This window comes from Arabidopsis lyrata, assembly GCF_000004255.2.
Source record: "Arabidopsis lyrata subsp. lyrata unplaced genomic scaffold ARALYscaffold_3, whole genome shotgun sequence".
Classification (NCBI taxonomy): Eukaryota; Viridiplantae; Streptophyta; class Magnoliopsida; order Brassicales; family Brassicaceae; genus Arabidopsis; species Arabidopsis lyrata.
In genome coordinates this window covers 14,978,183-15,050,271 of record NW_003302553.1, presented here as the reverse complement: position 1 = coordinate 15,050,271, position 72,089 = coordinate 14,978,183, and the positions used below count along the sequence as shown (strand labels likewise).

The 72,089-nt window shown below is 35.8% G+C and overlaps 4 protein-coding genes and 1 long non-coding RNA gene across 5 annotated transcripts; 2 read left to right on the top strand and 3 right to left on the bottom strand.

Moving 5' to 3' along the window:
* Positions 1-5,537: 5,537 nt before the first annotated feature.
* Positions 5,538-6,237, bottom strand: LOC9319822 (F-box protein At2g14290). Its single transcript, XM_021032105.1, has 2 exons — positions 5,982-6,237; positions 5,538-5,911 (listed from the first exon to the last, which is right to left on the bottom strand). Exons 1-2 carry the CDS (start codon positions 6,235-6,237, stop codon positions 5,538-5,540), a joined length of 630 nt encoding a protein of 209 aa, XP_020887764.1.
* A 13,839-nt stretch (positions 6,238-20,076) lies between these two features.
* LOC110230555 lies at positions 20,077-20,638 on the top strand. The gene is made up of 2 exons (XR_002333713.1): positions 20,077-20,435; positions 20,515-20,638. It is a non-coding gene; the product is annotated as an uncharacterized LOC110230555 (long non-coding RNA).
* Positions 20,639-20,820: 182 nt separating this feature from the next.
* LOC110230111 (uncharacterized protein At3g43530-like) lies at positions 20,821-22,749 on the bottom strand. Its single transcript, XM_021032104.1, has 3 exons — positions 22,659-22,749; positions 21,593-22,396; positions 20,821-20,830 (listed from the first exon to the last, which is right to left on the bottom strand). The coding sequence occupies exons 2-3, from the start codon at positions 22,297-22,299 to the stop codon at positions 20,821-20,823; spliced, it is 717 nt and encodes a 238-aa protein (XP_020887763.1). The 5' UTR covers positions 22,300-22,396; positions 22,659-22,749.
* Positions 22,750-45,815: 23,066 nt separating this feature from the next.
* On the top strand, positions 45,816-46,454 carry LOC110230553 (uncharacterized protein At4g04775-like). Its single transcript, XM_021033895.1, has 2 exons — positions 45,816-46,087; positions 46,168-46,454. Exons 1-2 carry the CDS (start codon positions 45,908-45,910, stop codon positions 46,375-46,377), a joined length of 390 nt encoding a protein of 129 aa, XP_020889554.1. The 5' UTR covers positions 45,816-45,907; the 3' UTR covers positions 46,378-46,454.
* Positions 46,455-46,767: 313 nt separating this feature from the next.
* On the bottom strand, positions 46,768-48,660 carry LOC9319821 (uncharacterized protein At3g43530). The gene is made up of 4 exons (XM_002883708.2): positions 48,162-48,660; positions 47,906-48,067; positions 46,947-47,813; positions 46,768-46,812 (listed from the first exon to the last, which is right to left on the bottom strand). The coding sequence occupies exons 1-4, from the start codon at positions 48,657-48,659 to the stop codon at positions 46,768-46,770; spliced, it is 1,572 nt and encodes a 523-aa protein (XP_002883754.2). The 5' UTR covers position 48,660.
* Between the last annotated feature and the right edge of the window lie 23,429 nt (positions 48,661-72,089).

Here is a 72,089-nt window from a genome sequence, read left to right as displayed (position 1 = left end):
CCATTGGTTCTTTTCCACAAGCTAAGAGACTTCCTACATCTTCTCAGTCTTTCAAAAACAGTCTTACCCAACTCAGAAGAAGATGACTGCCAAGCAGACAAAATCGATTCTCTCACCAAGGGCTTGTGCAACATTCTCTTATCAAACCTGAAAGAACCCATGTAGGAATCTTGAGAGGAGACCAGCTTAACCAGCACTGGTCTATGATCAGAACCCTTTTTGTCCAAAAAAGCTTGATTAGAAGCTGGAAAGAGATTAAACCAATCTTTGTTTCCAAAACACCTATCCAATTTATATTGAATCCATAAGTCATTTCTTCTACCACTCCAAGTAAAGCCATTACCCGTACTAGATAGCTCTGTCATACCACAAACCTTGAGCATGTTCCCAAAATCCACAAAAGAGGCTTCACTTCTACTCGGCCCACCTAACTTCTCTCCACTGTGGAGAATTTCATTAAAATCCCCACCATACACCAACAATCTTTCCTTGTAACACCGATCCTCAAAAGCTTTTCCCATACATGGTTTCTCAAACTATTATTCGGATTCCCATAGACACAGGAAATGAAGAAATTAGAACCACCAATATTTACCTGAAGGTCAAGGATATTCTTATCCACAAACAAAAAATTAATATCCACTCCCTTCTTAGAGAACAAAGCCAAACCACCGCATCTGCCCACCAGATTCACTGTAAAAACCTTCTCATAACCCAGCCAAACCTGAATATCTACAAGCACATTTCTGACATTCATCGTCTCCATCAGGAACAAAATCTCAGGAAAATGTTTTTTACGCATTTCCATGAGACGCTGAACTGTCAAATCTTGAGGCCGCCCCAAGCCCTGACAGTTCCAACTCATTATGCTCATTGGATGTTGGACAGTCCCTCATTTGGGACCATCTCTTGTTTTTTGCGCCTTGCGACTTTTTTGTTATCACCATCAGTCATTACTCCTTTCCTTTTATCCAGCAACCCCACTTGCAACCCATCCTTCTTTGATGTCTCAGTCGATCCCATTGGAACCGCCCCAAACTTTTGCTTCTTCTTACTAACATAAGGTCGGTTCCTTCCTCTACCCCTTCTTTGCCTTGATCTGGAAGGGCTGGCTTCGAAAGAGCCAACCTCATAAGCCGTTGAACAAGGTTGAGAGAAAGAGGAGGAAATAGAATAATCAACTAGAGCCAACCCATCAGACAAAGACTGGTGCACCAGTGACTGAGACATATTCTTTCCCGCAGAAATTGCAGCACCCATAAATTTCTGACTTCCAACAGATGGAGACAGATTCTTAGAAGAAGCTTCTGATGATTCATAACCAAAAACAATACCTTTTCCTTTATCCAGATCATAGGAAACAAAGGGTGAAGGTTCAAGACGAAGGACAGTCTTTTGAGTAATAGGATCACTTTCTGCTTCAGCAACAGATTTCTTAACTTTGTCCTCTCTAAGTTTACGCTCTTCTCTTGAAGCAATCTTTAAATATTGTCTCATACCTTCCAATACATCAGGAGCAATCTTCGGTCTACCTAACAGAGGATGTATACCGACCTGTTCTTCTTTGAGCACACCAAATAATGGATCACCTTCCTTTAAAACCAGAGGAGGCTTTAACTTATCAACTTTTTTCCCCATCTTCTTGTCCAAAACCTGATCCTGAATTTGTTTAAGCAGCAGAGGACAATCATCTTTTTCATGCGTCAAACGTTGACAGTTATAACATCTCTTCTGCACTTTTTCGTAGAAAAAGTAGACTGTTGTAGAGAGACCTCCAGGCAGATTAATAACCTTTGATTTTCTCAAGGGTCCAAAAACATCAAATTTCACCAGAACACGCACAAAATCCTTGATTTGTGATCTTACCGGATCGAAAACTACTTCCACAACTTGACCTACTAGATCACCCAATAGAGTAATCGCCTTTTCCGTATAGTAGTTAACATGGATATTACGAATCTGAACCCACAACTCAACAAATTGCAGAGAATCCGGTTGAGGGACTTGCGTCCATCTCTCCAACGCCAATCCCCATTCATTGAAAGTCTGAAAACCCTTTTCAAGGACCTCCACAAGATCATGTTCAGACTTAAAGATAAACTGGAACCTTTCCAAGGAAAGAGCCACACCACGAACTCTTCCAATCTTTTGCCTCTTTCTCGGCATATTGTACACCAAATTCGACATACTCTGACTTTGAGGATTCAACAACCGACCAATCAAGCTTAACACATTCTTCTCACAAGAACTGAATTGAGGGAGATCAGGCATTTCAAAACGAGCATCGACTTCATCCAACGACATGGCCATTAGAGCCTTATCCATTGCAGCCGACATACTTCCAAGCCACTGAACCCGAAAGAACCGCGAGGAATGAGTTGAGGAACTTCGTCAACCAACAAGAAGAGAGCAAACAGAACAACCGCTACCCAGAACATAGATGATAGACCACAAATAGCAACCGAGCTAAAAACCAAACAAACGGAACGAGCCCAGAAACTTCGCCAACCCACAAAGAGAGAACAATCACAGCACCCGCTAGCCCGAGAAGAGAAGACCGACCACCAGCTAGCAACCAAGATAAAAGCCACACAGATCAACACAAATCGGGAAGAACAGCGAGAAGACCTGAAGAACAAACCCTAGCCGCCGAGAGAGATTGTGCACAATAGGTTTACAGAAGGACTAAAACGGTGAGTTTAGCAATAAGGGAAAGTGTTTTTTCCAGACAGATGCTCTATTTTCTTTAGATTGGAATACTCTAACAGAAAAAGAGGGTCCTATGCCCAAAAGAGGGATTTCTTTTTTTTCGGAATTGTTTTTGCATCTAGCTCCTGGACAAACAATTGTATGAGAATATCATCATCTACATTTGTAAACATTAGTATTTTTTTTTATCGTCTTTTGTTATTATTAAACCTTAGAAAAACACTTAAGGTTGGAAAAAGTAAACAAAGAGTTCCGAGTCGAAAACCGGCGGAAAACAATTCCCCGGTGACAAAGTCCTAAGAGAAGGACACACATCAAGAAGTACAAACAAACCCAAAAAGACCATAGCCACAGAAGCTAAGCCTTGATTCTAGCAATCTCGAATGAAACCGTTCAAACAAACAAGAACCTTAATAGAGAAAGGAAACCAGCAGAATTTTCCAAATAAATGAACTAAGATGGGAATAATGAATCTCTCACTTAACCCCCGTCCCAGAAACTTTTACACTTAACGCGCGACCTGACGGAGCCATGAGTGCAATTCAATTCACCCGAAACTTCTGCAAGATCTGGAACTATTGAAATCCAAAGGCTTGAAAGATAAGTAACCACTTCGACAATCTGCTTCTCTTTCCCCAAACCATAACAGAAGTCGAACAACCTCGCTGATGTAGCCGAGATCGCCGGAAGCAAAGCCGAACAACCTCGCTGTCAAAGCCGAGATCGCCGGAAACAGAGCCGAACTAACCTTGCTGAAGAAGCCAAGGTCGCCGGAAGCAAAACCAACCAAAGGTGCATAGGAAGCCACCTAGGCCAGGGACAAAGGCAACCAACGCCAGTAATAAAATTGACAAAGAAGAGACAAGACCAAAGGAGCAATAATCAAACCGCTGCTCCTCAACAAAGATCCACAGAAGAAAGATAAACCACTCCTCGCATCTTGTTCTTCAAAATCAGAACTACTAGAAAAATAAAAACAGAGCAACAAGCAAGAAATTAAACAACAAAACGACCCTCTCACAGCTCCGGCGAGAAGCACCGAAGGCCGGAAAGGCCAGATCTGAGATGGCAAAGAACTTTCTTCTCGGCGGCTAGGTTTTGCTCGAGAGAGATATTTTTTTTAATATACTTAAAACATCAAAAGAGATTGTAAACATTAGTATAGTTTAACAATTGAAGTTTAAATATATTTTTATTTTTAAAATTTTTTTTATGAGAGCTTATTATTTATTGTTATTTTACTACACTTTCGTTAATTTGTTTTAATTCTTAGTCAAGATAACAAAATTTTGATTCAATTTTTATGGATTAATTTTTTTGCTAGTATTCGCTTTTTATATATTTGTGTGGTGTGGGTATTAAAAAAAAAAAAAGAAGTAAAGATATTGTTTTTGTGAAAAAAAAGTAAAGATATTGTTTTTTTTTTTTAAATTCTTTTTTATAGAAAACCACATAAAAAGTTGAAGACTATAACGGAAACGACATCGATAAAATTTGGCAATGTGATACATATGACCGAGATCGTGTCAAAGATACGATGAAAACCCCTATAAAGGGATGAGGAGCAACAAGGGGAGGTTAATCACTTTTCACCGATACGGTCAATCATGTGTAATCTTAGGCTTTGTAATCTTTCAATACCTGTACTTCTACTTCGACAAACTCAATCAAATATCGACATTCAGATAGTTTCTACATACATTATACTAAAAAATTTAGACTTTTTTTTAGTTCAAACCAACTTACAAATAATCCAACTCACACAACAGAATCTTACTAGTTACTTCCACACTTATGGTGGTATATAACATACCGATTGCAGTAGTTTTTAAAGTACCAGTTGTCTAATTCTCTTTATTGATAGATGTTTCGATAGTGGATGTTAACGGATGTTTGTTGTGAATTACAATTGCATGAAAAAAATCATGTGAATAATATATCCAATGTATTTAACAAATATTTGGACCTTTGTTTCTTCTATTCGTTGAATTCCCCAAACTAATAATTCATTATCGTTATATTTAACAAATATTCATTGGTCTGCCTCAGCTAAACCAAAACAAAAGTTAGAGACTGATAACGTAGGCAAGAATGTGTATAATTCTAATTACTTCTTTGATCGTCTTTGTTTTTCTGCTTTGGATTCCTTACACCATACTTCTGCGTATCGGTGTTTATCGTTCTTTCCTCTACAGGCAGAAAAACTTGTGAAATCTGCATTGAATTCAAGGGAAATGGAGCCTTCCCTAGTTTGGTTTCCGACAAAGAGTGCAAAAGCGGAAACTGCAGGGAACAAGAATAAGCCGTGAAGAGTTCATGGGACGAAGCTGGTCTTCTAAAACGTGTAATTAGGAGACTAATAATGACAAGAATATGATGGTGATGATGATGGTAGAAATGAGATTCTGTTAGTTAACACAAGACACGAGATTGAAAAAAAGTAAAGAATTGCAAGTCATTGTGTCTTAATCCTTGGTGAAGAGGAGTGAAAAAGATGGCCTTTTTTAGACCATGCATTATTAAATTCAGTTGATTAGGCACTCATATGTGATGATTGTGATTTCAAAAGCATTAACGAAACGAAATAAACAAACACAAAAAAGGCGCCTCGCCATAGAACTTCTAAAAGGAACAAAGTCCCAAGGAAAAACCCATTGAGCATCCTTGAGATCAGGGAACTATTGTAACTCTTATATATACACTTATTTCACACAAAGTTAAATGTTCCCAAGTAAGATCCTTGAGGTTCAGCAAGTGGCAACAATTTCATAGTTTATATTCAGAATAGCACAAATAAAGTCGCCGAGGTTCAGCAGGAATCAAGTCTTTCAAGTGAAAGGGAGAAACCATCGAGCATCCTTGAGATTTAGGCCGGCGAGTTGAGGGAAGCGTTTGAGGGTGTTGGTTGCAAGATTGAACACACAAATATCCAGATCAAAAGGGATACGAAGACGGGCACGATCATGACGGGTGAAATAGATAGTGTTTGGTTTGATACCAATGGTATGGTTAGCAGGCACGATAATACCCAAGTCGAGAAGCAGGGCTTCATCACCAACAGAATCGACCTCAAGAAGATCAGGGCTGTATTCATTTAGATCTGCATTAGGATCCTTCTTGTAGAGACGGAAGCTCCTACGGTTTTCAAAGTTCGTGCTCTCGACTAACAAAACCTCTCCTGCTATTGATTGTAACGGCAATGCTAAAAGAAGCATAATATTTACGAAGAGAAAACATTGGCTTCGGGTTACTCCCAGTGACATCCTCGAAACCTTGATGTCCAGACAAATCTAGAACTCGAACGCAACGATGAGTAGTAGCAATGTAAAGACGGTAACACCGAAGTACAAGATCACTGAAGCCAGATAACAGCTTGGGGACATCGTCATACAACGGAATGAAAGTGTAATGAGTATCCCCTTTCTTGCAAAAGAATAAATAACCAACAGGGTCAAAGAACCACACTACAACGAAGTCTTCCGTCTTCTCATCTACCCATAAAAGACCTCTGAGATTATCAGTCTTCATTTCCAAACAAGAACCACTAGTTAATCCCCATCTAAATTCCTTATCTCTCACACGCTTGAGACTATATTTACTTGATAAGAGTGCCTCTAGAGGAGGAAGATCAATCCTCCTATTCTCGTTAAACACATCTATAATACACAAACTGAATCCAGAATCTACCACAAGAAACCATTTACCAGAGTTTGCTAGGAATCGAATCTTTGAGAAGTCACTCTCTGTTTTGTAAATTCTGTCTTCTTCTGGATTAAAAAGCAAACAAACGTTTTCTTCAGAGTCTGGAAACAGTATTCACTTTTTCGGGACACTGTTCGTATCGAACTCGAATTCCAGGTTGAACACACAAGCTTCGCGCGATGGAAATCTGCGAATCTTAATTTTTCGAAAATAGATTCCAGCAAATCAGAAGAGAGGTCCGATCAGGTGCGTGAATGATTAAGCATCTCTATGAACTCGAGGAAATCTGACAGATTTACTTTTACATGATGCTTCCAGTGGGCGGAGATGGCAGATGAAGCGGCGACGAACATGGCGGAGAAGAGAGTGATCGTGGGGTTTTTTGTGGGGAATTTTGACTTCGATTAGGAATTTTTTTATTATTAAAACGTCATTGTTTGATATTAAACGATAACTAAAAAGGGATTAAACAGTCATAAAGTGTTGATTAACTGTGGAACCACAAGGTTGCAAAGAAAAAAGAAAAAACTGTGGAACCTCAATCGTTTCATCAAAACAAAATTTGAGACAGAAAAATTGGGAATTCAAGTGATCTTTTACCCACTAGAGAAGTAATCGTTTGGAAAATTTACGAGATGATAAAAACCACCTTAACATTAGGTCGAACGAAAGTTGTTTCGAAGATCTATAATTGGAACTAGAATCGGAAGTTTTCGAAATTTCGTTTTTCTGGAGCTTTAGAAAAATACATTCTTAAATCTGTTGTAAAACTCATGCGCTTCCATTTTAAAATTTGAAAAATACAACCCAAAAACTAATTTTGTGATGATCAACTTTTGCATACTAATATTCATATTTTATTATATAAAGATCACTCTAACAGAGAAGCATACGACAGAATCCGGTGGAATTTTCTATAGGATACTCTACAGGCTGCGGGTTTCTCTAATATATGGGTGCAATGGATTATGCAATGCGTTTCAGGTCCATCTATGAGTGTGCTATGGAATGGGGAAAAAACCGAGGCTTTCAAACCGTTGAGAGGATTGCGAGAGGGCGATCCGTTGTCACCTTATCTGTTTGTCTTATGCATGGAACGGCTTTGTCATCTCATTGAGGAGAGTGTTCTGGCTAAGCAGTGGAAACCAATCAGCTTGTCTAGGGGGGGGGGGGGTCCAAAGTTATCTCATATCTGTTTTGCAGATGACTTGATTTTATTTGCAGAAGCTTCAGTTAGCCAAATCTGGGTAATACGGCGGGTGTTGGAGAGGTTCTGTAATGCGTCGGGACAGAAAGTGAGCTTGGAGCAAAAAATTTATTCTCGGAGAATGTGTCTCGAGATTTGGGAAATTTGATTAGTGGCGAGAGCGGGATTAAGTCGACAAAAGATTTGGGAAGATATTTAGGGATGCCTATTCTTCAGAAAAGAATTAATAAAGAGACATTTGGTGGTATTTTGGAAAGGATGTCTTCTAGACTAGCAGGTTGGAAAGGCCGTATGTTGAGTTTGGCAGGTCGCATCACTCTTAAAAAGTCGGTGCTGTCCTCGATACCGGTCCACTCAATGAGTACTATTAAGCTCCCAACTTCGACTATAAACAAGTTGGATAAGATTTTGAGAGATTTCTTGTGGGGTAGCAGCCCGACGGAGAGGAAGCTGCATTTGGTGTCATGGAAAACCGTATGTTTACCTAAAAGGGAGGGTGGTTTAGGTATCCGCACGACTGGTACAATGAATAAAGTGTTGGTTGCTAAGTTGGGATGGAGGATTCTGAATGATAAGTCTAGTCTTTGGGTGAGAGTGGTCAGGAGTAAATATAAAGTCGGGGAAATAAAAGATCACACATGGACTAAGGTTTAGAGTAACTGGTCTTCCACATGGAGAAGTGTGGGAATTGGACTTCGGGAAGTGGTGCACAAGGGACAGTTGGGTGGTTGGTGATGGTCAGACTATAAGATTCTGGATAGACAAATGGTTGATGGCGAGGGATACAATCACAGCGGAATTACCTGTGGAGTATTTGACGTGGACAACAAGGGATTTATGGAGCAACGGGTCTGGCTGGGATCTGAATAAGATTGTGCCTTATGTGTCACATAATCGGCGGCTGGAGTTGGCAGCAGTTGTGTTGGACACTGTCACAAGAGCCAAAGATAGGCTGTCTTGGGGAGAGACGGCAGATGATAAGTTCACAGTAAGGTCAGCTTATCGTTTGTTAACTCGAGATGACACACCAAAGCAAGATATGGCTAAGTTTTATGACAAAATCTGGGGTGTCATTGCTCTAGAGAGAGTACGTGTATTCCTTTGGTTAGTTGGTCAGCAGGTGATCATGACAAACAAGGAGCAATACAAAAGACACTTGTGTGATACCGAGATTTTCCCTGTGTGTAAGAGTGGAGTTGAATCAATTTTACATGTGCTTCGTGACTGCCAAGCAATGGTGGGGATTTGGGTTCGGATTGTACCAAGAAACAAGAGGCGGGACTTTTTTAATGCATCCTTACTTGAGTGGATGTATGACAATTTGAATGGTGGAGGTAATGAGGAGAGTGGCTCATGGCCAACAATGTTTGCGGTAGCAGTTTGGTGGGCCTGGAAATGGAGGTGTGGTAACGTGTTTGGAGAGAACATGTTATGGAAGGATAGAGTACGGTTTATCAAGGAACTAACCACGGAGATATTGGCTGCTCAAGGAAGAAGCAGGGAAGTGGTACAAAGGCCGGGTCGAGTTGAGAAACAAATCAAATGGACTAAGCCTCCGTCGGGCTGGTTCAAGTTAAATACTGACGGGGCATCTCAGGGAAACCCGGGTTTGGCTGCGGCTGGGGGAGTGTTACGAAATGAAGTCGGCGAATGGTGTGGTGGATTTGCACTAAATATAGGGCGGTGTTCGGCGCCTATTGCGGAACTTTGGGGGAGTGTATTATGGATTGTTCATAGCTTGGGAGAGGGGTATTACGAGACTGGAGTTGGAGATTGATTCAGAAATGGTGGTAGAGTTTCTGAAATCCGGGATAAGGGGTTCGCACCCGCTGTCATTCCTAATACGATTGTGCTACGACTTTCTTTCGAAGGACTGGATAGTCCGAATCTGACATGTGTATAGAGAGGCTAACCGTCTCGCCGACGGGTTAGCGAACTATGCGTTTAGTTTGCCTTTAGGCTTTCATGCTTTTCATTCTTTTTCATCGATTGTTGATGAGTTCATACAAGACGATATGTTTGGTCCTCCTCGTCTTAGACGAGTGATGGTGTAATTGTTTCTTCTTTATTAATAAAACTCGGGAGGATTACTCCCGGTTGCCCACCAAAAAAAAAAACAGAGAAGAGTTTTCTATTTTTTTTTTAATCTTTAGTTTCTCGTATAGAAAATGTTAAAGTGTATGGTTTGGCATGGAAAATCCATACCAAACCGCATCTCTCAACATATGTAAACAATATTTTTCAGAGTTGGCTCTTTTGAGAGGAATTTATAAACAACTGTTGACAAAAAAAAGAGATCACTTAAAATGGTACATGTATGAGTCATATGAGTGATGTCGGAAGTGATTAATTGAATTAAATTAACTTTGAAAAACTAGAGTTTGATGATTTTCTTTCTTCATAACACAAAATTGTGATTAATTGAATTAAATTTACTTTGAAAAACTAGAGTTTGATGATTTTCTTTCTTCATAACACAAAATTTAAACGATTTTGTCTGATGGAATTGAGAAAAAATGAGAATGCAGATAATTATTTAAAAGAAAAAAAAACTAGTTAACTTTTACTTTTAGTTAAGTTATATTAAAATCTATGTATTAGATTTGTGGGGTTCATTATAATTTTAAAATATTATGTGATGTTTAGTGTTTCATTTTATATATACACGCTTTCAAGACGTATCCGTTTCCAGAATTTTTTTAATCAAAAATCCAAGTCTACGCTTTCGAGATCTTTGTTTTCGTGTACTCGTTTTCGATTTGATACAACCTCGCATTAATACATCTCCAATCCATTACTTTATATTTATTGTAAACTAGAGGTAGCCATTATGGAGTTAGATTTTGTTTCAACCTATTATTCTATTTCTTACTCAGTAAATATATTTCAAGTATATTCATTTTCAAGTAGATTATATCAAACTAGTATTAGATCCGTACTTCGTACGGGAAAAAAAATAGTTTTAAAGATTAAGGGGGTGTTATTGGTTCCTAATTTACATGGAAATTTTGATGAGTTTAATAAAATCATAGAAAGTAAACAAATGAAAGATTCTAAACTATTGTTAGAGAGTTTTTGAGAGTTTTCTATAATCTTGTTGATTAGTATTTCATAATCTTGTAAAGTTTCCCAAACAATCTCTTTATTTTTATGATCCTTTTCATGACTTTGTTTTGTGAAGAAAAGTGTAGAAAGCCATAAACCAATAACATAATAATTTAATTCATTAACAATCATAGATTTTTTTGTTGTAATTGAATAACACAAAACTTTTAATGACTTTATAAAAGTTTGAATCCAATAACTCCAGATTTATGAAGATTTTAGATTACTTTTTACAAATCTTAAACTAATAACACCAAACTTTAACAAACTTTTTAAAAATCTTGATTGAATAACAACAGATTCTACATAACATTTAAAGTCACTAAAACTCTATTTAAATCACAAACCAATAACACCCCCTAAGATGTGAAATAATAAAGTTTTAGCTTCAAAAATAAAAATAAATAATAAACTCAAAATATTCACACATAGCAACTAAAGACATGTCATTTTAAGTTATTCTCAATTTAAGTTTGTCTTTCTTGATTTTTCAGAAACTACATACATACATTGATAAAAAAATCTTCATATAAGAAATGCATTGAGTTAAACAGCTAAATACGCTAAATGCTTAAATAGGTGAATCAAATTTTTGAAGAGGCATAAGCATTATTATTTTTTTTGATGACTAATATTCGTAAGACAATCAACAAAAAAAGTCACTAATAGAAGACGTACATGCAATTGGTGCCTCTATCTTGTGATTGTTTGGCTTAGTTTTTGATTCATGCAATATTCCAGAAATTCATACAGAACCTTGTAGCTCACAATTCCAAGAACATGGCAGAACTTGAGTCCAAAGTTCTTGCTTCCTTCTAGCTTAAGGGAAACCATCAAAGGAAGATTGTCTTGAAGCATACGTGATTAGAGGAATAAGAATCTCAAAGTTTTGTAGTCTGCAAATAATATCAAATCATTTAAAATAAATTTTATGGCAAAAAAATTTGAATTTAGAAAAGTGAGATAAACTTCTACTTAATTGGGAGATAAGAGTGAGAACCTGTTCCATAAGAGATAATTAAACTATGGAAACAGTGAAAGAATTTTGAGCATCCATATATTTTGGGAAGTTCGGCATAGTTTTTTGATCAAATTAAAAATGGACGAAGGAAAAAAGTTGCAGAAGATAAATCATGAAAAGCATGATAATGATGTTTATATGTTGATCAAGTAAAGCTTTGAATCGTGGGTAGTTACAAAATCAGTTGCTTGTGAATTAATTACGTGGAAAATTTATGAATATAGAGAACGTGGGAAGAATAGTTTGAATCGTGGTCTTTTTTTTTTTTTTTTCTGGTTTTCTTTTTAATTCTTGTTAAATAATTAAACTTGTGAAGAAATAACATAACGTTGGAAATAATTCTCTAAACTAAGAATTGTTAGAGAAAAATTTGGAGATATGGATAACGTGGTGACGTAAAAAAGAAGATGATAGTGATTAGTGAGCGTGTTTTTTTCTTTTGTAATGCATTTTTATTTTATTTATTTTTAAAATATAAAACAAAATCCATGATTTTAGTGGTCAAGTGACTTGTGATTTATAAGAAAAAGGATATTGAAGATAGTTTATTTTATATTAAAAAAACTTCTGAACTCATTATATAAATTTCTAGCTTCGCCTCTCGATACACAAGTAAAAGCTCAAAAATGTTTTATATAACATGTTCTTAAAATTTCTATTGATACATATATAATAATGTATCATGCTAACAAGTTAAATAACTACTAGAGGCGCATTCGCAGCAAACCAAAGGTCAATAATTTTGTTTTTTTATTGTACCAAATATTAATTTTTTTTGTGTTTAGTTTTGAATTGTATATATAGATTTGTAGTTTTTGTTCCCTTAGTGTGTATATATGTTTTTATTTTACTTGCTTATAAATTAAATTTTAATGTTCTATAAAAGTGAGGATATTTTAGTTTTTTTGGACATATACAGAAATTAAGTGTTTTTGTTAGTAAATTTTAATTCATGATGGCGTACGCTGTGGTAATTTTATTAGCATTTTTTTGGACGTAAAAAGTGACTAATTTTTTGTTGGTAAATTCTAACTTGTAATGGCGTACGATGTCATAGTTTTATGAGAATATTCGATTACTAATAGATTAAAGAGTTAAAACTTTTCCTATTAGATTATCTCCCATGTATTTTCCTATTTTTATCTCTATCTCTATAATAGAGGTGAGTTTCCTCTATTTTTATTCTATTGTATTTCCCTATTTTTTTTCTGTAAAAAAGTTTAACTTTATTTAGACCATCTCCAATGTATTTCTCTATTTTTACTTTTATCTCTATAATAGAGGTGGGTTTCCTCTATTTTTACTCCAATGTATTCCTCTATTTCTTTCTCTAAAAAATTTAACTTATTTATAGAGGAAAAAATAGAGATCCTCTATATATGGAGCAAAAAATAGAGATATCTATTTTAGATGTGAGAATAGAGGTGGGTTGGAGTAGATTTGTCTCTAAAATAGAGTTTAGAAGCAAATATAGAGGTGAGTTGGAGATGCTTTTATAGAAGAAAAAATAGAAATCCTCTATATATAGAGCAAAAAATAGAGAGTTCTATTTTAAAGGTGAGAATAGAAGTGGATTGGAGTAGATTTTCCTCTAAAATAGAGTTTAGAGGCAAATATAGAAGTGGGTTGGAGATGCTCTAGATAACAAACCAAACAAACAACAATCATGACAACTTGCCAACGTTTGTATTATAGTTTTTATTGTCTATTATAATTGTGTTAAAAATAAATTTTAATAAGGAGTTCGGTGCACAAAAAAATAAAAAATATTTATATTTAAGAAGTTCTATATTAAAGATATATAGATATTTCTTAGTCTAACTTATAAAATTATCCAACATTTGTCTTTCACCATAAAATTTTAAGACGGAAACCAGTCATGTCCCGTATTCGTCGGGAACTTCCTTTAACCGATCAATGTTTTAGATTACTAGGTTATTAACCCCCGTTACGCGAAGATTTATATTTATCGATTGTTTTAACATATTTGGTGGGCTTAGCAATGATTTAAGTAGCTATACACTGACATTAGTAATGCAAAATTACTATAATAATTTATTTTTGATTCTTTCTATATATTTTTAATAAATATTATAGGTGATCTATAATATACATAATTTTACTTTTAATTTATAGGTGATGCTGATAATATACATTGAATATTAAAAAATTTATAATGACTTTAACTCCATAAAATTTTAAACTACCATTGAGATGAATATTTCAATAAATATACAAAATTAAAAAAATTATAACAGCGTAAATCGATAAAATGAATTTATTACCAAGGCTGAATAATTTTTGTATGACATATACGTATATTTTTTTAATATTTCGTTATTTGTTTGCAATTGACAATGTGCTATTTTCTTTAAAAAATAATTTTCTTTGTAATATGTACAATGAGATCTTTTGATATTAATAAATATTTGTTTTGACATATTTGCTACTTGAAGATTATTGTACTTATCTTTTATTTCTTAAAATAGTATCAACATGTAACACTCCGATCGCCACTATTATTGATCCAACATTCTTTCTCGATCAGCGCTTAAAGTTTGTATTATTTATCTCAACACTTAAAAGTTTAGATTATGAAAAACAAATTATATGAAAATTAAACACGAAGAAGGGATAAAACCATGAATCCTTAAATGTCAATCCATATTTTTAAGTTAAGATGCACATTAAATTGTATTGTATCATTGTAATCACCTTTTTCGAATTAACTCAAAGTTGAGATTAAACATATCATATGTTATATAATAGATATTTGAAGTTGGTCCGAGTAAAAATGACTGGTTAGTCCGAGTACTCATGTGTATAGGAAAGCTAATATGTTTTCATTGCCACTTGGTTTTCACGCGTTTGATGTATGTCCGGAGTGTGTAGAATCAGTGTTGTTAGACGATAAGAGTGGGGTTGCACACCCACGGAATGTTTGAATTTAGTTATTTGTATTGTTTTGCTCTAATAAATTGTCCCCTTCCAACGACAAAAAAAAAATAGATCTTTGAAGTCACATTACCTTGGAAAAACTTCCTTTATTATTTCCTTTTCCGCAATGACAAATTAGCTTTTTAATTTAGTCGATGCTGCTTTAAAAGCCTAGAACTTTTCTCTCTTAATGCTAAAACGTAGGACTTAAAACATATTGGGTGTTTGATAGAAAAAATGAAAATTTATTTGTTTTATATCTCAATAATTTTCACATATAAAAAACCATCGTTATTTCGACTTTTTAAATATATCTTCTATTCTAATAGAAAACTAAGACATAATTTTTTTTTACTTCTGAACTCATTTTTTCAAGTAAATTCCATTTTACTTTGTTTTTATTAACATTTTTTTGTAGCAATATAATTTATCAGCATTTCGACTTTAATATATACAAATTTTGTTTCATATATGCCATAACAATCCATTCTTAATTCTATATTTAGAAACTGTCTTTCACTACTAACTTAAATCTAAGAGATTTCCTAATTTAGCATCCCTTATTTTTTTATTTGTTATTAATAAAAAAATTTAGATATAATTTATTTATTTCTTAAACTCATTACTTTAAGCAATTTCCATTTTTTTCATTGTTTTTTTTTTTTTTTAAATTTTTGAATGCGCAATTATAGTTTAACTATAGATTGTTAAGAATTAATTTTGAATGATGATGTAGTACTATGTGGACAGCCATAGACGTTATGTTTGGTCACTATGACATATTTTTTTAATCTCTTTAATACTTTCCCAATTAACAAAAATATTCTACAAAACTTTTCTAATATATCCGTAAACTACAAGGTGTTACTGGTTTATGATTTAACTAGAGTTTAGTGACTTAAAATGTTGTGTAGAATCTGTTGTTTTTGCCCAAAAAAAAATCTGTTGTTATTCAAATAAGATTTTTAAAATTTTTGTCAAAGTTTGATGTTATTAATTTAAAATTTGTAAAAGGTAATCTAAAATTTTCATAAATTTTAATTTATTGGATTCATATTTTTTTAAAATAAATTTTGGTAGAATATTTTTATATTAAATAATTTAAAAAATAATACCAAAATATAGCTGGTACAAATCTCGGATAAAGTACAAAAGTATGGGCTACCATTTTATTGACCAACCATATAAGAAGAAAACAAATATACATATGTGATGTGGTGATGAATGTCATTAATCAACCAATAATGCGAACGTAATGTCATAAACACGTGAACGTTACCAATGAAACAAGCCTGTCACATAACTAGGTCACAGTCCCGTAACACTTCCGTAGTCGCCGAGGAGAAAATGTCTAGGGAGTCCCCTTTTGTATAACTCTAACCTCTTAATGAAATGTGACTTGACGATTTTACCCTTTCTCTTTTTTATTCATTTTAATTAATTATTTTCTGAAATGAAAAAAAAAAAATCGAAAACAGGCAAAAAAAAAAAAAACGTGAGAACGCTCCTCTCAGCTCGAGCTCGAGCTCTCCTCGCCGGAAAATTCGATTTCAGTCGCCATTGCAGGCGTATCCTCTCCTCCGGCGAGCTGCGTCGAGATAGAGAGAAAAGGTATGTTGTTCGAGCTACATAGAGCTTCAAATTGAAGTTTTGGATTTAGAAATGTAGGAGATTCAATTCAATTAGATTTGGGTTATTGTGTTTGGGTATGTACATTGGAAGTTTATGCATAGTTTCTGGGTCGAATAGGTCTGTAAATGGGTAAGAAATGGATTACAGCAACTGAATCATAGTGAATTGTAGTTTTGAACCCGAAACCATTCGATTTGAGTTCTTGTCGCGAAAGTACAACTGGTATAACTGGGTAGAAATGTACCTGAATCTATTGAAAAATATATATGTAGTATTACTAGTTATACTAATATTACCCAGATGTATGTAGTATGACTAGTTATACTAGTATTACCCAGAATTGTAGTACAACTAGTACAACTAGTATAACTGACAGAGTTTTTGTATTGTTTTTGCAGGATACAATGATGGAGAACGTGAACATATATTTTAAATGCAAAGGTCGCATGTATAGCTTGATGATGAATACATCAGGGGGGGAAATAACTCTCTCCATGTTAGAAGGTAGGATATGCACGAAGCTTGGATTAGATGAAAGTAAGGTTAAATTGCAAATGAGGTACAATGCAGTGCTAATGGGACCAATTGAAGAGATTTACATTAGTGATGATGAGGATGTAGGTGTCTATATATCTTCAGGTGAAAATAACCGTAGATATGTTTTGAATGTGGACGTCATCACTCCACCAGAATTGCCCGAGCAACTGTCGAGAGCGGAGCTCCTCAATAAAAGTTCTGTTGGTAAGAACTATGCGGAATTAGATTCAAATGAGGATGAAATGACTGATAGTGCTGCCATCGTTTTGTGCGAATGCGATGAACAAGGAACAGAACGAAATGAGGCAATAATGGAGGTTGATGATACTCAAGATCCTGAGATTGGATCACGTGATGAATCTATGGATAGATGTGATGATAGGGGTGATGAATACGTTGAGCCCCCGCCTGTTGTAGAGCCTGGTCAGTTTAAAAAAGAATGGGAAGACGGTATTGAACTGATTTTACGACAAGAATTTCCAAGCAAGGCGGCATTGCATGAAGTGGTGGACAAAGGTGCATTTGCTAACAGTTTTGGTTATATTATTAAAAAGTCTGAAAAGGAGCGGTATGTCCTAAGGTGTTCTAAAGAAAGTTGTGCTTGGCGTATACGAGCTTCAAATATTCGGAATACAAGTATTTACTCGATTAGAAAGTACAACAAGATGCATACTTGTACCCGGATAAGTAAGAGTAGTACAAGGATGAGGAAGAGGAAAGGTACCCCTGAATTAGTAGCAGCCCTTCTTCATGATACTTTTCCAGGACAAATGGAAACTCCAGTTCCTAAGGTTATCATGGAGCTTGTACAGACGAAATTAGGTGTGAATATATCGTACTCCACCGCATTGAGAGGGAAAAGGCAAGCCATTTGTGATTTAAAAAGTAGCGCGGAAGATAGCTACAAGGATATAAATTGTTATTTGTACATGTTGAAGAAGGTAAATGAAGGTACAATAACATATCTGAAATTGGATGAGGAAGATAAATTTCAGTACCTATTCATAGCTTTGGGAGCTAGCATTGAAGGCTTTCAAGTGATGAGGAAAGTGATAATTGTTGATGCAACACATTTGAAGAACGGATATGGTGGTGTTCTAGTATTTGCCTCAGCTCAAGACCCAAATCGTCATCATTATATCATAGCGGTTGGCGTACTCGACAGTGAGAATGATGCTAGTTGGGGATGGTTCTTCGAGAAGCTGCTAACAGTTGTACCCGATACTCCAGAATTGGTATTTATGAGTGACAGAAATTCAAGCCTCATCAAAGGCATACGTAATATGTATTCCGTGGCTCATCACGGGTATTATGTTTGGCATTTATCCCAAAATGTGAAAGGTCATGCCACTAACGTTAACAGAGACGTAGTTGCATGGAGATTCATGGAGTTAAGTCGGGTTTACACCCATGGCCTGAATTCGGGAGGGGGTACAGAACTTTTAAGCTAAGATATCCTTCTACGGCCAATTATTTGGAGGATACAACCGTGAAAGAAAAATGGGCTAGGTGTTGTTTCAGAGGATATCGATACAATTTGGACACAAGCAACTGTGTGGAATCTTTGAATTCTGTTTTCCTCAATGCAAGGAAGTATTCTTTAATACCCATGCTTGATGCGATCTTGTCCAAGATTTCTGGTTGGTTTAATGAACATCGGAAAGAAGCCGCGTCAGGATCTAATGAGAATAAGTTGGTGCCTTTAGTGGAGAAATACTTGCATGATTTATGGGTTGAAGCTGAGAAACTAAAAGTGACGGAGCTAAACACATTCCAGTTTGAATACAATGTCAGGGGTAGTTAAGGGAAAGAATATTTTGTCAACTTGCTCTTGAAAACTTGCAGTTGCAAGGTGTTCGATATCCAAAAGTATCCTTGTGTGCATGCACTAGCCGGTTTCATTGCCTTCGAGAACGATACAACAAGAACTCGAAGTATGGAAATACATGAATTGGTTTCAAAGTATTATTGGGCGGAGATGTGGGCATTGGCGTATTATAGGACTATTTATTTAGTCCCGGATAAGTCACAATGGGATATCCCAGATGACATCAAAGCATTGAAGGTATTACCTCTGCCTCGGAAAAAGAAGAAGGGTAGAACAAAAGTGTTGAGGTTTCCATCCACAGGGGAAAGGCGTCCAAAACGTCAAAGGACTCAAAACAAAAGGAGGCCGAGGCAATCGCTGCAATGGTTGTTATTTGGCAACCATAGTATTTGATTTCATGTTTTTATGTATTCTCTGGTTTTGTATAACTTGGTAAAACTTGGTTTCGTAATGGTACAACTATGTATGTCTTTGATTTCGTATTTTTATGTATTTTCTGGTTTTGTATAACTTGGTAAAACTTGGTTTCGTAATGGTACAACTATGTATGTCTTTGATTTCGTGTTTTTATGTATTCTCTGGTTTTGAATAACTTGGTAAAACTTGGTTTCGTAATGGTACAACTATGTATGTCTTTGATTTCGTATTTTTATGTATTCTCTGGTTTTGTATAACTTGGTAAAACTTGGTTTCGTAATGGTACAACTATGTATGTCTTTGATTTCGTGTTTTTATGTATTCTCTGGTTTTGAATAACTTGGTAAAACTTGGTTTCGTAATGGTACAACTATGTATGTCTTTGATTTTGTAAAACTTGGTTAAACTTGGTTTGGTATAACTATGAAGAAATTAACAAATCTTCATAAATTCAAAATTATATCATGGTGAATGTCGAAAGTCTGAAAAATAGACAACTTAGTGTTACATAATCAAATTAATGGTTTGTAATCAAAATTTGGTAAATAAAATTTTCAAAAATCTTACACATTTGAACTTTCTACATGAAAGTTCTTATACTTTTAAGATGTCTTTCTTTTGAATATTCATGGTGAATGTTGAAAGTCTGAAAAATAAACATTTTATACATATTATTGAATGAATATGTTTGGAATTTACCACATATACATAAAATCATGTGTACAACTAAAAAAAATTAATATTAATCCAAGAATAACTAATTATACAGAAAAAAACCCCAAAAGTCCAACTGTGTGTAACCGAGTACAACTTGTAAACTTGGAAAAACTGTGTATATTTGACGGCGCCATGTGTACAAATGACGGCGCCACGTGTACAAATGACGGCGCCATGCGTTTCACGTGTTATTTGCCCCAAATATCCAAAAAATTTTCTCTTCCCTCCAAAATACAAAAAATTTTCGAATTAACCCAATTTCTTTTATTTTTCCCCAAAAATCATTTCAACCCCTTAATTTATTACCCAGCATTTCCACGAAATCCCCCAAAATCCTCCCAATTACATCTCAATATCTCCAATTTATTATCCAAACCCACCAAATCCCTAAATCTTCTTTAACCCCAACCCCACCAAATCCCTAAATCTTCCATATAAGAAAGATGAGCCATGTCTCTTCCGCTCCGAGCTCGAGTGAAACCTCCTCAAACCGAACAAGAGTAAGAGTTGCTGGGATTCCAAAGAGGTGTAGGTGTGGCGACGAAATCGTTTAAAAGATCTCTAAATCAGTCCCAAATCCTTACCGCCGCTACTACCGATGCAAATATGCTTCTGATAGAAACGTAAAAGTCTCATTGTAAGTTTGTGAATATTTTGAATAAGATCACGTTCTTTTAATTCTATTTTAATTTTTGAATGTAGCTTATGAACGATACCCATGTCTTCAAGTGGGTGGACGAGGCATTGGTAAATGAGGTAGAACAGTTGGATTTTCAAGTTAGTGTTCTTGAAGAAGAAGTTGCACTGCTAAAGATGGGGAGAAAGAAAGAGACGAAGGAAATTACTAAGATGATGGTACCCTTTATCGTTGGTTTTTTTCTCACAGTTGTTCTTGTAACTTGGTACAACTAAGGTACTACTTTGTAGTTCTACTTGTCTCAAAAATATGTATTTGGTGAATATGAGTATTTGTATTTGTATGACTAAACATATTTATCCTAGTAATTTCTATCTATTCCTACCGAGTTTAACAAAAATAAAGCAGTTGTACACATTTAATAAAAATACCAATGAACAAACGTACATAGTTTTACCTAGTTTAACAAAATAATGCAGTTGTACATATTTATCGTTCACAGTTGTACTTAGTTTTACAAAATTATACCAAAATAAAACAATAATCATTTTGTTCACACAATTGTACCTAGTTTTTCAAAACCGACAGAGTTATACCAAAATAAAACAACAACCAAATTCATATTCATGACAAAATAAAACATCTTAAAGAGTTTTCAAAAACAGTAGTGGACTCCAATACACAATGGTACTTAATTCTTCTTAGTCCTCGTCACAATAGGACTCCGATGCACAACAGTGGTAGACCCCTACTTCGCATTCTTCTTTATCAACTTCACCCTCTTAGTGTCCTCTTGCCTTGGTTCATCAACATTGTCATCCGCCTTTTTCCCTTGTTCTTTTGGATCCACTTCATTTTTGCTAATTCTTTTTCTCTTTTCACATCTCTTGTAAGTCCTTTTAAGCATCTTCTCATTTTTACTTGGCTCATCCTCTTTTCCAATCTCTTTCTCTTTCTCTCCAACCTCACTCCCCTTAGTACCACCGTCCACATCACCCTCTTTTCCAATCTCCTTCTCTTTCTCTCCAACCTCACTCCCCTTAGTACCACCATCCACGTCACCCTCTTTTTCAATCTCTCCTCCTTCTCTGGCCTCAACCTCTTTAAGACCACCATACATCATCCTCTATTTCCATCTCCGACTCCATCTCATCATCTTCAGCCCTTTCTTTTTCCATCTCCTTCTCCATCACTTTTTCACCACCTTCATTCTCCTTGGTTAACTCTTCAGAATTTGGTCCATCCTTACCACTCTCATCTTGAACTGCATTCACTTGTTTTGCTCCAACCTCATCCTCTTTATCACTATAGTCAACCTCAACATTCCCAACTGGATTTATCTCCGCCTCTTTCTCTTTAGCACCACCACTTTTAACTCTGACTTGGATTGATTGGATTGTTGCTTCTATAGTTTTGAGTCTTGTATCTTGGTCTTCATACTTTTTACTGAGATCCATCATCTTCTCATGCATATCCTTAAATCCATTCTCCAACGTTGTCTTCAACGTGTACACAAGCTCAGCCAATCCATCACTACTTGCATCATTCGGAGGCTCAGTCACTTTCTCTTTGCCTTTCTTTCCCCGACGGCCTTTTCTTGTAGGCATAATCACAGCTTCCTCAAATGTTCGGTTGCCTACATCTTCATTGAATTTCTCTTCAAAACATATACTCCTTCCCTCATCAACTAGACGCTTGTGCCAACCATCAGCAACTACATCATCTTTATCATTCCATCCACGCTCAACATCCATAATGCTTTTCAAAAGTTCTTCCTCATCAGGAGATGGAGTCAAGATACTTTGAATGTCCTGTGCATCATAAAAAAATCTAATTAATACAACCTCCATGACACATAAATAATAAACATGTTATCTAGTTTGCATTTCAGATTTTAACTAACCTTAGTTGTACCGAGTTTGTCATACACATCTGACATAGGAAAACCTTTCATAGTACTTGGTTTAAACTTCGTCTTGCACATCCGAGGACACTTAGGTTCTGCTGATCCCACATCGACGCAAAAAGTGTTCTTCAGAACTGGAATTGACTCAAACGCTAGAAGTTGCAAAAAATAAAAGATCATTCAAAACTAAGTTGTATAACTGCTAATATACTCTTACTTATACCAAGTTTATAAAAATTTAATAGATGAATAATGCATACCTCCAGAGGCATAACGAAACTAGGAAACACTTTCTGTGTTAACCTTTCATAGTACTTGGTTTAAACTTCGTCTTGCACATCCGAGGACACTTAGGTTCTGCTGATCCCACATCGACGCAAAAAGTGTTCTTCAGAACTGGAATTGACTCAAACGCTAGAAGTTGCAAAAAATAAAAGATCATTCAAAACTAAGTTGTATAACTGCTAATATACTCTTACTTATACCAAGTTTATAAAAATTTAATAGATGAATAATGCATACCTCCAGAGGCATAACGAAACTAGGAAACACTTTCTGTGGACCAACAACTCCTTCACATTTTTCCAGTATATAGAAGATGTCTTTCAGATTTTCATCAAATGCATATCTCCCCCACGGGAATGTTTCGCACAAGTCTAGATCAGCCACAGCCCTTTGGAAAAACTTCTCCACAGTTGGTGCCTTCTCTCCTGTCTTAGTCTTTCCAACGATGATGCTGCTTAAGAAGTACAACACAGCTACTCTCAAACGATCATCAGAAGATCTCTTCATTGATAGGAACTTTTCCTCCATATCTTGATATTTTATTGTTGCTCCAACTCCAAATTAACTGCCAACAAACTCCATACTGCCCTTGGTTTCATAGGACTTCGGAAATTGGTGACAATATAATCCTGACATGAGAGCAAATTCTTTGAGAGAATAGCGGATCAGAACCCCGTTGACGATAAACCAAACTTCGCGCTTCTTCTCTAAACATGCTGTGCGAAGAAATAACAGCCACATACCCATCAACTTATGATTTGCGTTCCTGTGCATGTGGAAGAAGTGTCGGAACTGTGGGTGTTCCTTAAACCATCTCAACTCCTTGCCTCTAAGATGAGTTTCCAATAAGCCCACTACCTTATGAATATAGCACTTTGCTGAAATCTTGAATGGCTTTGTATACTCACTCGGACTGAAGTACATTTTAAAAGGTTGTAGAGCTTCGGTTTCCTCATTAGAATCCTGCAATCAATATGGACCAAGTTATACACAGTTGTACCTTTTAGTTTTAAAACTTTCTAAGTTAGAAAAACAGAATAGTTATACCAAGTTATTCATAGTTTTACCTTTTAGTTTCAGATATTTCTAAGTTATAAAAGCAAAAGCAGCATAGTTATACCTAGTTATTCATAGTTTTACCTTTTAGTTTCAGATATTTATAAGTTATAAATGCACGTTAGTTATACCTAATTATCATAGTTTTACCTTTTAGTTTCAGAAATTTCTAAGAGACACAAGCAACAAACTTATACCTAGTTCTGCTAGTTGTCCAAATTTTAGAGATCTTACCGTTGCAACCACGTTAGAGATTGAATCTGTTGCTTCAGATTCCACTACCGCCGGCGGTGGCACTTCTTCAAGATTGGCTCTTACCGTTGCAACCACGTTAGAGATTGTATCTGTTGCTTCAGATTCCACTACTGCCGGCGGTGGCACTTCTTCAAGATTGGCTTCTGGCGGAGTCTCCGTTAAAGATACATTTGCGTTCTTTGTTCGAGGCATAACTCCCTTCCACAAACCTACAAACAAAATCATTTAGATTAGTACTTCCATTCAATATTTCAATCGATTCTATTACCACTAACATTCTCCATCTCTTCGGATTTTATACAAACATAACGAACAATCGATTTTCGTAGACTTTCACTCGATTTCAATCGATTTCAATCGCAAAACCCAAAATAAAAACTCGATTTTACCTTGCCCAATAACGTAGTTGTTTGTAGTTATACCAAGATCGACTCTGAAGAAATAGAAATAAATCGATCTGTAGTTATACCAAGATCGCCGTCGAAAGCAGATTTTTCTCCGAAGGAATGAACCCTAAGTGTTTTCCTCGTGTTTGGTTTTTACCCGATCTGAATTATTCAAGTCTAAGTGTTTTTACCTGTTTTAATTAGATTCGACCCAATAAAAAAGGGTTTGGGTATTTTCAACCCAATTAGCTTGGTTGGATTTTGTAGTTTTCTTGTTTTGTCTGGGGTAAAGAGGTAATTACATTCAATTTCAATTTAAAATTAAATACAAATATAATTCTGTTTTTTCGAGGGAGATATGGGATTTGTATTTGTCAAAAGGGGACTCCTGGGACGTTTTCTCAGTCGCCGAGTATCTTTATTTTCTTTCATTAACTCACTTCTGTTAGAAATTATATGGATAATGATTATCCATTTCTATAGCTTTGTCCCCAAGTAACTTAGTTCTAGCTTATCTTCTTTGTAGCTTATCCATATTAATTTTCTTTAGCTTAGGCACCAAGCTATTGTACTATATATATGTGTAAAGTTTAGTCGATGGAAATAACAAGAATGAGTTGAGAGAGAAAGTAAATAAAGAGTGAAGTGTGTTCTCTCGTCCACTTCCCTCTCCCTCTCTTAATTATTTCTTTACAGCCATACATATATAATACAATAATATTATATTTGTTTGCGTTATATTTTATAACACGTTATCAGCACGATGTCTTTACCGCTAGAGCGTTTATGAGGTACATTATAATTTTTGTCATTTAAATTCATTTTTGTTTGTAGAACAGAAATTTTATAGACATCGTGAGACTGCCTTTTTTCCGGTTTGATCGTTATAAATGGTAGGCTCTGCTTTCTTTACGATCAAATAAAAAGCTATGTCTTTTCCGGATAGATCGTTATATATGGTAGGCTATTCCTCCTTTACGATCAAATAAATGGCTATGCTTTTTCCGGATTGATCGTCATATATGGTAGGTTTTACCTTCCTAACGATCAAATGAAAATTTATATTTTTCCAGATTGATCGATATATATGGTAGGCTCTGCCTCTTTTTCTACGACCTAACAAAAGCTATGCCTATTGAATTCTTAATGGAAGGCGATGCCTCCTGAATTCTTATATAAAAAGGCTTTTGTGTCTATATTATTAATTTTATGAATTTCTGTGTTTAATTATTTTTATTTATTTTATCCATAAAGAATAAATATATGTGTTATATGAGATTTAAAGACTTTGAAATATGTCTTTAAAATCAAAATTATATTTCTCTTATGAGAATATATAAAGCACGTGTCAAAATATTTTTAGACAGTGCAAAATAATTGGAAGGTCTAGATGAGGTAGTCTCTCGACTTCCAAATGCATCAGATTCATAATAATCGATGCTTTGTGTACTCCAAAGTCTCAAAGAAACTCGTGTAGTTTCTAAAATATTTTTCTTTATAATTATTATTATATTGAGACTATAAATAAATGTGGTATTGAATGTCCGACCACAATGGAGACACGCAAATGTATGATTATATCATGCAAAAAATAAAGATGGAAAAATTATTTATAATAGTATACTTAGTTTACTAATGCTTTAGGCATAGCATAACCGGTCAAGCTATCCCGGTAGAAAAATGCATTTGATGATAATGATCCAGATCCAGGATCCATATCAGTGCTAACAAGGGCCTGATTAAAAAAAAGTGCAATATATTGAATTGCTCTTCCTTAATAAAAGAGATGTCGTTGGATCTCTTGTCACTACATCTAAATATATAAAACCTACTGGGTGCAAGTGGGTCTTCGTGCGAAAAAGTTGAAATTACACGATATAAAGCCCGACTTGTTACACAAGGTTTTTCTCAAAGACCTGGAGTTGATTATGAAGAAACTTATTCTCCGGTCATGAATACAATTATATTCAGGTACACAACGAGCCTAACGGTCTCTTATCATTTAGAATTGTACCATATGGATGTAGTGACAACATGTTTATATGGATCTTTGGATTTAATATATACATAAAAATCCTAGAAGGATTTAAAGTTCCTGAGCCATTAGACTCTAAGTCTAATGAAATATGTACGGTCAAATTACAGCAATCACTTTACGGATTAAAACAATCCAGACGCATATAATCGTTTAAGCGATTATTTATTAAAGAAAGGATATGTTAATAATAAAATATGCCCTTGCGTCTTTATTTAGAAATCTCTTTCGAGATTTGTGATCACTGCTGTATATATTGATGACCTAAATTGGAACTCGAAAAGAGTGATTAAATATCACTAAAATTTTATGTAAAAAAAGAAAAGCCTATTCAAGCAGTACATGCTTCCGTCCACATTTCAGAGGTAACATTTAATTTACGTTGAATTTATTTAAATTTATTTAATTTTATATTATATAAAGAGTTAAAGGTTATATACCTTCTCCTTAACTCTGTAGTAGGCTATGCCTCCAGAATTATATGGTCGTTGGCCAAATCACCATTTTTCTTTGATAAGCTCATTATATAATGGTCATTTTCCGTAATATTTCTCCCAATTAAGCCCCGAATATAACCGATTCGGTCCAAGATAAATAGGCTTGAAAAGCCATCATCTTAGGAGGGGTTATTACAAGTCTCACATTTTTATAAGGATCTAAGAATAAATACATGATCCATATTGGATATGTTATTGATCCTAAAGTGGGATTCAGTTCGAGATGAATGAACTCGAAGAGTTATCATCTCGAGGGGGAGAATTAAAGGAATCCCACATCGACAATAAGTCGATAAATTTTGGTGAGTTTGACACCCAGAGCGAAATAACTCTGGTGAAGTCATATCCTAAAATTGATCACTTTTTGATAAAGTGGAACATCTAAAAATGATGTTCACTCTCAAAAAGAGCTTTAAGTGAATCGTCCATAGTGCAAATCCAAGAGATTGCAAAACGATTCATGGTGATTTAATCTTCATGTTTTTACATGCAACATGCAGTTTTGCATATAGTAATGATTATATATAAGGCCAACGATTTATAAGAAATATTTCTCCATTGTTATATATACATGATTGGAGATCAAATGTTTTTAATTTTGAATTTTATGGGTGTGAGGTATATGTTATAAATGCTCCTCTGCATCGCATAAAAATATCATCCAAAAAGGATGAAATATATATATGCAGGAGATGAATCTATGCTCTACAAATACTGAGCCATCTCATGAGAGATGTGCCTATTGCAAGATTTGCAAATCATCATGTTGATGATAAAGTTCCCCATCATTATGGGAGAATCATTGAATAGTTCAGATCTTTGAACAAATGACTATAATAAATATGAACTTAAGAGTTCAAAGTTCAAATAGATCACTATTCATAATAAATTGCAAATGAAATGCAAAAAGCTGATGGATGAAATTTCATGAAATTATTGATCCTCGTATAAATCCTTATGAACTTAAAGTTCATAGGAAACCTCTCGTCCCAGCTAAAATTGCTCTACAAAAATATGTCTCTGGCGGATGACATATTATTGTCTATAACACGTAAAAAACGTGATAGACAACTTTGGTTCCAAATATAAAGAAAATCCTCGAAAATAAAAAAGGAGCATATTATTACTAAAAAGAGGATTATACTCTTAAAAGAGGAGCATATAGACTCCTCAAGAGGAGCATAGAAACTCCTAAAGAGGAGTAAAAAGACCGATTGGCATGGTTAAAGACGAAATCAGGAACCTGAATAAAATCATTTATAATGATTAAGAGATCTCGATTAACCATGTCAAGAGCAAGATGACAAGACATATTTCTCCAAGATTCTTCTCTTGCACCCAAGAATCTGAGAAGAAGCAAGAAGTTGATGTCCAGTATGTTGGTGTCGGATCCCGCACCATAAGTCCGAGACCAACCAAAGATTGCCACGTAGTCAAGATAATGGTCCATAGAGGATAAAGCTCATTGGACCCATGAGCCGAAGGAACGGCCGAAGTGTTTGTCACCACTTCGAGAATCCGAAGTGACTGCACCATGACATGAGTTCGGTGTAGAAAACACGGGTAAGTCGGTTCAAGGACAATTGGGCCAAAAAGGCGAGGCCCATGAAGATCAGAGTCAACTCAAATTCAAACGTTGAGCATTAAAGTCAAAGAATCAAAACGGACACATTTAAGAGGGAATAATTGTACTTAATTATTCATTTTAATGTTGATTCTCTATGTATAAATATAAAGGCCAATGGCCATGTAAAGGGATCTTCTTCTCAAGAAAGAAATACTATAGCAATTTTCGTAGCAATTTAGAAGTTTTTTACCTATTCTTTTTTGTCCCTCAAGAATAATCTTTCCTACTTAATAAAATACTTGAGTGTGTGAATCCGACATCCACATTTTGGCGCCGCCTGTGGGGAGAATTAGGATTCTTGAGTGGTCAGATTTTTTCTTTACTACACTTCCGAGATAAGCAACAATGTCCGGAGGAGACACCGTTGAGACATCATTGGCCGAAACCCTCAAAGCTATGCAGCAAACCATGTCGGACATATCACAAAAGTTCTCGGATGTGGAAAAGGCCGTCGATACGTTGCAAACATCCCAGGTATCTCTTAGTCAAAACGTCAATACTATACAAACTCGTGTTCGCTCTTTAAGTGCAGGAAACCTTGTGGGAATCCGAAGAGGGATATTCAACTCGCCAAGTTCCGCTGCACGAAATGAAACCAGCGGACAAACAACTCCCGGTGCTACTAATAATGTAGCTCAGACGTTGGAAGAAGAGACACAGCTCGGGGATGAAGAACAACTTGCAGCTCAGTACGAGCAGGAGAACCTCGACCAGTTCGAGACCATGAGGAAGGTTAGCCAGGAATTAAAAGAAATGAAATCAAAATTTCATCAAGCTACAAGTTCGGAGCCAGACATCAATCGAGTCATTGAAGAAGCTAGGCGAACACCTTTCATCTCGCGAATTGCGAGTCTGAGGATCAAAGATTCCCGGAAACTCAAGTTGGACCCTTACAGCGGATTGGAAGATCCAAAAAGCTATCTCGCAGCTTTTTTGATCGCTGCTGGAAGAGTCGAATTGGATGAAGCTGATGAGGACGCAGGGTACTGCAAGCTTTTTTCGGAGAATCTATGTGGCCAAGCTCTAATGTGGTTCACCCAATTAGAGCCGGGTTCGATCAGCAATTTCGACGAACTATCAGCTGTATTCTTAAAGCAATACTCCATCCTTATGGATAAAAGTGTTTCGGATGCCGATCTTTGGAACTTATCGCAAGGATCTAATGAGTCACTTCGAGTTTTCATCACCAAATTCAAAGGAGTGCTGTCAAAACTCCCAAGAATCTCACAGCAATCAGCTTTATCTGCCCTACGAAAAGGATTGCGACATGATTCAAGGTTTAAAGAAGACTTAATACTTCATAAACCAGACACAATTCAGGATGCACTCTTCCGCGCGAACAACTGGATGGAGGTAGAGGACGAAAAAGAAAGTTTTGCCAAAAGGAATAAACAAGAAAAGCCGGCAATCACCGTCCCTACCAAGAAGTTCGAGCCTAGGGAGAGCAAAGGACCAAGGAAGTTTGGGTCGCAACCCTTCAACAGTACTGTCGGAAAGCAATTCCAAGGGAAAGGAAGATCAAACACTTGGGTCCGTGATGAAAGTCTATATTGCGATATTCATAAAGTAACCGGGCATTTAACCAAGGATTGCAGCGTTCTTAAAAAGCACCTCGCAGAGCTTTGGGCCAGTGGAGATCTTTCCAAATTCGATATAAAAGATTTTGTGAAGGAATACCACGAAGCGAAGGAAAACTCCAAAGATCAAGATTCCAAAAGACCAAGGTTATCCAACAAGGAAGAACCAAGGAGTTCGAAGGGTAAGATCAATGTGATTCTAGGAGATTCCAAGTTTTGCGGAGATTCGATAAGTTCCATCAAGAAACATAGACGAAATATCCTACTCAAAGCAAGCTTAAGTGAGGAAATCGATTTTCAAGGTGCATCGATAGGCCTGGGCATTCGGTTAACCATTCGGTTTCGGTTCGGTTACGTTCGGTTTCGGTTAGTTTGGATATGGTAATATAATAACCATTCGGATATTTTAAAAATTTCGATTCGGTTCGGTTCGGTTACCTTTCGGTTCGGTTCGGTTTGGATATTTAAATAGATAACCGTAACTAACCAAACTTTTATCACGTTCGGTTTGGTTCGGGTTTTTACCCAAATTAACCAAAATTTACCGTAACTAACCGAAACTAACCAAAATTTACCGTAACTAACCGAAACTAACCAAAATTAACCACAAAAAAAATACAAAAAAAGAAAGTATTAGAAAAAAATATTAAAATTTGATTCAATTTTGTAAAAGAGTATTTAACTTTGACAAATATAACAAACAATATTTGAATATTTTGATTATTTAAAGTATTTGATTATTTTGATTCTAAAAATAATTAATATTTTGAGTTTATAATTATAGTTTTGGATATTATTTTTGGGTATCTTATAGGTTTTTAGATATTTCGGTTAACCGTTTGGTTATCGGTTCGGTTCGGTTCGGTTTCGGTTAGTTTGGATAGGGGATTTTACAAACCATTCGGTTATTTTAAAAACTTCGGTTCGGATATGGTTCGGTTTTTTTCGGTTCGGTTCGGTCGGTTATTTGGTTAGCGGTTTTTTTGCCCAGGCCTATGCATCGATATCATTTAATGAAGAAGAAACGCGGTACCTCGAAAGACCGCATGATGATGCTCTAGTCATTACCCTTGACGTGGCTAACTTCGAAGTATCAAGGATCCTTATAGATACATGCAGTTCGGTCGATTTGATCTTTTTAAGTACTCTAGAAAGAATGGGAATCAGCCGAGGAGACATAGTAGGACCCCCATCTCCGTTAGTTGCGTTCACTAGCGAGTCAGCCATGTTTCTCGGAACAATCAAGCTACCGGTCCTTGCCAAGAAGGTATCGAAGATCGTGGACTTCGTTGTCTTCGATAAACCCGCAGCTTACAACATCATCCTTGGGACTCCCTGGATTTATCTAATGAAAGCAGTCCCCTCTACATACCATCAATGTATCAAATTTCCAACATCAAATGGGGTGGAAACAATTCGGGGAGATCAAGAAGCTTCACGGACGTGTTACCTAGCTAGCCACCGTATGAAGATTCAATAGCAATTAACGAAGCCCGCAAAAGAGGGACTAAGAACAAAATTTCCTAGCGGGCAGAAGAAAGATGATGTAGTAATCGAAGTGGTGTTGGAAGAAGACAAGCCGGACCGGAAAATTCGAATTGGAGCAACTCTGACTGGCCAGATAAAAGAAGCTTTGATCGAACTTTTAAAGAGAAACAAAACATCGTTTGCATGGTCAGCAGCAGACATGCCTGGTATAGATCCAAGTATAATTTGTCACGAGCTAAATGTAGATCCGAGCTTCAAGCCGGTGAAACAGAAAAGAAGAAAGCTCGGAGTGGAGCGAGCCAAAATAGTAAATGACAAAGTAGATAAACTTTTGAAGATAGGATCCATAAGAGAAGTGCAATACCCGGAATGGATAGCAAACACTGTCGTCGTCAAAAAGAAGAATGGGAAAGATAGGGTTTGCATCGATTTCACAGACCTAAATAAAGCATGTCCCAAAGATAGTTTCCCACTCCCGCATATAGACCGACTTGTAGAGTCCACCGCTGGGAACGAGTTGTTAACATTCATGGACGCCTTCTCGGGTTATAATCAAATAGTGATGAACCCCGAAGATCAAGAAAAGACGTCATTTATCACAGATAGAGGTATCTATTGTTATAAAGTGATGCCTTTTGGTTTGAAAAATGCAGGAGCAACTTATCAACGGTTGGTTAACAAGATGTTCCATAATCATCTCGGGAAAACAATGGAAGTCTACATAGATGATATGTTGGTTAAGTCGTTAAAGAAAGAGGATCACGTTAAGCATTTAGAGGAATGTTTTGATATTCTCAATAAATATCAAATGAAGCTGAACCCGGCGAAGTGCACATTTGGAGTCCCATCCGGAGAATTTCTTGGTTATATCGTGACAGAAAGAGGAATCGAAGCCAATCCAAATCAAATTAACGCCTTTCTGAACATGCCCTCTCCAAGAAACTTCAAAGAAGTACAACGGTTGACTGGGCGGATTGCGGCTCTGAATCGTTTTATCTCGAGATCAACAGATAAGTCGTTGCCTTTCTACCAAATTCTGAAAGGGAACAAAGGATTCCTTTGGGATGAGAAGTGTGAAGAAGCTTTTGGGCAGCTTAAGGCATACTTAACCACTCCGCCTATATTGTCCAAGCCGGAAGTGGATGAAAAAATTTATTTATACGTGTCGGTTTCGAACCACGCGGTTAGTGGAGTCTTGGTTCGGGAAGACCGTGGGGAGCAGAAACCAATTTACTACGTGAGCAAGTCAATGACGGATCCGGAAACCAGATATACAATGATGGAAAAACTCGCACTCGCGGTGGTGACTTCGGCCCGAAAGTTGCGCCCATATTTTCAATCCCATCCGGTTGAAGTATTAACCAACCAACCACTCCGAACAATACTTCATAGCCCAAGTCAGTCCGGACGTTTGGCGAAATGGGCGGTGGAGTTAAGCGAGTACGATTTAGAATTCAAAAGCCGGATCAGTATGAAAGCTCAGGTTTTAGCAGATTTCTTAACCGAGTTGCCAATGCCTGGAACGATAGAGCAGTCGGAGAACCAAACTTGGAAGTTACACGTAGATGGATCTTCAACAAAGCAAGGATCCGGAGTGGGAATCAAATTGGAATCTCCAACATCAGAAATTCTAGAACAATCATTCCGGTTGCTATTTAATACCTCCAACAACGAGGCAGAGTACGAAGCCCTAATTGCCGGACTTCGATTAGCACAAGGAGTTGGAGCTAAGGAAATATTGGCTTATTGCGATTCGCAATTAGTAGTTAACCAATTTAATGGAGACTATGAAGCCAAATATTCAAGAATGGAAGCGTACCTTGAAGTGGTGAAGGGTTTATCTAAAAATTTCTCGAAATTCGAATTAATCCGCATACCTCGGGGAGAGAATACAACTGCGGATGCACTTGCCGCATTGGCGTCAACATCAGATCCTGAGTTGAAAAGAGTTATTCCAGTGGAATGCATTTCGGAGCGAAGCATTCAAGACAACAAAGAAACCCTCGTCGTTACGAGGTCTCGAGCAGTGGCACGCGACCGTGGCGAACTAGAGATTGAACCGCCACCCAACAAACGGAGGAAGTCAAGAGGATCAAATACATCTAACAAGGAACCAGTTGTCTTAGCTGAAGATGTGAGTTCAGAAACAGTATTAGAAACCGAACCGTTAATCGAGGAGGATGCTCTCGAACCAAACGAACATCCCGAGCCAGAGCCACGAGTATTTCACAAGGTTGACCAAATTCCGGCTAAAGACTGGGGGGCTGACTGGAGGGAGCCAATAAAGCACTACATCATGACAGGTGAGCTCCCAAAGAATAAATGGCAGGCCAGGAAAATGAAAGTCGTTAGCGCGAAATTTTGTCTGTCAAATGATGCGTTATATAGACGAGGTGTCAGTGACCCTTGCCTATTATGCATTTTTGGGCCCGAAGTCGAAATCGTCATGAGCGAAGTGCACGAAGGATTATGTGGGAGTCATTCATCAGGAAGAGCTATGGCTTTTAAAGTTAAAAGAATGGGGTATTTTTGGCCCACTATGATCACAGATTGTGTTAAGTTCGCCCAAAGATGCAAGCGCTGCCAACTCCATGCACCATTGATCCATCAACCGTCGGAATTATTCTCCTCCATTTCCGCCCCATACCCGTTTATGAGGTGGTCAATGGACATCATTGGACCATTACACAAATCAACTCGAGGTGTACAGTACCTTTTAGTCCTTACGGACTACTTTTCAAAATGGATTGAAGCTGAGGCGTATGTTGGTATCAAGGATTCGGCGGTGAAGACCTTTATTTGGAAAAACATTATATGTCGACATGGAGTTCCATACGAAATAGTCACTGATAATGGACCGCAATTCATTTCACACGAGTTTGATGCCTTTTGTGCGGACTGGGGAATTAAAGTTAGTTATTCTACTCCACGATATCCGCAAGGAAACGGTCAAGCTGAAGCCGCGAACAAGACAATATTAAGCAACCTCAAGAAGCGCTTAAGTCATCTAAAGGGAGGATGGTATGAAGAACTCCAACCCGTCCTGTGGGCCTATCGTACAACCCCTAGGCGACCTACAGGAGAAACTCCATTCTCTTTGGTTTACGGCATGGAGGCGGTAGTACCAGCTGAACTCAATGTGCCCGGACTTCGCCGAACAGAAGCACCGTTAAATGAGGAAGAAAATTCAGCAATGCTTAATGATTCACTAGATACCATAAATGAAAGGCGTGATCAAGCTCTAATTCGGATCCAGAACTACCAGCAGGCAGCAGCCCGGTATTACAATTCTAAGGTTAAAAGTAGGCCTTTCTTTGTGGGAGATTATATATTAAGGCGCGTCTTTGACAACAAAAAAGAAGAAGGTGCCGGTAAACTCGGTATTAATTGGGAAGGACCTTACATTATTACCGAAGTGGTTCGGAACGGTGTTTATAGGTTGAAAGACTTAGAAGGCAATCCGGTCAAGCGACCTTGGAATGTGATCAACCTAAAGAAGTTTTATGTTTAAAGCTACATGCATTGTTTATGTACATGAACTACGATGTGGCTTGATCCCGAAATGGGTACGTAGGCAGCTTGGAAACAAGTTCAGCTATTAATAAAAATTTGTTTTATTTCTTTATTAAAGGATAAAGGTTCGACTTTGCGAACAAGTGAAGCAAATAGAAGGTTCGGCTAAGCGAACATACAAGAAATTGGGAATAGAACGTTTATTCAAAAGACGGAATTTCCCTCATCGTACACTTCGGACTATGAAAATCTTGTTGACGAGCAGAACACTTCAACTCCTTGACCAGCAAGATCGAGGATTGGCATCATGCAGTCCGGAATTCGAGCAAAGTCAGAGATTCCAAGCTCAATCCACTCTCCGGGGTGAGATTCAAGGATGTGAAGATTTCTTGACACCGTAGTAAGCCTGCGTTGCATCCGGTTAATCCTCTTCCGGAGTCTCCTCTTTTCCGACATAAGCTTCCGGTGTTGAAGCTCGAGTGCTTCTATAAACGCCGTCGCTATTCCTTGGTCTCTGATTGGGAGATCTCTGATCAAAGCACATGGGGCTCGGATCTGAGATCTCAAGGAGCCGCGAAGTGGAGGAGGCTGCCTGCTTGGCTCATTTGGAACGTCTTCGTTTATCATTCCGATTCTGGAGAAGTCGGGCATAGATTCTGAACAGCGAAGATTGAACTCCATACCTACTAAAATGAAAAGAATGGTGAGAAGTAAAGGGAAATTGAGACCATAATTTATAGGAACGTCATATCCCCAACAAGCTGCGGATTCTATCCAAGGAATGGAGTGATTCGCGGAGAGATTTATGCCCTCGAACAGATCCTGCATTAAAAGGCGCATCTCCGAGAATATTTGAAAAGAAAGGAAAGTTGCAAGTGTTTCCATAAAAAAAAAGGGGGCCGAAGCCCATTACGAGTTTAAAAAAAAAGAGAAAAGAAAGGAGAGTTAGGGAACATTTAAGGAAGAGGCTCGGGAACAGGCTCCTTCATCGCCTGTTTAACTTTCGAAGTGGACGCCTTGTCCTTGATGTCCACTTCGGAACGATCCCGAACGCATTTCCGACTGTTGCTGGCCTCCTCCTCCAAATCGTCTTCCTCTTCGCTGTCAGATGGAACGGCGCAGACGGGGACGTTCACGGGACCCAGGACTCCTTTAGCGCGGAGATACATCCGAAGCATCTTCGGGATCTTAGCGACGGAGTCGAAGTTCCGCCACTCCCACTGAAAGGGATCACTCTCCAAGGCCCGTATCTTCCTTTCCACTCGAGCAATGCGAGCCTCGAGTGTTTGCCTTTTGAGGCCCAGCCGCTGCCTCTCTTCACACAAGCGACGGTGCTTGTCGGCGACCTAGCATAAAGATGAGTGAATAAGATGAAACAAAAAGTTTTGAATCAAAGAAAAAAAAAAAACTTTAAATATTTACCTTGTCAATAAAATCGCAAGCCTCTTTCTTCTCCTTTGAAGGAAAGTGAAAGACGGCGTGAGGGAAGAGAACGCCGGCCGGTTCAAAGCCGTCACCGGACAAGAAGAGTGGGCTGCCGGGATCAACGGGGGCTACTGTTTCGTTTTCCATTCTTGAAATATTTCTCAAGTAAGATTCTAAAATCATATTTAAATAAAGCTTAGAAGTAGGTAAGCCTTTATTTATAATGATTTAGGGTTTGTCTTGGAACCATAAATCCAATAATGGTAGTGTGTCCGAGTGGTTTAAACCATTTTTGGAAAATCGAGAAAAGGCATTTATTGCATTAAAGACGAGCCGTTTTCCTTACTTATAAGAAGGGAAAGAGCAACCGTCGCATTAACTATAAAAGTTTCTAAGGCCCAAGCCCAATAAATTTATCGAGTTGACTAAACCCGAAGTGGGGAACTCGCTTTAAGCCGAGCTCAGTTCTCGCATTCTTAAGAGAAAGGTCTGATCAGCCTAAAAATCTCAAAAGCATAACCACAAGGCCACAAAAGGTTAAAAGCGGACTTTGCAAACCCGCATTCAAATTTTAACCAAACCCCCTTGGGTCGTAACCTAGAAAGGTTTAAAAGCCTCCTCAGGCAAATATCTTGTTCAAAAGAAATTATAAAGCCTCCTTAGGCCAAAAAACAAGTTCGAAATTGAGTTTAAACTAAAGGGGACAATCCCCAGTTTAAAGTGGACACAGCCACTACGGATTGACCTCCACCTCGGATCCCGGCTCAGCTTGATCAGATGAAGCTCCCTGACCACCCTCCGCGGTACAACCAACCTCCGGAGTGACCTCCGGTACCATAGGAGCTACGGGCGGGACAACGCCTTCCGTCTCACTTAAGCCTAGAAATAATAATTCGAGTTAATCAAAGGTACAAGTTAAGAAAAAGTAAGCGTCAGGAGCCAGGTGTTACCTGCCCAGTCTAAACCCGATTCACTTATAGGAGGTGATTCAGTAAAGAATTCCTCGAAGTCAAGCGGGTTGAAGGTCGAAGCGGGAAGAGCTGCCAAGCGACTCCGTTTTTCAGAAAGATTAGTTGACAGTTTGGTCCTTTCTTGCTCCTCGGAGAAGTCTGCTTCATGGAATTGATCCAACAGAATCAGGTTGCTCTCATGCTCCTTGATGTCTGACTCCAATTCCGACTTAGCTTTCTCAGTTTGCATGAAGCGAATGGCCCCTTGGATCAACTCCATCCCGCGTCCCTTAACCTCCTTTCTGGCCTTTGATGCCGACCTTGCTAACTCGGAATCACGCAACTTGGCTAGCGCCTTGTACTTCGCGTCAAGCTCGATAAGTTGGTTGTTCAGGGTATCGGCGGTTGATTCGGATTCATGAAGTCTACCCTGAACACCAGAAAGCTCATCCTGGAGTTTGTAATTCCAGTCGTAGTAGTCTTTCAGCTCCCCCTTTACCTGCGCCAGCTCGGATGTTAAATTGTCGACCTTGTCCTCCAGATCGTGCTTGGAGCCAGCCGAAGAATTGAGTTCAGCCTCAAGAGCTGAGAATTTCTTCTTCCACATGTCAATCTCCTTCTCCCGTCCAAGGACCAACCCTTCGTAATGTTCGACCATATCATTAAGTTCGCTATGAGCCTGGCATTATAAACCCGGGATGGCGAGTCAGTTTGAAGAATGGCAATACAAAAAAAAAAAAAAACAAACGGAATTAACCCGAGTTGAATGATAAGCGTGAAGCAAATAGCGTTCACGAATCGCAGGGTGCCATTTGTTGAAGTCTGGCAAGATCGAACCCGATCGGGTCTTGAAGCATCGGAAGACATTGCCTTCTTTTTCCATAGCTGCGAAGAAGGAAGAGTTGTAAAAATTGGAATTTTAATAGAGACAAAAAGTTTAAGTATGTATAAGTCACCAAACCTGAAAGCGATTTGACTTGAGGGACAAGAGCAGGCTTCAACCTCGAGGAGGCATCTCGAGATTCAGAATCTCCCCTTTTAGGGGATGCACTCCGAGCAGTCTTTTCGCTGACGGGTTAGGAAGAAGAAGACATGTCAACAGGTCGGGGAGGACCCATTGGTTCAGTAGGAGGGGATGATCGAGGTGAACGGTCAGTCCGGGCCCTTGATTTCTCCCTTCGCGGAGACGAGTCATCACGGGATGACTTGTCCCTCTTCTTATGAACCAAATTCTTAAGTGGTTCGTTGCTGAAATCGTCTCGGGGAGGACGAGGAGAATCACGACGAGGAGACCGCTCTCTCCGAGGAGAACGTTCGTCGCGGCGTTCGCGACGAGGTGTTAACCTGTAAGCAGCAACGGATCTGGCTCCCTCGGAGCTGTTGTCATCAACCAGCAGGGTCCTGCTGTAATCTTTCTTGTCGATGGCGGCCGCAAGGAACGCCTTGTTTTCATCACAAGCCTCTGCTATAGGCTTGGAGAGTTTCTTACGCTGGGCAGCGAGGGCCCGAGCTGACATTCCCTGAGTTGAGGGAGGAGGCGGAAGACGATGAAGTAGATTGGGAGGACTCATCCTGAGTTTCCGGTTGGCCTCGACAAACCGGTCGAGGGTGAAAGAATTCCAAAGGGTTTCCCCTTCAAGGATTGTTTTGAAGAACTTGACAAATTCTTCGGTCGGGAGAGTTGAAGCGATGAGAGCTGCGAAATGAAATAACGAATTTGGTCAGTAAAGAAATAATAATGAACAATAAAGGAATATACGACCTAGTCTCTACCAGGTTTCGCAGACCACTTCGATGGGAGTATATCGGAAAGATTCCCAATCGAAGCAGGAGTTTTCTTAATCAGAAACCAAGGATGGTGCCAGTTCTCATCCTTGTTCGGGAGGTGCGAGATGACGTTTCTATTGGCATTTGGGTACGCCGAGAAGTACCCAGTTTTCTTTGACGAACTCCTTACGCTTAGAAGTTCATTCAGCTCGGGGACTCCAATGACGTAGCCAGCCTCCGCCGCAACGGTTATGATCCCGAGGATGGTTCGGAGGAGATTGGGGGTTAATTGAGGTAAGGCTATCTCGAGAGCCGCCAAGAATCGAACTAGGGCTTCGGGAAGGGGGAAGGTCAATCCGCAGCCCTTGAAGTAAATTTCGTAAACACAAAAGTAGCCGACACGGTGGCTCTCCGGAGATTCCGTAGGGTTGGCTATTTGCGCCTCCGCTATGATTTCAGGAGGAATTTGACAGAGCCCCTTTAATCGCTCAAGGGACTGAAGAGTGCAGGTGGATTTATAATGAGGACCGGCAATGTCGTTAGGACGAGTGCATTCATCATTACTAGAGCGCCTCTCGTCGTAAGAAGGAGATTCAGGTCTCTCGGAATCGGAAGCCATCGGAGAAAAATGAAAAATTCAAGATGCGGCGAAGAGAGGTTTTGTGAAGAAAAGTAGAGAGAGGTTTTGATTAAAGCGCAAAAGTAAAAGAAGAGAGTAATGGTGAAAAGAAGTTACCTCAAGCTAATGATGAAACCGCCTCGGAAGTTGTGTGGGAAGTGGGAAGGTTTTTTCCCGTTTTAATAGTAATTAATCAATATACGGTCATAATGATGACAGATGTCACTCAGTTAAAAAAGGCTAGTGCCGAAATTAAAGGAGTGATGAGATTTTCGGCGGGAAATCAGAAAGATTCTCGAGCGCAATCTTTGGCCACTTGAGCATTTAAAGTCCTCCGAATTGGAATAGCACTTCGAAGAACTTGGGGGGCTAATTGTTGGTGTCGGATCCTGCACCATAAGTCCGAGACCAACCAAAGATTGCCACGTAGTCAAGATAATGGTCCATTGAGGATAAAGCTCATTGGACCCATGAGCCGAAGGAACGGCCGAAGTGTTTGTCACCACTTCGAGAATCCGAAGTGACTGCACCATGACATGAGTTCGGTGTAGAAAACACGGGTAAGTCGGTTCAAGGACAATTGGGCCAAAAAGGCGAGGCCCATGAAGATCAGAGTCAACTCAAATTCAAACGTTGAGCATTAAAGTCGAAGAATCAAAACGGACACATTTAAGAGGGAATAATTGTACTTAATTATTCATTTTAATGTTGATTCTCTATGTATAAATATAAAGGCCAATGGCCATGTAAAGGGATCTTCTTCTCAAGAAAGAAATACTATAGCAATTTTCGTAGCAATTTAGAAGTTTTTTACCTATTCTTTTTTGTCCCTCAAGAATAATCTTTCCTACTTAATAAAATACTTGAGTGTGTGAATCCGACATCCACACAGTACATCCGATCAAGTAACAATGTAACAATTTTAGTTCAAAGGCGCTGCCTGCTACGCCATTCAAAATGCATCTTTTGAAGAAGATGCTTCCAGGGGGAGACATATGATGATGAGCGTGGCTGCACTCTTTTTCCCTTATCATGGTTTTTATTCCACTGGGTTTTTTCCATGACAAGGTTTTTAACGAGGCAGCAAATAACACGCAAAAGATAGACATCAAAAGTGAAGATCTATCTATCTTCTAAAATCTCTGCCACGCATTGACGAGATTAGAAGAAGCGAAATAATGATCGAGATGCATCATCTACGAAAACTATGAAGAGAACAAGACTCGTCTGTTCCAGGAAAAGATTGCGTCACTGTACTCTTTTTTCTTTATCATGGTTTTTATTCTATACGGTTTTTCCATGATAAAGTTTTTAACGAGGCAGTACGCAGTAATAGATAATCAAGGGGGAGTGTTAGAAATTATATGGATAATGATTATCCATTTCTATAGGTTTGTCCCCAAGTAACTTAGTTCTAGCTTATCTTCTTTGTAGCTTATCCATATTAATTTTCTTTAGCTTAGGCACCAAGCTATTGTACTATATATATGTGTAAAGTTTAGTCGATGGAAATAACAAGAATGAGTTGAGAGAGAAAGTAAATAAAGAGTGAAGTGTGTTCTCTCGTCCACTTCCCTCTCCCTCTCTTAATTATTTATTTACAGCCATACATATATAATACAATAATATTATATTTGTTTGCGTTATATTTTATAACAACTTCTTATTTTTTTTTTTTTGAGATCTTTTGACTCCACCACTGGATCTCTCTCGGAGACTAATCTCTAGAGCTCCTCAAGCATAACTTAATGATCTATCTACTCTCCAAAATTCTGTCATACTCTTACACTCTTAATGAAAGTTTAAAACCCATGTTTGCCCTTACTAAACGGACCAATCAAAAGAGAGAAATTTTTGACCAATCAAAACAGAGAGATTTTTAACCAATCAAAACTAAGAGATTTCAGACCAATCACAAACGAGCTCATGTATTCATCGGGACAAATCCAATCCAAAACTCAAAATCACCACCACGCCGTCGTCGTCGTTCGTCCACCATTGAAAGTGAAGCTTTAATCTCTAGGTCAGTTACTATTCTCTTCATCCACTTCTTTCTAACATCGAGTCTTTAGTTTATTTTGGTATAACTGTTTGAAATTTGGAGATTTCTATTAGATTTGATAGAGTTTTCAATTGGTGTTGGTAATTAATGAACATTGTGTTGGTAACCATGTATTCTGGGTCGATTAAGACACTTTAATGGACTGTAGTGGTTGATTCGTTGTTAACAGTAGGTAGATTAGTGTTTTTGGTCTGAGAATCGATTTGCAAATAGAGTAGAACATGTAAACCTGGGTATAACTTAAAAACGTGGTATAACTGTTTGAAGTAGTATCTCTGGTATTTTTTGAGAAAATCTGGGTATAACTAAGACACGTGGTATAACTATTTGAAGTAGTATATCTGGTATTTTTGAGAAAACCTGGGTATAACTAAGAAACGTGGTATAACTATTAGAAGTAGTATATCTGGTATTTCTGAGGTAACTGTTAGATGTGGTATAACTGGTAATATTGGTATAACTGTTAATGTATTTTTTTTTACCAGGAGAATGAGCAACCTTCCAATTAACATACATTTTGATTATGATTGGTATTATTCAAAAACCGGAGATGCATATCAATGGAATCCAAGGGTACCTGGCTTGTACGGTCTATTGTTTAGGACATCATCAATGGAGGAGATTACATATTCGCGGTTAGTAGATAAGATATGCATGAAGATGAGGATAGATGAATCTACAACAAAGGTGAAATTGAGTTACATTCCATCGGGAGTTCAACCTCCTACATATTCGTATATTTGGAATGATGATGATGTATATGTTTATCTAACAACGTTGGATAAAGAGAAAAGAAGTGTCTTGCATGTAGAAGTCAGTAATGAGTTGGAAATGGTTCTGTTAAACGAGCAAGAGTCGAGAGTACATAGAAGAAGTTCAGTTGGTGTGAATTTTGTTGAGCAGATTTCCGATGGTATAGATAATGATAGAGCTAATGTTGATGCCGTAACTCTTTACGCAAACGAACCACTAGCAGAACAACTTTATGAGCCTTTGGAGCCACTAGAAAATGTTGTTATCAGAGATGTGGAAAATGGTGTTGATAACAATGGGGAAAGGAGTACGGAGAATGATGGTATTCGTGAATATGTTGAGAAGCCACATGCAAGCCAAAACGCTAAGTTTAAAAAGCCATGGGAAGATGGTCTTGATCTAGTAATAGGTCAAGAATTTGAAAGCAAGAATGATGTGCAATATTTAGTTGAGACAGGAGCAAATCTGAATTTATTTAGAGTGTTTACACTAAACTCGGATACGCAGCGGTATGTGGTAAGATGTGCTGAAGAAGGTTGTAAATGGTATGTACGAGCTACAAGGGATAAGGACTCAACTCGATTCTCGGTTCAAACATATAGGAAGATGCATATATGCTCTCGGTCGACTACTGCTAAGGGCATAAAAAAGAGAGGCACACCACGTTTAGTTGCATCTGTATTGCATGATGATTATCCAGGTAAATTCAAGACCCCAGATCCTAAAACTATCATTGGTCTTGTTCAGGGAAAACTTGGTACAACAGTGTCATACTCGACTGCTTATAGAGGAAAAAAACTAGCTGTTAGTGATATTCGTGGTAGTCCAGTCGAGAGTTTCAAGATGATTTATTCTTATTTGTATATGTTAGAGAAGGTGAATCCTGGTACAAAAACTAGTGTGGTATTAGATGAAGAAAAAAGGTTCAAGTACCTATTTGTCGCTTTGGGGGCTGCCATTGAAGGGTTTAAAGTCATGAGGAAAGTGATTATTGTGGATGCAACATTTTTGAAGACTGTATATGGCGGTATTCTTATTTTTGCCACAGCTCAAGATCCGATTCATCACCATTATCCCTTAGCGTTTGCTGTAGCTGATGGTGAAAAAGATGTTACTTGGAAGTGGTTTTTTGAAACTCTGAAAACCGTCATACCAGATAGTCCTGAATTGGTCTTCATGTCTGATAGAAATCAAAGCCTCATCAAGGCAGTGGCTGAGGTGTACCCGAGCTCTCACCATGGAAACTGTATCTATCATTTGTCATAGAATGTGAAAACAAAAGTTACACACAACAAAGAAGACGTTGCTAAAAAATTCAGGGAAATTGCAGCCATTTGTACAGTTTCTGAGTTTGAGAATGAATATGCAGATTTCAGAAGAAGGTACCCTAAGATAGCCACATATCTTGATGATAAAACCGATTTGGAAAAATGGGCAAGGTGTCATTTTCCCGGAGTAAAGTACAACATAGATACCAGTAATGCGGTTGAATCTATGAATGGTGTTTTTAGCAAGGTGAGGGGGTATGCGCTGTTACCTATGATAGATTCAATTATTGAAAAATTTGCAGAATGGTTCTGCAATAATAGGACAGAAGCCATAGGTGGATCAAATGCACAGAAACTTGTTCCTTTTGTGGAGAACGACATACACGATACATGTGAGGTTGCAAAGAAATTAACGGTGAAGGAGCTTAACACCTACGAGCTTCAATATAGTGTCATTGGTCGCGATGGTAAGACCTATGTGGTGGATTTGAGGAATAAAACTTGTTATTGCCGTCGTTTTGACTTGGACAAATATTCTTGTGTACATGCAATAGCCGCTACAATGACTCACTTGAAACAAGAAAATATAACATCGGAGGTACGTAGTTTATATGATTTGTTCACGAAATATTATTTTGTTGAGCTCTGGGTTATGGCATGTGTTAGAACGATTTTCCCAGTGCCGCATAAGTCTGAGTGGGTTATTCCAAGTGAAATCCAAGAATTGTACGCATTCCCCCCGGTTCATGTTGTAAGAAAGGGTAGAGTTCAAGAAACTAGATATCCATCTGTTGGGGAACGTCGCCGAAAGAGTAAGCGTGTGGAAGGAAGAAATTTGGAGAGCTGGTTTCCAGACTGGGAAGGTGGAAACCAGGGAGGGGGCCAAGATTAATGTACTCAGTATTTTTATTTATGTTTCTGATTTCGTGTTTTAATGTATTTTCTGGTTTGGTAAAACTTGGATAAACTTGGTTTCGTAATAGTACAACTATGTATGTCTCTGATCTCGTGTTTTTATGCACTCTCTGGTTTTGTAAAACTTGGATAAACTTGGTTTCGTAATAGTACAACTATGTATGTCTCTGATCTCGTGTTTTTATGTACTCTCTGGTTTTGTAAAACTTGGATAAACTTGGTTTCGTAATGGTACAACTATGTATGTCTCTGATATCGTATTATTTTTATGCATTCTCTGATTTTGTAAAACTTGGATAAACTTGGTTTCGTATAACTCCGAGGAAATTAACAAATCTTCTTAAATTCAAGGTTTGTAATCAAATTAGTGTTACATAATCAAATTTTGTAAAGAAATAGACAACTTAGTGTTACATAATCAAATTCAAGGTTTGTAATCAACATTTGATAAATAAAATTTATATGATAATCCTAACACATATTAGTTCTCTACATGAAAGTCCTTATACTTTTAAGATGTCTTTCTTTTGAATCCCCATGTTAAATGTCAAAAGTCTGAAAAATTAACATTTTACACATTTTTTTGAATGAATGTGTTTGGAATTTACCTCATATACATAAAATCATGTGTACAACTAATAAAAATTAATATTAATCAAAGAATAACTAATTATACAGTAAACCCCAAAATGTACAACTGTTTGTATACAAGTACAACTTGGAAACTTGGAAAACCTATGTACAAATGACGGCGCCACGTGTACAAATGACGGCGCAATGTGGATCACGTGTTATTTGCCCAAAATATCTAATTTCTCTTTAAAATATTCAATACTTCGTTTTTTCTGAAATTCCCCCCATTTCTTTTTCACCCATTTCATTTCCCTCCAATTTCTGAAATTCCCTCCATTTCTTTTCCACCCATTTATGAAATATTTTTTTTTCACCTTATCCCACGAAATCTATCATACCCAATTACATCTTCCATCTGAATATCCCCAATTCCATCTCAAATCACAAAATTCTAAAATCTCTTAACAATCCCAAAATCTCTTAACCTTCCATAGAAGAAAGATGAGCCATGTTTCTTCAGTTCCGAGCTCGAGTGAAACCTCCTCTAGTCGAACAAGAGTAAAAGTTGCTGGGATTCCAAAGAGGTGTAGATGTGGTGACGAGATCGTTGAAAAGATCTCCAAATCAGTCCCAAATCCTTACCGCCGCTACTATCGATGCAAATATGCTTATGATAGAAACGTAAAAGTCTCATTGTAAGTTTATGAGTTTTTTTGTAGAAGATCACGTTCTCTTAATTCTTTTTTAAATTTTGAATGTAGCTTATGAACGATAGCCATGTCTTCAAGTGGGTGGACGAGGCATTGGTAAATGAGGTAGAACTGTTGGATTTTCAAGTTCGTGTTCTTGAAGAAGAAGTTGCACTGCTAAAGATGGGAAAACAGATAGAAACCAACGAAATTACCAAAATGATGGTACCTTTTTTCGTTGGTTGTCTTCTCACAGTTGTTTTTGTAACTTGGTATTTCTAAGTACAATTTTGTAGTTCTTTTGGACTTGTCTCAAAAATATGTATTTGGCGAATTCTAGTATTGTAAGTCCGATTAAACATATTTCTCCTAGTCATTGTCTTCTAATTCCTATCTATTTAAATTTAAATTTTGGTAATGTTGTAAAAATAAAACCTAAATAGCTGCATAGTTGTACCTAGTTTAACAAAAATGATGCAGTTGTACATAGTTATTAAAAATACCAAGTTGAACAAACGTACATAGTTTTACCTAGTTTAACAAATATGATGCAGTTGTACATAATTAATAAAAATACCAAGTTGAACAAACGTACATAGTTGTACCTAGATAATAAAAATACCAAGTTTAACAAAACAACATAGTAATACCTAGTTAAACAAAATGCCGCAGTTACCCTACATATTTAAAGATACCTAAACATCCACATAACAAATCCTGACACAAACCAAAAGCAACAAAAAAGATGTCACATAAAGAGTTTACTTCTTCTTGTTCCTTGTCATAATCGGACTCCTAACCATAACACCCACCTTCTTCTTCTTCGGATCCACCTTCTTCTTTGGATCCACCTTCTTCTTCGTCACCTTAGCCTTTTTTCCGACTTGAACCTCTTCTTCTTGTTCTTTTGCACTTGTTTTCCTTGTTCTCTTTCTCTCGTACGTCTTCTTCATCTGTTGTCTCTTCTCACTTGACTTTTCTTTCTCTTTCTCTTTATCTCCATCCAAGTTATTCCTTTCCAAATCACCTTCTTTTTCATTATCTCCATCCAAGTCATTCCCTTCCAAATCACCTTCTTTTTCTTTCTCTCCATTATCTCCATTCTCATTCTCTTCCAACTCTTTGCCTTCCAACTCTTTATCTCCATCTTCTCCATTATCATTTTCTTCAAACTCTTTGTCTTTCTCTCCATCTTCTCCATTCTCATCCTCTTCTAACTCAGAAGCATTCTCTTTATCTTCACCTCCACTCTCTTCGATCTCATCTTCTTCCAACTCATAATCTTTCTCTTCACCTCTTTTATCCAACTCATTAGCTTTCCCTCTACCTTCTTTTAAACTCTTCACATCTAATTCCACACATTTGAGTCTTTTATCAAAGCCATCAAACTTCTTATTTATTCTCCTAAAACCATCTTCCAACTGTTTTTGTAGCTTCTCAACCAATCCTTTTTTACTCACCTTCTCTGGAGCAACCTTTCTCCCACTAACTCTCACCCCAGCCACAACTGCATTCTCTTGACTTTCCTCCATAACACGGTTACCAACATCTATATTATGAAGCTCCTCAAAACAAACTTGCTTGTGAACCTTAAATATACGCCTTGTCCAACCATTAACAATCACATCATCAAAATCATCTGATCCATCCTCATTATCCATTATTCGACGCAAAAGTTCATTTTCAGAAGGATTAGGAAGCATGATACTCTCAATTTCCTATGAACACACATAAAAAAAAACACCATTCAATTCTGTACTCTCAATTTCATATGGATATTAAAAATAACAGAAATTTCAGAATCTCTAACCTTTGTTGTACCAAGAGAATCATACAACTCCGACATAGGAAAATCTTTCATACTACTAGGTTTGAACTTCATCTTACACATCCTAGGGCACTCAGGATCTGCTGATACAACATGTTCTCTGAATTGGTTCATTAGATTTGGGATGGCCTCAAATGCTAGAATCTACAAACAATACCAATACATTCAAACTATAGTTATACCAAGTTTCCCAGTTGTACCCATTCATAATAAGAAAATCCATATTAAAATTACATACCTCCAAAGGCATCACGAAGCTAGGAAACACCCATTGTGCGCCCAATCCTCCATCAAAGTGGTCCAGGAGATGAAAAATATCTTTCATATTATGTTCAAATGCAAATCGGCCCCATGGGAACGTTTTACACCATTCTAGATCTTCCACGGCTGTAAGAAACAAGTCTTCCACAGGTTCTGCTTGTGGTCCAGTTTTTCTCTTCTCGACGATCACACTACATAAGAGATATAGGACAGCCATCTTCAAACGGTCAGGGTTAGATCTCTTCATCGAGAGTAATTTTTCCTTCACTCTTGCATATGTAACTGTTCCGGTTGTACCAAAATGTTTTCCAGAGAACCTATCGCTGCCAATTGCTTCATAGTTTTTTGGATAAGAATGACAGAACAAACCAGAAATGAGTGCAAATTCTTGGATAGAATAGCGGATTGGTACACCGTTGACAATAAACCAACATTCCTTCTTCTTATCAAGACAAGCAGTGCGTAGAAGAAGCATCCACATTCCCATCAACTTGTGATTTGAACCCGCGTATGCATATGGAAGAAGTACTTGAACTGTGGATGCTCCAAATGAGTAATCTCTATACTATTAAAAGAGAAGTACAAATGTAAATGGGTCGGGTCAAAATCAAAAAATTAACCCGAAATTCTGAAATCGGATCTTTGAAAATATTTTGGAATATAAATTCGAATTAATAATGAAAAATCTAACTAAAATCAAATGTTTATGGAAATCAAATAAAATTTGATTGTACTTATGGTAACTAATTATAAAATCATATTCCGAACAATATTATACATTAATTACGTATAATATATTTGTTCATATACTTTTGGAACTAATTCCATAATAATCAACGTTTTTCTCATTAATTTTGCTTATTTTAGCCAGTTATCATTAATTAAAAGATATCTTACTTGCTTCTAGAGATTTCTAGAAAATTTATCACAACTAACCCATCTATTTTATAAATTAAATATATTTTTTTTTTATTTTGGTCATGTAAATTAAATAGATATGAAATCTATGTAACTAATTTTAATTTAATTAGATTAAATCAAAATTATGGTATTTTCATACTTATAGCTTTCCAAAGAAGTTTAATTTTCAAATTATAAAGATTTCTTGAATATAATTTTTAGAATTATTCAACAAGATGATAAATATTTATTAAATTTTGTGAATCATGAAAAATATTAATTATTTTTTAATCATTATGTTTCACCTTTCAATCTCTCGTCTAACAAATAAGATATATATTCTATTATTCCTATGTCCAAACTCCATTGTGTTGTATGACTAAATAATATTTCCATTAGCTGTCAAAACGAGTTGATTCATCCCGTTAAGCCTGTTTTGCAATAGGCAAAATATATTTTGGCATGTAGTTAGTCTGTCCGCACGACCAGCGGGTAGCATATATGAAATACAAACCCGTCGCGCGAATGTATGCTGATTTGCGGGGTTATCCGTGGATTTTGTTTAAATAATTTTAGATTAACCAAAATTTAAAATTCTACTAAAATAAATAAATTAGAAAAAATTTAGAGATTATAATCTTATATATCATTATATTTATAAATATTATAATTTCATTTATTAAAAGTTTTTTAAACTACCACATGTTGAATAAATTATATTTTTATCAATAATACTATCATGCGGGTTGATCCGCCAATCCATGTGGCCTGCTTATTTGCGGGTTTAATATATTTTCCCAAATCTGCTCAATAGTGAGATGATTTGGGCTCGACCCGCGGTTTTTGACCTATTTTGACTGCTTTAATTCCCATGATTCGTCTAATTTTTGAATTCTAAAACAGAAAATTCCATTTTGTAAATCATAATTAATATGATTAGTTTAATTATAAACAATTTAATATTTTCTTTACAATTTGTTATTAGGAATATTTATAAGTACACTACACGATTTGTTCTACTAAAAACACGCACAATATTAAAATCAACGTATGTAAATCAATATTCTCCCGCGGTGGACTGCGGGTCCGATCCTAGTAGAAACGTTTTCTACTTGTCAAAGTTTGAGTCTTGTCATTGTTCTGTAGTTCTTTGTGAGTGAGTCACCAAGTACTTCAGGATTCTGCGGATTAAGTTTGTTGAGTGATTCAACATCCTTCATTCGTTCATTGATCGAGTGAGTCGATTACCCCACTGATTGAGCGAGTCAATCACCCTTCTATCCATCAATTCCCCTTGAATCGATCCCACACGAGAGAAGCGATCGCCAGCGTGTCAGATCACCACCTTCATCATCCCACCTTCCGCGTGGCAAGCTTGGAACTCTTGATCATCAAGTGATCTAAAGTTGGATTAGCTCCAATTCTTGCATCAGTTTGTGTATGTGGGATGAGAGTTTCTAGTGGATTGCTTAGACCATCTCCATTTCATAACTTTTATGGGTGTCTTAACATAAATTTAATTATAAAATACTAATATTATATTATGGATTTTTTAAAAATAATAACAAACTCAATCAAAGTGTCTTGATGAAGACACTTTTTAAATTAGGGGTTTTTATTTTAGAACCATTTTTTTTGTTCTCTTTCTTACTTTTTGTAATTATTTTAGTGCAAAGTATCTTCTTTATACATTTGCAATGGAAGTGTTCTAAGAGATTCTTTAAAGCTTTCCTACATGATCCTAGCTGCACCATACCACACTTGATCATATGGATTCAAAAGAGACCAAACTTGCCCTTTTTGGAGTCAAATGCAATAAAACAAAAATGGTCTTTCACTCTTTATTTGTGCGTGTTTTGAAGATTCTCTTTCACATCAAGAGAATTTCAAAGATGCATTAGTTCCTCCCTAAGTTCTCAAGATACAAGACAACAAATTTAGTTTGTCACTTATAAAATAATATTAATTTAAACTATTATTTGTGAATTTATATCAATTTATTTTGAAAAATAAATTTTAGCTTTTAAAGACCGTTGTCTATGAGCCTAAAAAAGCTTAGTTTTGTTTTCATTCTAAAGCACCTTTTATCATCATATATATAAAAGTAAGGTTTCAGTTTCTCCTTATTAGTCCACTTGGCAATAAGAATATGAAAAAATAATATTTTTAATTAAAACACAAATAAATAACACATATCATCATATACATTTAACTCATACTTTAATATATAACTGAAATCATAAATCTATGCATTAACTTTACTTTCACAAATTATTTTCAATTAAAACACAAATAAATAACCTATTTAATCATATACATTAACTCACACTTTAATATAAAACTGATATCATAAAATCTATGCATTAACTATATTTTTCACTCAATTTTATTCAACACACAATAAATTAAAATTGTAACTCCCAACTCCAATCACTTATCATTCTATAAATAATCATTTTCTGATTCTCTCATTCACTCATTCACTCATTCTCTCATCCTCTTCTACTTTATCTCAAATCTTAATTTTCATTTTGGTTTAGTTTTAAGATTTTTTTGGTTGGTTGTTGTTGTTGTATGGATTTTAAAAAATCAAATTAAATATAATTGTATAAGCGTAGTTTATAAATTTTAATTTTAGAGATTATATGATATATATGTATATCTCTTACATTCTCTTTGATTTTTTTGAAGACTAATATCCATTGTCTATTTTAGATTATCATCTTATAAGTAGTCATTCTCTGATCCTTTTCAACTATATTCATGTATCTTTTTTTTTTTTTTTTTTTTTTGTGCAAAGCTACATTCATGTATCTATTTTTTTATATTTCTATATGGGTAATATCAAAGAAAACATCATTGTAAAAATTTGATTCTAAATTTATTTTTAAAATTATGACATATATCTAACATTGTTTTTTTTTATTATATTTTCGACACCATACTAGATTATACATATTAATTCTTTAATTTTCCGAAGCAAAATAAAAATTTTGATGACTATAACAAAACTTTCAGGTTTACTAGTGATGGAGAATTAAGAATATCAATTCTAATAATCGCACAACAAATAAAATAATCTTGAAGATCCATCTACATTTTATACTTTAGATGTTTTCTTATTTCCTAACATATTCATGTATTTGTTTTTCATTATGTGATATTTAATAAAATAAATTATTGTAATGCATATATCATATACTTTTTTCTAACCTCCATATTATCTCAAATAAATTTTCGTAACTCATATTTAATAAATGTATCATTATATTTTTTTTGTTCCAATAGATAATTATATAAATATAATTATAATGTTTATTTTATTTAAAATTTGAGGTTTATTTATTTTTTTTTAAAAGCTTCATTAAAATTATTAGTCCTTAAGATTAAAAAAATGAAATCATATTTTCAAATTAAATTTAGTTAAAATAAAATCATTAGAATGAATCCTTCCACTCATAGTTTTTTTTTTTTTTTGCCAACCTACCACTCATATTCAAATTGTGTGAAATATAGAAAAAAAAACTATAAATAAACAATTTTTTAAATAAATCATATAATCAAATATGAAACCATTAGTTGTGAAATTTAGCACTAAAATTTAAACTGATGAGTAAAATTAAAATGTTTTAATAAATGAAGATTTGATTCAAGTTCATAAGAAAACAAATTTAGTTTGTCACTTATAAAATAATATTAATTTAAACTATTATTTGTGAATTTATATCAATTTATTTTGAAAAATAAATCAAATCATGATCAAGCAAATGGCCTAGGCTTAGATATTCCCCAAGGAATATATCCTATGAAGAATAATGGTTCGGGTGAAATAGTTAACCAACAAACCAAATTGCCAAACGGACGTGGGGGCTTATAAGGACTAGTTTACAAGCAAGGCGAGCTGCCAAATGGAGATTCTGTTCAACCAATGGATCTTGGCTTTTTTTGCATCCGTACACCAAATATTCTAAGAAGAATGATCAAAGAAATTCATCCTTCGTTCGAGCTAGTTTAAGAGATTACCATGGAGGTCCAAAACCGGGTGTAAATAAGAAAACTTGTGAACCCACCTTATCATCAGCTGAAGCCACGACTTGGAGACCTTTTAAGATTAGAGGTTTCTCTTTTAACTTAGGAAGTCGTCTATATTCACCCCAACAAGCTGGAGTTGCAAAACAGCAAGTTAAATCTACATTTGCTTTATTTGGGAGTGTACACACCTATATTCACACTCAACAACTACTTTCTCAAAACTGTCGTGTTTTGAAGCCTCACTAGTGTATAAGAGAACTTCCATCCTTTAGATATCCCAAAAAATATCTTAACATTAAAATATTATTATTTTAAAATATATCAAGTATTTAATCAAATTTTGATTTTAAAATTAAAATTAAACCATTTCGATGATGACATGTGGGATGAGAGTTTCAAGTGGATTTCGTAAGGGTTCTTCTTTTAAAACTGTTTCTTTATTGTCTTTTCCACTTTTTTTTAATTATTTTAATGCAAAATATCTAGTTTAGATACTTGCACCACACCACACTTGATCATATGGATTCAAAATAGACCAAACTTGTCCTTTTTTAGACTCAAATGCAATCAAGCTATAACGGCTCTTTCTCTCTTTGATTGTGCGTGTTTTGAAAACCCTCTTTTATATCTAGAGACTTCCAAAGGTGCGCTATTTCCTCTCATAGCTCTCAAGATACGAGCCAACAAAACATTCCATTTTTTGATGATTTTCTCTTAAAGCCTCAAACGGCTATTTTCTTTAAATTTTAAGATTCTTTTCTTATTTTAGCTTTTTATGACCGTTGTCTATGAGCCTATAAAAACTCAACTTCTTTTTTATGTAAAGCACATTTTATGAATTTTTTCTGTTTTTTCATTCCATTCAATGAAATCTAGTTTTCTACAAAGTGTTATCTTTGAGTTTGTGTTATTGTCTTTAGAATTTAAGTGGGTGATATACTTCCTTTCTATTGAATTTGCGGATTAGGATTATTTCTGTGAAGCAAACTCTCTGATTTCGTGTGTTTTAATTGAGAGAATCAAATATAATTGCCGCAAGTTAATTTTTTGTATATTGTGTAGTATTATAATCTGGTATAGAAAATTTTATACCGTCCGGTTATAATAAATTCTGTTTCGGTTTAGACGGTTGAGTTTATACTCGGTTTTGTCCACCCATAGGCCGTAGTGTTGTTCTACACCGTAGATCTGGTGAAATTGCCCTTTCTTCTTCTTCTTCCGGCATTTATTTCTCGATTTCGCCTCCTCATAGACTATTAAAGAAATCATCTCTCAATTTTCCTCAGATTCTCTATCTCAATCGGATTCAATTTGATTCCATATCAGTGTAGTTTTGGTTGATAGAAAAATCTCTTAACGTTTTTGAGTATTTCATATTTATATACAAGTTGTCACTAACATTTTTTCAAATCTTTTATTGAGTTTCTTTTGGATCTCAAGTGTTATTTGGATGGTTATTCTCATAATATTTGTTTTTTCTCATTTTCATCACTGAACTTTTTTTTTAGGATTCAACATAACATTTCTCAAGGAATTTGATACGCATCTATAGTAATGTAGTTGGAGATTTCATAAACAAAATCCTCAGCAGAATACTCAATTCCATTGGAAAAAAATGGAAAAATTGGGTTTCATATTCTGCTGGGATTTTGTTTATGTAATACTTAATTTCATAATCATCTTCATCACATGCTGCTCATAGCTGAAGAACCCTGAGAGGCATTATCCTTCGGTCTTAAGAGAGGCAACTCCTTATAATCCTTTGTTTGTGTATGTGGGATGAGAGTTTCTAGTGGATTGCTTAGACCATCTCCATTTCATAACTTTTATGGGTGTCTTAACATAAATTTAATTATAAAATACTAATATTATATTATGGATTTTTTAAAAATAATAACAAACTCAATCAAAGTGTCTTGATGAAGACACTTTTTAAATTAGGGGTTTTTATTTTAGAACCATTTTTTTTGTTCTCTTTCTTACTTTTTGTAATTATTTTAGTGCAAAGTATCTTCTTTAGACATTTGCAATGGAAGTGTTCTAAGTGATTCTTTAAAGCTTTCCTACATGATCATAGCTGCACCATACCACACTTGATCATATGGATTCAAAAGAGACCAAACTTGCCCTTTTTGGAGTCAAATGCAATAAAACAAAAATGGTCTTTGACTCTTTATTTGTGCGTGTTTTGAAGATTCTCTTTCACATCCAGAGAATTTCAAAGATGCATTAGTTCCTCCCTAAGTTCTCAAGATACAAGACAACAAAACTTTCCATATTTGGCTGATTTTATTTTAAAGTCTCAAACGGCTCTTATATTTAAAATTTTATGATTCGTTTGGTATTTTAGCTTTTAAAGACCGTTGTCTATGAGCCTAAAAAAGCTTAGTTTTGTTTTCATTCTAAAGCACCTTTTATCATCATATATATAAAAGTAAGGTTTCAGTTTCTCCTTATTAGTCCACTTGGCAATAAGAATATGAAAAAATAATATTTTTAATTAAAACACAAATAATTGACACATATCATCATAGACAGGTGATTCATACGGTAAGATATAACTGAATTCATAAATCTAGGCATTAACTGTACTTTCAAAAATTATGGTCAGAGTAAGACACGAATAGATGACCTATGTAATCATATACAGTAACTCACACTGTAATATAAAACTGAAATTATAAAATCTATGCATTAACTATATTTTTCACTCAATTTTATTCAACACACAATAAATTAAAATTGTAACTCCCAACTCCCATCACTTATCATTCTATAAATAATCATTTTCTCATTCTCTCATTCACTCATTCACTCATTCTCTCATCCTCTTCTACTTTATCTCAAATCTTAATTTTCATTTTGGTTTAGTTTTAAGATTTTTTTGGTTGGTTGTTGTTGTTGTATGGATTTTAAAAAATCAAATTAAATATAATTGTATAAGCGTAGTTTATAAATTTTAATTTTAGAGATTATATGATATATATGTATATCTCTTACATTCTCTTTGATTTTTTTAAAGACTAATATCCATTGTCTATTTTAGATTATCATCTTATAAGTAGTCATTCTCTCATCCTTTTCAACTATATTCATGTATCTATTTTTTTATATTTCTATATGGGTAATATCAAAGAAAACATCATTGTAAAAATTTGATTCTAAATTTATTTTTAAAACTATGACATATATCTAACATTGTTTTTTTTTTTTTATATTTTCGACACCATACTAGATTATACATATTAATTCTTTAATTTTCCGAAGCAAAATAAAAATTTTGATGACTATAAGAAAACTTTCAGGTTTATTAGTGATGGAGAATTAAGAATATCAATTCTAATAATCGCACAACAAATAAAATAATGTTCAGAAGATCCATCTACATTTTATACTTTAGATATTTTCTTATTTCCTAACATATTCATGTATTTGTTTTTCATTATGTGATATTTAATAAAATAAATTATTGTAATGCATATATCATATACTTTTTGCTAACCTCCATATTATCTCAAATAAATTTTCGTAACTCATATTTAATAAATGTATCATTATATTTTTTTTGTTCCAATAGATAATTATATAAAGATAATTATAATGTTTATTTTATTTAAAATTTGAGGTTTATTTATTTTTTTTTTTAAAGCTTCATTAAAATTATTAGTCCTTAAGATTAAAAAAATGAAATCATATTTTCAAATTAAATTTAGTTAAAATAAAATCATTAGAATGAATCCTTCCACTCATAGTTTTTTTTTTTTTTGCCAACCTACCACTCATATTCAAATTGTGTGAAATATAGAAAAAAAAACTATAAATAAACAATTTTTAAATAAATCATATAATCAAACATGAAACCATTAGTTGTGAAATTTAGCACTAAAATTTAAACTGATGAGTAAAATTAAAATGTTTTAATAAATGAAGATTTGATTCAAGTTCATAAGAAAACAAATTTAGTTTGTCACTTATAAAATAATATTAATTTAAACTATTATTTGTGAATTTATATCAATTTATTTTGAAAAATAAATCAAATCATGATCAAGCAAATGGCCTAGGCTTAGATATTCCCCAAGGAATATATCCTATGAAGAATAATGGTTCGGGTGAAATAGTTAACCAACAAACCAAATTGCCAAATGGACGTGGGGGCTTATAAGGACTAGTTTACAAGCAAGGCGAGCTGCCAAATGGAGATTCTGTTCAACCAATGGATCTTGGCTTTTTTTGCATCCGTACACCAAATATTCTAAGAAGAATGATCAAAGAAATTCATCCTTCGTTCGAGCTAGTTTAAGAGATTACCATGGAGGTCCAAAACCGGGTGTAAATAAGAAAACTTGTGAACCCACCTTATCATCAGCTGAAGCCACGACTTGGAGACCTTCTAAGATTAGAGGGTTCTCTTTTAACTTAGGAAGTCGTCTATATTCACCCCAACAAGCTGGAGTTGTAAAACAGCAAGTTAAATCTACATTTGCTTTATTTGGGAGTGTACACACATATATTCACACTCAACAACTACTTTCTCAAAACTGTCGTGTTTTGAAGCCTCACTAGTGTATAAGAGAACTTCCATCCTTTAGATATCCCAAAAAATATCTTAACATTAAAATATTATTATTTTAAAACATATCAAGTATTTAATCAAATTTTAATTTTAAAATTAAAATTAAACCATTTCGATGATGACATGTGGGATGAGAGTTTCAAGTGGATTTCTTAAGGGTTCTTCTTTTAAAACTGTTTCTTTATTCTCTTTTCCAATTTTTTTTTAATTATTTTAATGAAATATATCTAGTTTAGATACTTGCACCACACCACACTTAATCATATGGATTCAAAATAGACCAAACTTGTCCTTTTTAGACTCAAATGCAATCAAGCTATAACGGCTCTTTCTCTCTTTGATTGTTCGTGTTTTGAAGACCCTCTTTTATATCTAGAGACTTCCAAAGGTGCGCTATTTCCTCTCTCTCAAGATACGAGCCAACAAAACATTCCATATTTTGATGATTTTCTCTTAAAGCCTCAAACGGCTATTTTCTTTAAATTTTAAGATTCTTTTCTTATTTTAGCTTTTTATGACCGTTGTCTATGAGCCTATAAAAACTCAACTTCTTTTTTATGTAAAGCACATTTTATGAATTTTTTCTGTTTTTTCTTTCCATTCAATGAAATCTAGTTTTCTACAAAGTGTTATCTTTGAGTTTGTGTTATTGTCTTTAGAATTTAAGTGGGTGATATACTTCTTTTCTATTGAATTTGCGGATTAGGATTATTTCTGTGAAGCAAACTCTCTGATTTCGTGTGTTTTAATTGAGAGAATCAAATATAATTGCCCCAAGTTAATTTTTTGTATATTGTGTAGTATTATAATCTGGTATAGAAAATTTTATACCGTCCGGTTATAATAAATTCTGTTTCGGTTTAGACGGTTGAGTTTATACTCGGTTTTGTCCACCCATAGGCCGTAGTGTTGTTCTACACCGTAGATCTGGTGAAATTGCCCTTTCTTCTTCTTCTTCCGGCATTTATTTCTCGATTTCGCCTCCTCATAGACTATTAAAGAAATCATCTCTCAATTTTCCTCAGATTCTCTATCTCAATCGGATTCAATTTGATTCCATATCAGTGTAGTTTTGGTTGATAGAAAAATCTCTTAACGTTTTTGAGTATTTCATATTTATATACAAGTTGTCACTAACATTTTTTCAACATATTTTATTGAGTTTCTTTTGGATATCAAGTGTTATTTGGATGGTTATTCTCATAATATTTGTTTTTTCTCATTTTCATCATTGAACTTTTTTTTTAGGATTCAACATAACATTTATCAAGGAATTTGATACGCACCTTTAGTAATGTAGTTGGAGATTTCATAAACAAAATCCTCAGCAAAATACTCAATTCCATTGGAAAAAAAATGAAAAAATTGGGTTTCATATTCTGCTGGGATTTTGTTTATGTAATCCTTAATTTCATAATCATCTTCATCACATGCTGCTCATAGCTGAAGAACCCTGAGAGGCATTATCCTTCGGTCTTAAGAGAGGCAACGCCTTATAATCTTTTGTTTGTGTATGTGGGATGAGAGTTTCTAGTGGATTGCTTAGACCATCTCCATTTCATAACTTTTATGGGTGTCTTAACATAAATTTAATTATAAATTACTAATATAATATTATGGATTTTTTAAAAATAATAACAAACTCAATCAAAGTGTCTTGATGAAGACACTTTTTAAATTAGGGGTTTTTATTTTAGAACCATTTTTTTTGTTCTCTTTCTTACTTTTTGTAATTATTTTAGTGCAAAGTATCTTCTTTAGACATTTGCAATGGAAGTGTTCTAAGTGATTATTTAAAGCTTTCCTACATGATCCTAGCTGCACCATACCACACTTGATCATATGGATTCAAAAGAGACCAAACTTGCCCTTTTTGGAGTCAAATGCAATAAAACAAAAATGGTCTTTCACTCTTTATTTGTGCGTGTTTTGAAGATTCTCTTTCACATCCAGAGAATTTCAAAGATGCATTAGTTCCTCCCTAAGTTCTCAAGATACAAGACAACAAAACTTTCCATATTTGGCTGATTTTATTTTAAAGTCTCAAACGGCTCTTTTATTTAAAATTTTATGATTCGTTTGGTATTTTAGCTTTTAAAGACCGTTGTCTATGAGCCTAAAAAAGTTTAGTTTTGTTTTCATTCTAAAGCAACTTTTATCATCATATATATAAAAGTAAGGTTTCACTTTCTCCTTATTAGTCCACTTGGCAATAAGAATATGAAAAAATAATATTTTTAATTAAAACACAAATAAATAACACATATCATCATATACATTTAACTCATACTTTAATATATAACTGAAATCATAAATCTATGCATTAACTTTACTTTCAAAAATTATTTTCAATTAAAACACAAATAAATAACCTATTTAATCATATACATTAACTCACACTTTAATATAAAACTGATATCATAAAATCTATGCATTAACTATATTTTTCACTCAATTTTATTCAACACACAATAAATTAAAATTGTAACTCCCAACTCCAATCACTTATCATTCTATAAATAATCATTTTCTGATTCTCTCATTCACTCATTCACTCATTCTCTCATCCTCTTCTACTTTATCTCAAATCTTAATTTTCATTTTGGTTTAGTTTTAAGATTTTTTTGGTTGGTTGTTGTTGTTGTATGGATTTTAAAAAATCAAATTAAATATAATTGTATAAGCGTAGTTTATAAATTTTAATTTTAGAGATTATATGATATATATGTATATCTCTTACATTCTCTTTGATTTTTTTAAAGACTAATATCCATTGTCTATTTTAGATTATCATCTTATAAGTAGTCATTCTCTCATCCTTTTCAACTATATTCATGTATCTATTTTTTTATATTTCTATATGGGTAATATCAAAGAAAACATCATTGTAAAAATTTGATTCTAAATTTATTTTTAAAACTATGACATATATCTAACATTGTTTTTTTTTTTTTATATTTTCGACACCATACTAGATTATACATATTAATTCTTTAATTTTCCGAAGCAAAATAAAAATTTTGATGACTATAAGAAAACTTTCAGGTTTATTAGTGATGGAGAATTAAGAATATCAATTCTAATAATCGCACAACAAATAAAATAATGTTCAGAAGATCCATCTACATTTTATAGTTTAGATGTTTTCTTATTTCCTAACATATTCATGTATTTGTTTTTCATTATGTGATATTTAATAAAATAAATTATTGTAATGCATATATCATATACTTTTTTCTTACCTCCATATTATCTCAAATAAATATTCGTAACTCATATTTAATAAATGTATCATTATATTTTTTTTGTTCCAATAGATAATTATATAAAGATAATTATAATGTTTATTTTATTTAAAATTTGAGGTTTATTTGTTTTTTTTTAAAAGCTTCATTAAAATTATTAGTCCTTAAGATTAAAAAAATGAAATCATATTTTCAAATTAAATTTAGTTAAAATAAAATCATTAGAATGAATCCTTCCACTCATAGTTTTTTTTTTTTTTGCCAACCTACCACTCATATTCAAATTGTGTGAAATATAGAAAAAAAAACTATAAATAAACAATTTTTAAATAAATCATATAATCAAACATGAAACCATTAGTTGTGAAATTTAGCACTAAAATTTAAACTGATGAGTAAAATTAAAATGTTTTAATAAATGAAGATTTGATTCAAGTTCATAAGAAAACAAATTTAGTTTGTCACTTATAAAATAATATTAATTTAAACTATTATTTGTGAATTTATATCAATTTATTTTGAAAAATAAATCAAATCATGATCAAGCAAATGGCCTAGGCTTAGATATTCCCCAAGGAATATATCCTATGAAGAATAATGGTTCGGGTGAAATAGTTAACCAACAAACCAAATTGCCAAATGGACGTGGGGGCTTATAAGGACTAGTTTACAAGCAAGGCGAGCTGCCAAATGGAGATTCTGTTCAACCAATGGATCTTGGCTTTTTTTGCATCCGTACACCAAATATTCTAAGAAGAATGATCAAAGAAATTCATCCTTCGTTCGAGCTAGTTTAAGAGATTACCATGGAGGTCCAAAACCGGGTGTAAATAAGAAAACTTGTGAACCCACCTTATCATCAGCTGAAGCCACGACTTGGAGACCTTCTAAGATTAGAGGGTTCTCTCTTAACATAGGAAGTCGTCTATATTCACCCCAACAAGCTGGAGTTGTAAAACAGCAAGTTAAATCTACATTTGCTTTATTTGGGAGTATACACACCTATATTCACACTCAACAACTACTTTCTCAAAACTGTCGTGTTTTGAAGCCTCACTAGTGTATAAGAGAACTTCCATCCTTTAGATATCCCAAAAATATCTTAACATTAAAATATTATTATTTTAAAACATATCAAGTATTTAATCAAATTTTAATTTTAAAATTAAAATTAAACCATTTCGATGATGACATGTGGGATGAGAGTTTCAAGTGGATTTCTTAAGGGTTCTTCTTTTAAAACTGTTTCTTTATTCTCTTTTCCACTTTTTTTTTTTATTATTTTAATGAAAAATATCTAGTTTAGATACTTGCACCACACCACACTTGATCATATGGATTCAAAATAGACCAAACTTGTCCTTTTTAGACTCAAATGCAATCAAGCTATAACGGCTCTTTCTCTCTTTGATTGTGCGTGTTTTGAAGACCCTCTTTTATATCTAGAGACTTCCAAAGGTGCGCTATTTCCTCTCATAGCTCTCAAGATACGAGCCAACAAAACATTCCATATTTTGATGATTTTCTCTTAAAGCCTCAAACGGCTATTTTCTTTAAATTTTAAGATTCTTTTCTTATTTTAGCTTTTTATGACCGTTGTCTATGAGCCTATAAAAACTCAACTTCTTTTTTATGTAAAGCACATTTTATGAATTTTTTCTGTTTTTTCTTTCCATTCAATGAAATCTAGTTTTCTACAAAGTGTTATCTTTGAGTTTGTGTTATTGTCTTTAGAATTTAAGTGGGTGATATACTTCTTTTCTATTGAATTTGCGGATTAGGATTATTTCTGTGAAGCAAACTCTCTGATTTCGTGTGTTTTAATTGAGAGAATCAAATATAATTGCCCCAAGTTAATTTTTTGTATATTGTGTAGTATTATAATCTGGTATAGAAAATTTTATACCGTCCGGTTATAATAAATTCTGTTTCGGTTTAGACGGTTGAGTTTATACTCGGTTTTGTCCACCCATAGGCCGTAGTGTTGTTCTACACCGTAGATCTGGTGAAATTGCCCTTTCTTCTTCTTCTTCCGGCATTTATTTCTCGATTTCGCCTCCTCATAGACTATTAAAGAAATCATTTCTCAATTTTCCTCAGATTCTCTATCTCAATCGGATTCAATTTGATTCCATATCAGTGTAGTTTTGGTTGATAGAAAAATCTCTTAACGTTTTTGAGTATTTCATATTTATATACAAGTTGTCACTAACATTTTTTCAAATCTTTTATTGAGTTTCTTTTTGATCTCAAGTGTTATTTGGATGGTTATTCTCATAATATTTGTTTTTTCTCATTTTCATCACTGAACTTTTTTTTTAGGATTCAACATAACATTTCTCAAGGAATTTGATAAGCATCTATAGTAATGTAGTTGGAGATTTCATAAACAAAATCCTCAGCAGAATACTCAATTCCATTGGAAAAAAATGAAAAAATTGGGTTTCATATTCTGCTGGGATTTTGTTTATGTAATCCTTAATTTCATAATCATCTTCATCACATGCTGCTCATAGCTGAAGAACCCTGAGAGGCATTATCCTTCGGTCTTAAGAGAGGCAACTCCTTATAATCTTTTGTTTGTGTATGTGGGATGAGAGTTTTTAGTGGATTGCTTAAACCATCTCCATTTCATAACTTTTATGGGTGTCTTAACATAAATTTAATTATAAAATACTAATATTATATTATGGATTTTTTAAAAATAATAACAAACTCAATCAAAGTGTCTTGATGAAGACACTTTTTAAATTAGGGGTTTTTATTTTAGAACCATTTTTTTTGTTCTCTTTCTTACTTTTTGTAATTATTTTAGTGCAAAGTATACAAGAAAGTTTGGGATTGGTCAACTAGAAGTGTTCTAAGTGATTCTTTAAAGCTTTCCTACATGATCCTAGCTGCACCATACCACACTTGATCATATGGATTCAAAAGAGACCAAACTTGCCCTTTTTGGAGTCAAATGCAATAAAACAAAAATGGTCTTTCACTCTTTATTTGTGCGTGTTTTGAAGATTCTCTTTCACATCCAGAGAATTTCAAAGATGCATTAGTTCCTCCCTAAGTTCTCAAGATACAAGACAACAAAACTTTCCATATTTGGCTGATTTTATTTTAAAGTCTCAAACGGCTCTTTTATTTAAAATTTTATGATTCGTTTGGTATTTTAGCTTTTAAAGACCGTTGTCTATGAGCCTAAAAAAGCTTAGTTTTGTTTTCATTCTAAAGCACCTTTTATCATCATATATATAAAAGTAAGGTTTCACTTTCTCCTTATTAGTCCACTTGGCAATAAGAATATGAAAAAGTAATATTTTTAATTAAAACACAAATAAATAACACATATCATCATATACATTTAACTCATACTTTAATATATAACTGAAATCATAAATCTATGCATTAACTTTACTTTCACAAATTATTTTCAATTAAAACACAAATAAATAACCTATTTAATCATATACATTAACTCACACTTTAATATAAAACTGAAATCATAAAATCTATGCATTAACTATATTTTTCACTCAATTTTATTCAACACACAATAAATTAAAATTGTAACTCCCAACTCCCATCACTTATCATTCTATAAATAATCATTTTCTCATTCTCTCATTCACTCATTCACTCATTCTCTCATCCTCTTCTACTTTATCTCAAATCTTAATTTTCATTTTGGTTTAGTTTTAAGATTTTTTTGGTTGGTTGTTGTTGTTGTATGGATTTTAAAAAATCAAATTAAATATAATTGTATAAGCGTAGTTTATAAATTTTAATTTTAGAGATTATATGATATATATATCTCTTACATTCTCTTTGATTTTTTTGAAGACTAATATCCATTGTCTATTTTAGATTATCATCTTATAAGTAGTCATTCTCTCATCCTTTTCAACTATATTCATGTATCTATTTTTTTATATTTCTATATGGGTAATATCAAAGAAAACATCATTGTAAAAATTTGATTCTAAATTTATTTTTAAAAGTATGACATATATCTAACATTTTTTTTTTTAATTATATTTTCGACACCATACTAGATTATACATATTAATTCTTTCATTTTCCGAAGCAAAATAAAAATTTTGATGACTATAACAAAACTTTCAGGTTTACTAGTGATGGAGAATTAAGAATATCAATTCTAATAATCGCACAACAAATAAAATAATGTTCAGAAGATCCATCTACATTTTATACTTTAGATGTTTTCTTATTTCCTAACATATTCATTGTTGGTGTCGGATCCCGCACCAGAAGTCCGGGACCAACCAAACAACTCCCGGTGCTACTAATAATGTAGTTCAGACGTTGGAAGAAGAGACACAGCTCGGAGATGAAGAACAACTTGCAGCTCAATACGAGCAGGAGAACCTCGACCAGTTCGAGACCATGAGGAAGGTTAGCCAGGAATTAAAAGAAATGAAATCAAAATTTCATCAAGCTACAAGTTCGGAGCCAGACATCAATCGAGTCATTGAAGAAGCTAGGCGAACACCTTTCATCTCGCGAATTGCAAGTTTGAGGATCAAAGATTCCCGGAAACTCAAGTTGGACCCTTACAGCGGATTGGAGGATCCAAAAAGCTATCTCGCAGCTTTTCTGATCGCTGCTGGAAGAGTCGAATTGGATGAAGCTGATGAGGACGCAGGCTACTGCAAGCTTTTTTCGGGAGAATCTATGTGGCCAAGCTCTAATGTGGTTCACCCAATTAGAGCCGGGTTCGATCAGCAATTTCGACGAACTATCATCCGTATTCTTAAAGCAATACTCCATTCTTATGGATAAAAGCGTTTCGGATGCCGATCTTTGGAACTTGTCGCAAGGATCTAATGAGTCACTTCGAGTTTTCATCACCAAATTCAAAGGAGTGCTGTCAAAGCTCCCAAGAATCTCGCAGCAATCAGCTTTATCTGCCCTACGAAAAGGATTGCGACATGATTCAAGGTTTAAAGAAGACTTAATACTTCATAAACCAGACACAATTCAGGATGCACTCTTTCGCGCGAACAACTGGATGGAGGTAGAGGACGAAAAAGAAAGTTTTGCCAAAAGAAATAAACAATAAAAGCCGGCAATCACCGTCCCTACCAAGAAGTTCGAGCCTAGGGAGAGCAAAGGACCAAGGAAATTTGGGTCGCAACCTTTCAACAATACCGTCGGAAAGCAATTCCAAGGGAAAGGAAGATCAAACACTTGGGTCCGTGATGAAAGTCTATATTGCGACATTCATAAAGTAACCGGACATTTAACCAAGGATTGCAGCGTTCTTAAAAGGCACCTCGCAGAGCTTTGGGCTAGTGGAGATCTTTCCAAATTCGATATAAAAGATTTTGTGAAGGAATACCACGAAGCAAAGGAAAGTTCCAAAGATCAAAATTCTAAACGACCAAGGTTAACCAACGAGGAAGAACCAAGGAATTCTAAGGGTAAGATCAATGTTATTCTAGGAGGTTCCAAATTTTGCGGAGATTCGATAAGTTCCATCAAGAAACATAGACGAAATATCCTACTCAAAGCAAGCTTAAGCGAAGAAGTCGATTTTCAAGGTGCATCAATATCATTTAATGAAGAAGAAACGCGGTACCTCGAAAGACCTCATGATGATGCTCTAGTCATTACCCTTGACGTTGCCAACTTCGAAGTATCAAGGATCCTTATAGATACAGGCAGTTCGGTCGATTTGATCTTTTTAAGTACTTTAGAAAGAATGGGAATTAGTCGGGCAGATATAGGGGGGCCTCCGTCTCCATTAGTTGCATTCACAAGTGAATCAGCCATGTCTCTCGGGCAATCAAGCTACCGGTCCTTGCCAAAAAAGTATCGAAGATCGTGGACTTCGTTGTCTTCGATAAGCCCGCAGCTTACAACATCATCCTAGGTACTCCCTGGATTTATCAAATGAAAGCAGTCCCCTCTACATATCATCAATGTATAAAATTTCCAACGTCAAGAGGAGTAGAAACAATTCGGGGAGACCAAGAAGCTTCACGGACGTGTTATCTAGCTAGCCACCGTATGAAGATTCAATAGCAATTAACGAAGCCCGCAAAAGAAGGACTAAGAACAAAATTTCCTAGCGAGCAAAAGAAAGATGATGTAGTAATCGAAGTGGTGTTGGAAGAAGACAAGCCGGACCGGAAAATTTGAATCGGGGCAACTTTGACTGGCTAAATAAAAGAAGCTTTGATCGAACTCTTAAGGAAAAACAAAACATCGTTTGCATGGTCAGCAGCGGACATGCCTGGCATAAATCCAAGTATAATTTGTAATGAACTAAATGTGGATCCAAGCTTCAAACCGGTGAAACAAAAAAGAAGAAAGCTTGGAGTGGAGCGAGCGAAAATAGTAAATGACGAAGTGGATAAACTTTTGAAGATAGGGTCCATAAGAGAAGTGCAATATCCGGAATGGGTAGCAAACACTGTCGTTGTCAAGAAAAAGAATGGGAAGGATAGGGTTTGTATCGACTTCACAGACCTCAATAAAGCATGTCCCAAAGATAGTTTCCCGCTCCCACATATAGATCGACTTGTAGAGTCCACCGCTGGGAACGAGCTGTTAACATTCATGGATGCCTTCTCGGGTTATAATCAAATAATGATGAACCTCGAAGACCAAGAAAAAAAGTCATTTATCACTGATAGAGGTATCTATTGGTACAAGGTAATGCCTTTTGGTTTGAAAAATGCAGGAGCAACATATCAACGGTTGGTTAACAAGATGTTCCATAATCATCTCGGGAAAACAATGGAAGTATACATAGATGATATGTTGGTTAAATCGTTAAAGAAAGAGGATCACGTTAAGCATTTAGAGGAATGCTTTGATATTCTCAATAAGTATCAAATGAAGCTGAACCCGGCGAAATGCACATTTGGAGTCCCATCCGGGGAATTTCTTGGCTATATCGTGACAGAAAGAGGGATTGAAGCCAATCCAAATCAAATTAACGCCTTTCTAAACATGCCATCTCCAAGAAACTTCAAAGAAGTACAACGGTTGACTGGGCGGATTGCGGCTCTGAATCGTTTTATCTCGAGATCAACAGATAAATCGTTACCTTTCTACCAAATTCTAAAAGAGAACAAAGGATTCCTTTGGGATGAGAAGTGCGAAGAAGCTTTTGGGCAGCTTAAGGCATACTTATCCACTCCACCTATACTGTCCAAACCGGAAGTGGATGAAAAACTTTATTTGTACGTGTCGGTTTCAAGTCACGCGGTTAGTGGAGTCTTGGTTCGGGAAGACCGTGGGGAGCAGAAACCAATTTACTACGTAAGCAAGTCAATGACGGATCCGGAAACAAGATACACAATGATGGAAAAACTTGCACTCGCAGTGGTAACTTCGGCTCGGAAGCTGCGCCCATATTTTCAATCCCATCCGGTTGAAGTATTAACCAACCAACCACTCCGAACAATACTTCATAGTCCAAGTCAGTCCGGACGTTTGGCGAAATGGGCGGTGGAGTTAAGCGAGTACGATATAGAATTCAAAAGCCGAATCAGTATGAAAGCTCAGGTTTTAGCAGATTTCTTAACCGAGTTACCAATACCTGGAACGATAGAGCAACCAGAGAACCAAACTTGGAAATTACACGTAGACGGGTCTTCAACAAAGCAAAGATCCGGAGTAGGAATCAAGTTGGAATCTCCAACATCAGAAATTCTAGAACAATCATTCCGGTTGTTATTCAATGCCTCCAACAACGAGGCAGAATACGAAGCCCTGATTGCCGGACTTCGATTAGCACAAGGAGTTGGAGCTAAGGAAATATTGGCTTATTGCGATTCGCAATTAGTAGTTAACCAATTTAATGGAGACTATGAAGCCAAAGATTCAAGAATGGAAGCGTACCTCGAAGTGGTGAAGGATTTATCTAAAAATTTCTCGAAATTTGAATTAATCCGCATACTTCGGGGAGAGAATACAACTGCGGATGCACTTGCCGCGTTGGCGTCAACATCAGATCCTGAGTTAAAGAGAGTTATTCTAGTGGAATGCATTTCGGAGCGAAGCATTCAAGACAGCAAAGAAACCCTCGTCGTTACAAGGTCTCGAGCAGCGGCACGCGACCGTGGCGAACCAGATATCGAACCGCCACCCAACAAACGAAGGAAGTCAAAGGGATCGAATACATCTAACAAGGAACCTGTTGTCTTAGCTGAAGAGGTGATTCCAGAAACAATGTTAGAAACCGAGCCGTTAATCGAGGAGGATGTTCTTGAACCAAACGAGCATCCCGAGCCAGAGCTACGAATATTTCACAAAGTTGACCAAATTCCGGCTAAAGACTGGGGGCTGACTGGAGGGAGCCAATAAAGTACTACATCATGATAGGTGAGCTCCCAAAGAATAAATGGCAGGCCAGGAAAATGAAAATCGTTAGCGCGAAATTTTGTCTGTCAAAGGATGCGTTATATAGACGAGGTGTCAGTGACCCTTACCTATTATGCATTTTTGGGCCCGAAGTCGAAATCGTCATGAACGAAGTGCATGAAGGATTATGTGGGAGTCATTCATCAGGAAGAGCTATGGCTTTTAAAGTTAAAAGAATGGGGTATTATTGGCCCACTATGATCACAGATTGTGTTAAGTTCGCCCAAAGATGCAAGCGCTGCCAACTCCATGCACCATTGATCCATCAACCGTCGGAATTATTCTCCTCCATTTCCGCCCCATACCCGTTTATGAGGTGGTCAATGGACATCATTGGACCATTGCACAAATCAACTCGAGGTGTACAGTACCTTTTAGTCCTTACGGACTACTTTTCAAAATGGATTGAAGCTGAGGCGTATGTTGGTATCAAGGATTCGGCGGTGAAGACCTTTATTTGGAAAAACATTATATGTCGACATGGAGTTCCATACGAAATAGTCACTGATAATGGACCGCAATTCATTTCACACGAGTTTAATGCCTTTTGTGTGGACTGGGGAATCAAAGTTAGTTATTCTACTCCACGATATCCGCAAGGAAACGGTCAAGCTGAAGCCGCGAACAAGACAATATTAAGCAATCTCAAGAAATGCTTAAGTCATCTAAAGGGAGGATGGTATGAAGAACTCCAACCCGTCCTGTGGGCCTATCGTACAACCCCTAGGCGACCTACAGGAGAAACTCCATTCTCTTTGGTTTATGGCATGGAGGCGGTAGTACCAGCTGAACTCAATGTGCCCGGACTTCGCCGAACAGAAGCACCGTTAAATGAGGAAGAAAATTCAGCAATGCTTAATGATTCACTAGATACCATAAATGAAAAGCGTGATCAAGCTCTAATTCGGATCCAGAATTACCAGCAGGCAGCAGTCCGGTATTACAATTCTAAGGTTAAAAGTAGGCCTTTCTTCGTGGGAGATTATATATTAAGGCGCGTCTTTGACAACAAAAAAGAAGAAGGTGCCGGTAAACTTGGTATTAATTGGCAAGGACCTTACATTATTACCGAAGTGGTTCGGAACGGTGTTTATAGGTTGAAAGACTTAGAAGACAATCCAGTCATGCGACCTTGGAATGTGATCAACCTAAAGAAGTTTTATGTTTAAAGCTACATGCATTGTTTATGTACATGAACTACGATGTGGCTTGATCCCGAAATGGGTACGTAGGTAGCTCGGAAACGAGTTCAGCTATTAATAAAATTTATTTTATTTCTTTATTAAAGGAAAAAGGTTCGACTGTGCGAACAAGTGAAGCAAATAAAGGTTCGGCTATACGAACATACAAGAGGTTGGAAATAGAGCATTTATTCAAAAGACGGGATGTCGCTCATCGTACACTTCGGACTATGAAAATCTTGTCGATGAGCAGAACACTTCAACTCCTTGACCAGCAAGATCGAGGATTGGCATCATGCAGTCCGGAATTCGAGCAAAGTCAGATATTCCAAGCTCAATCCACTCTCCGAGGTGAGATTCAAGGATGTGAAGATCTCTTGACACCGTAGTAAGCCTGCGTTGCATCCGGTTAATCCTCTTCCGGAGTCTCCTCTTTTCCAACATAAACTTCCGGTGTTGAAGCGCGAGTGCCTCTATGAACGCCGTCGCTGTCCCTTGGTCTCTGATTCGGAGATCCCTGATCAAAGCACATGGGGCTCGAATCTGAGATCTTAAGAAGCCGCGAAGTGGAGGAAGCTGCCTGCTTGGCTCATTCGGAACATCTTCGTTTATAATTCCGATTCTGGAGAAGTCGGGCATAGATTCTGAACAGCGAAGATTGAACTCCATACCTACAAAAATAAAAAGAATGGTGAGGATTAAAGGGAAATTGAAACTATAATTTATAGGAACCCCATATCCCTAGCAAGCTGCGGATTCTATCCAAGGAATGGAGTGATTCGCGGAGAGATTTATGACCTCGAACAGATCCTACATTAAAAGACGCATCTCCGAGAATATTTGAAAAGAAAGGAAAGTTGCAAATGTTTCCATAAATAAAAAGGGGCCGAAGCCCATTACGAGTTTAAATAAGTGAAGAAGTTAGAGAACATTTATGGAAGAGGCTCAGGAACAGGCTCCTTCATCGCCAATTTAGTCTTCGAAGTGGACGCCTTGTTCCTGGCATCCACTTCGGGATGATCTCGAACGCGTTTCCGACAGGTGCTGACCTCCTCTTCGTCTTCTTCTTCGCTGTCAGATGGAACGGCGCAAACGGGGGCGTTCACGGGACCCGGGACTCCTTTAGCGCGGAGATACATCCGAAGCATCTTCGGGATCTCAGCGACAGAGTCAAAGTTCCGCCATTCCCATTGAAAGGGATCACTTTCCAAGGCCCGTACCTTCCTCTCCACCCGAGCAATGCGAGCCTCGAGTGTTTGCCTTTTAAGGCCCAGCCGTTGCCTCTCTTCACACAAGCGACGGTGCTTGTCGGCAACCTAGCATAAAGATGAATGATTAAGATGAAACAAAAAGTTTTTAAATCAAAAACTTTAAATATTTACCTTGTCAATAAAATCGCAAGCCTCTTTCTTCTCCTTTGAAGGAAAGTGAAAGACGGCGTGGGGGAAAAGAACGCCGGCCGGTTCAAAGCCATCGCCGGACAAAAAAAGTGGGCTGCCGGGATCAACGGGGGCTACTTTTTCGCTTTCCATTCTTGAAATATTTCTAAAGTAAGATTCTAAAATCGTGTTTAATAAAGC

Excerpts from the sequence above, each read along its gene's own strand:
- LOC9319822 (XM_021032105.1), bottom strand. The coding sequence starts at position 6,237 with ATGAAGACTGATAATCTCAGAGGTCTTTTATGGGTAGATGAGAAGACG. Across the intron at positions 5,912-5,981 it reads AGATTTGTCTGGACATCAAG|CATTGCCGTTACAATCAATA; the intron begins GTTTCGAGGATG and ends TGCTTCTTTTAG.
- LOC110230111 (XM_021032104.1), bottom strand. The coding sequence starts at position 22,299 with ATGGAGGTTGTATTAATTAGATTTTTTTATGATGCACAGGACATTCAA.
- LOC110230553 (XM_021033895.1), top strand. The coding sequence starts at position 45,908 with ATGAGCCATGTTTCTTCAGTTCCGAGCTCGAGTGAAACCTCCTCTAGT. Across the intron at positions 46,088-46,167 it reads AATATGCTTATGATAGAAAC|CTTATGAACGATAGCCATGT; the intron begins GTAAAAGTCTCA and ends TTTTGAATGTAG.
- LOC9319821 (XM_002883708.2), bottom strand. The coding sequence starts at position 48,659 with ATGCTTCTTCTACGCACTGCTTGTCTTGATAAGAAGAAGGAATGTTGG. Across the intron at positions 47,814-47,905 it reads ATTCTCTTGGTACAACAAAG|GAAATTGAGAGTATCATGCT; the intron begins GTTAGAGATTCT and ends GTGTGTTCATAG. Across the intron at positions 46,813-46,946 it reads CTAAGGTGACGAAGAAGAAG|GATTTGTTATGTGGATGTTT; the intron begins GTGGATCCAAAG and ends GGTTTGTGTCAG.